The following is a 72,089-nucleotide window of genomic DNA, read 5'->3' as shown; positions in this document are numbered from 1 at the left end:
GCTGTAAAGGTGTGAAACAAGAACTTTATGCTACATGAAATAAGAGACTCAAAAACCAAGAATCAAATATCTTTTCTCATATGTGGAAGCTGGAGAAAAAATAAATAAATAAAAATGGGCCTAGGAAAACAGAAGGGAGGACAGTGGAGGTGGGGGAGGAAGGAGGGAAAGCAGAATTCTGAGGAATGAAACTGACCTAACGATGCTAAGTGCATGTACAAATGAACCCCAGTGAATCCCACTTTGGGGTAGAATTAAAATGCACCAATTATAAAAATAGTAATAAGTCCATTAAAGTAAAGAAATAGAATCAGGGGAAAGGAGAAGGAAAGAGATAGGAGAGATCCTGGGGAAAGAAATGGACCAAATTTTGTTTTGCACATGCATGAATAGTTGCAGAGTATTCCACTATTATGTATAACTATAATAAACATGTAAAAAATTCAGCAGTCATTGTGTGGGTGTGATGCAGTAATCTTGTCCCTTATTTCCCAATTATCAGAAAGTTTTAAGCAGAGGTCCAGGACCCTGACCACCAGTACATCTGGAGAACCCTTTAAAACTCTCCAGTTTCTTGTGTAGGAATGAAACCGAGAGGTGGCATTGTCTCCTTTGAGACTGAGTGGGCCAGTAGCAAGGAGGATGGAGAGGGCTTCAGAGTGTCCTACAGTTGGGAGAGGTCTATGTTGAATTTTTATGTGCCCCTGTTTCCTGTGATCGCTGCCCTTGATCTATTCTTCCCATGTTGGATGTTGCTTTCATGTCAACTGCTCTCTCTTTGATCTACCAGGAACACCCACAATGAAGCAGAGTGAGCAAAGGGTCACTTCTGGAGTGACAGGAGTGGAAATGGCAGATTAGCTTGTCAAGGGAACAGCCTGCTGGGGTTCTCCTGCAAAGAAGCCTGGTGTCCATATTTAGACCACCTCAATCAAACAGATTTACTCATCTCTGCCTAACAACCTGGCAAAGTTTTCATAAATATAATGTACTCTTTTATTTTCTCTATAATAATGTGAACATGTGTAACTAAAAGAAGGCTCTGCAGAGACTCTGAGATAAACCAAGCCTTGTGAAACACAGCTCTGAACCTGGCATTTAGGAAGCCCTTGGCGATGCATCACAAAGCTATGTGTGCTGCTATTTTCCTCTTAAACATCATGATCACCTTTATACTCCTCTTGGATTGCTGAGTAAAGAGTTTGGGGGACCCGCTTTCTGCTAGAATGGGTGAGGTGTCTTTTGGAAGTACAGCTAATGGAGGTGAGCTGGAGTTGGATGTCTCACTCTCAAAACAACCAAGAATATAAAACCCAGATCTCATAACTCTTTGTTTTGCACACTGATATCCTTTCATTTGGCCACCCAGACTATCATATTTGTCCTGGTGACGTAGAAACAATATTTCTGACAGCCCTTTTCCTATCCAATGTCTTCCTCAGGACATACTGGTTAAGTTTGAGGATCCAAAGTTACACCCTAATCAGGTGCCCGTGAAGGCTCAGAGTCACTCCTCAGGACTGATAGCCACACAGGGTCAGGTAGGAGCTTCCTGCTACAGACAACCCTGGGAGGAGGAGACCATGTATGGAGCCCTATGAACTACCAAACTCAAGTGCTAGAGACACAGGCTGATTCATTTTAATAAACTTGGAGGATCCATGCACAGAGCTAGTAATTAGCCAAGGTGTTCTGTTATCCTAATCTCTAAGGACTTTCTCACATGGGTAGAGGTAGAAAAAAGAAGAGAAAATAAATATCCCCAAGGTTACGGTCTCTTCCTCTACTCAAGGAAGCTCTGGGGTATTGTTCACTCAATTTATTTCTTTCCTTTGTTTTGAATGATCCATTTGTACCTAATTCTATTTCTTGTGGTAAAATATACAGGAAACAGCAACTTCCATTTTTACCAATTTTATGTGCATAGATCGGTAGTATCAATTATATTCCTTTTGTTGTTTAACTATTATCATTGTCCATTTCCAGAAAATTTTCATCTTGTTAAACTGAAAATTTGTACCCATTCTCACAACTACATACTTATTCTGATTCTAACCCTGGCTAATGCAACACTATTATAAAACATCAGAGCATATATGTGGTCTACAAAAATAATGTAAAGAGGGAGAAGGAATACATATATAGAGACTATCTTTTGCTGCAGTTTTTCTAGCCTACCTTCTAATTATATGCTGCAGGTCCTGAGATTGGACTGTTCTGCTCTGTGTCCTCTGGACCCAGAATAGAGATGAATGCAATGCACATCACTGAGGTCTGGAGTTGTCAGGGAATGGGATACCAAAGTGGACTCCAAAGCTGGTTCCATAAAATATACAACACCTTACAGGTGAGACCACATGTAGAGAAGGATTGATATTTGACTGGACACTCAGAATGGAGAAACAATTTTATAGTAACAGAAAAAGCTCCCTGAGATAGGAAGAAATCCAGAGATAACACCAACACCATGCATGACTGCGGGCGCGGTGACACACACCTGTGATCCCAGCAGCTCTGGAGGCTGAAGCAGGACGATGGCAAGTTCAAAGCCAGCCTTGGGAATTTAGTGAAGCCCTGAGCAACTTAGTGAGACCCTGTCTCAATATAAAAAAAAATTAAAAGGGCTGGGGGTGTGGATCCATGATTGAGCAACCCTGGGTTCAATCCCTGGTATACAAAAAATTAGTGAAATGATAACAAACATATTTACATTTTTTGTTGTAGATAATGAATAAGTGTTATGTGGATCCCTCCTCCCATCCTGTCTCCATCAGCACATTCTTGGTTGCGCTGACTACCTGCTTGGTCATGACTAAGGACTGCAGATGTGAGAAGCCTCCCCTGCTGGGGGCACAATCAAGGCTCAGCCTTGCTACTGAGGACTGAGAGGAACACAGTAACCAGGGGTGTCCTGGTTTAGAATCCACACTCCAAGAAAAGATGAAACAAAGAAAAATTAGATCATCCTGCTGTGCAGCCTCCTCAGGGCACTTTTAATGTCCCTGTTCCTCAGGCTGTAGATGAAGGGGTTCAGCATGGGGCTGACCACAGTGTACATCACTGAGGCCACTGCACCCTTCCTGGGAGAATGTGAGACAGCTGTGCCAAGGTACTCTACAATACCTGTTCCATAAAATAGACAAACAACTGCCAGGTGAGACCCACAGGTGGAGAAGGCTTTGTACTTCCCTGCTGAGGATGGGATCCTCAGAATGGAGGAAACAATTTTATAATAAGAGAAAAGGATCCCTGAGATGGGAAGAAAGCCAAATATGCCACCTATAACACAAATGACTATGTTATTGGTAAAAGTATCAGAACAGGCAAGATTGAGGAGTTGAGAAGGGTCACAGAAGAAGTTAGAAATTTCCACATCCTTGAAGTAGGCAAACTGTAGTATAATCAAACTGTGCAGCAGGGAGTTGAAAAGGCTAATTAATAAAGACACTGTGAATAAGAAGCCACAGAAACGAGGGTTCATAATGACTGGATATCGCAGGGGGTGACAGATGGCCACAAACCGGTCATAGGCCATCACAGTAAGAAGCATGTCATCCATACAGACAAAATTGGCAAAAAGGGACATCTGTGTCAGGCAGCCCATGTAGGAGATGGCTCTACTTTGAGTCTGGATGTCCACAATCATCTTAGGGACCGTGGTGGAGATGAAACAGATGTCTGTCAAGGACAGGTTGGAGAGGAAGAAGTACATGGGGGTGTGGAGGTGGGAGTCAGAGCTGATGGCCAGGATGATGAGCAGGTTCCCAAGCACTGTGACCAGGTACATGGACAGGAACAGTCCAAAGAGGATGGGCTGCAGGTGTGGATCCTCTGAGAGGCCTAGGAGGAGGAATTCTGAGACATGGGTTAGATTCCGTTCTTCTATATTACTCGGACAACTTTGGGAATAAAATAAGGAAACAACAGGTGTTCAGCACAAACAAGTACTCATACTTTAAATCCATGCACCTTCAGAAATATTTTCTGGACAAACTGAGTCTTCTCTGAACTCTTGCTTTACTGGTATCTGTGTTTCACACCCTTCTCTGCTCATATGTAAATGAGCAGTGCTAGAGACCAAGATCATTACACATAACAAGTCTATGACCACAGTGAAATATAGTCCATTTTGACAATTTTTATGGGTGTATATTACTTATATAGAAGAGTAGGTTTTATCGTGGTCTATTTGTACATGCATTTAACAATTTGATCAGTTTTATTTCCTAGTACCTACCATTCCCCTTCTCACCTTCCCCAAGCTCCTACCTTTTCCTTAATGTCCTCCCTCTTATTTTGATGAGTACCATTCCCCCCCGCCCCTTTCTCTCTAACTTTCACATAGGAGAGAAAACCTGTGCTGCTCGTCTTCCTGAGTCTGCTTTGTTTTGTACAGTCTACTTTTCTAATAAAATAGCAGAACCAGCATGCCTGTGGCATTGGGCTCCATCCCCAGCACCTTCAAAAATAATAATTAAAGAGGAGAAGAAGAAATACTCTTCCCATTTGAAAATTATTGTCATTAAAAGAAATCAAGAAGTTGTCAAATATAACTTAAGGCAATGAAAAAATTCCTGGCATTAAAATGACTATAAATACTGTATCAGAGAAATTCCTCTCTCTGGCTTTGGTGATCTTCAAATTTTGATGCATTGTTTAAATGCACATAATCACATAACATCAGTTAGCCAAATGTGATATTAGTATACAGTGCACCTGTCAGTCACTGGTTAAAGAATAATGTAATAATAAGACACCCTTATGAAATTTTTAAATTTTTTGGCATTATATTTTTGTTCAACCCCATGTCATCGCAGGAAGGTATCTGCTAGAAAGACAGATATTTTGTTTTTTATTTTCTCTTGATAATTAATTTAATGGGGGATGGCCTGCCAATGCTGCTGTATTGTTGTTCTAATCATAAACTTTTATTTTCATTTGATGATTTTAGCACCTAGCATATGACCCAAAATTCTAAATGGATATTGCAAAGTTGGAGCCTTCATATGCCTAGTTCATAGGTTTTCAAATTAGTCCGGCCTCATATGTGGACTACACTTCCCTTACTTCAACTACATGAGGACAATTTGGGGACATTATTTTTTCAGCTCATGTTATAACTTCATTGGTAAAATTGAGAAATGAAAGTTTCAGGGAAAAAAGTAAACATACTTCAGAAGTTTTCTCACCTGTAAAATGTAGATAATAATCAACATCCAAAGGTTAATTGTCAGAAAGGGTTTAAGAAACATTTTAAATTATGTATACTTGTTCTGTCTCAGTCACCAATATAGTTATCTGTGGAAATCTTAATATATATGTATCCTGAGTTTCTCTCCAAATTAAATTCATCATAATATCTACCTGTGAAGTTTTGATGGTTCTTTTCCACACTAGCATTGAGAACCAGTGACATAACATATCCTGGAATTTAGAAAATATTCCTTTAATGATTCCCGCTATTATAGCTAATAACATTCACTATAGTCATTAAATACACACATTTATTAATATGTGCTTCATATCTGAAATTCTGTAGAGATTTGAATTATGGCCCAAGAAGTTTGAATACTTTATATCTGCATGACTTCACTCTTCTGATCACTTGTTCCATAGGCAAATTCAGTCATGAATTTGGTGGTAGATTTTCCCATAGATGCTTCCATTTCAACTTTTGATATATGTTTCTACAAAACTTTTTTTTATTAAAAACTTACCCAACAATATGTTAAAGCTCATCTATTCAGTGTGTCACAACATGTTTTTGTGCACTAGTTTACAATCACATGCAATTTTACATTCATTGAGTTCAAATCTTTAACGAATGCAAAGAATTACCTAAGGGTGGGACTTCATTTGTAAGTTTTTTTATTATTATGAGAATACTTTCAAAATTCTTGTTCTTCTCTCCATATCACACTAGTGAAAATTTCCATGCACTATGTGGGTGGAAAGAATTGTTCTTCGACTTCCAACAATTTATGTCTATTTGATTTAACTACAAATCACCCACATTGCTGCCCCCAAAGAGCCTGTCATTACCAATGTATTTCCTTATTTTTAATATATATCTTCAAAATATCCTTGTCTTGTGTCTATTAACAATTCTTGCATAATGGATCACTAAGAAATTTTGTCTCCTATGGGAATCATCTCCCCTGGGCTCCAGAGGAGAAGACAATGTCCTGGGATGGGAGACAGGAAATTCACATTTTAGTCTTAAATCATTGATGGACCACAATATGCAGAACATGTGTAAATCTCTCCACTTCTCTGAACTTGTACTCCTTACTGATGGGGAGAATAACAGCAATCTCCCCTTCATGCATGGCACATAAGTAAAGTTGAAACCTAAAAATATTTATTATTGTAGTTTCTTTATCAAAGTACAGAATCCAATGCTATGGGAATAACTAGCTACTGATGAACGTCAATGTTAAAGATCACTGAACTGTGACTATAGGAACTCTGACATGTGTCTCATCCCAAGCTTAAGCTTTACTTACCCCCTGCATTTGCCTCATTTTTGTTTTTGATACACATGAAAGCATGTGTTATATTTTTGAATAATTCATCATGCAGATGTGGTTAAAAGGATTATAGGATCCAGGTGTCCATGACATAGACCCAAACAAGAGCTATTGTATCTTGTCTGCAGTTCTATGGAACATTACTGAAAAGTGTAAGAATGCATACAGGAAAGCACAAGTGTGTTGAAGTTACACTGATTGTGTGAACCAAGAAACAGTCTCTTTAATATGATGTGACAGAAATATTTATATCATTAATGGGATTTGGTATGCTATTTACAAAGGTTCATTTCTATTTTTGAGTCCTCCTCTGTGCTTATCAATATATTTCTAATTTCTGGGAAATTAGAAATAAATGATTCCTCCCCAAATTGACAACATATAGAAGAAGGAAGATGTTGCTTCTGATTGATTAAGAGCTTAGCTGAATGGTGTGATGCTCAAACTTACCATTATTATAATGTAAATATACATTATTAGTAATAGTAACAGGTAAACTTTATTCTCCTTTACATATATGTTCATCTTCTACCTATCACACAAGAAACCTCTATTGAACCTGTCATCATTGCCGTTTTCTCAACTAGAAAGCACTTCAGATGACAATGCTGAGTTTAAACACTAACAACCTGCACTCTGTTTAGAAAAGAAACAGGTGCCCAGAGGTGAAAATTAAACTTCTAGTCTCTGAATCTGATGCATTAAATTTTTAATTGTTTCCCAACTATTAGTCATTTGAAGGAGACATAGAGAGGTTTAGCCACATAAAATTATGGGCATTTATTTATTTATTTATTTATTTAAGCTATTCCCAGTTTTCTGAGCACAAGGGATATCAAATCCTGACTTCATCTACCCTTGAGATTGAGTGGCTGAGTAGAAGTTCTCCGGACTGTGCACAGGTGCAAGGATCTCCTGAACTAGGCAAGAGTCGAGTCTGAGCTGAACCCTTCTTGTCTGCTCTTCTGTGATCTGCACCCATGGGCTGGGGCTGTGTTTTCCATAGTGGATAGCTAGTGTCACCCACTGCCGTGCCCTATTATCTAGCAGGAATCCACACAAGGAAGAGCCCAGTGAGCAAGGGGTCTCTTCCAGATGTGACAGAAATATTTGTATTGTCAAGGGGACACCCTGCCAGGGTTTTCATAGCAAGACACCTTGTGTGTGTAATCTGTCAGACAGGATAAAACATTCCTCTCTCACTCCTACCTAAAAACATGGTATAAGCTACAAAAAGTGTTCTATCCTTCCTTTCATGTAAAATAATAACAACATGAGCACTTATACCAAGAGAAAAACCGTGCAGATGTAGTAATTCAGTGCCTGGTGTCTAGGAAACTTCTTTATAATGATTCATGATGTTGTAGTTACTGTTGTCATCTCCTTGTTCCTATCATCCCCTCCTTAATCTTTTGGAGTGCTGTGGAACAGTTTGAGGGACTCATTTTCCCCTACGTGGAAATGAATTATCAGTCCAGGGGAAATAAAACCATTGAGGAAGAAAGAAAAAACATTGAGTGAGATTTCTGGGGCCCTACCACAATCAAGAACATAGACTCCACAGAGCCCATAGGTGAATTATTCCACATTGGTGTATTCTTCCCTGGGTACACAAAGCACATGTTTGTCCTGATGATGAGGAAGCAACATTTTCCAAAGTCCCACTGCCATCCATCACCTTCTCCAGTACTTACAGAAAAATGCTGGGTTTCTGCTGTGTCATAACCAAGAGCTGAATATCCAATGACCCACTTCTCCTGCCAAGTCTCAAGGTAAGGCTCCGTCCCTATCCTCAGGATTGATATAAACACAGTAATAGACAAGAGCTTCCTGATTCAAACAATAATGGGAGGAGCAGATAGGGACATGAAGCTACTGGTTTAGAGCCACAAACTGAAGATCCAGAGGCACAGGCTGAGGATTAAGTATTGTAATACCTTGGGGGCACCATGCACAGAGCTCATAATCAGCCAAATTTGTTCATGTTCTCCAAATCTCCAAGGATGTCCTTACTTATCAGTAATAATGAAGAAGAGTAAATAAATATCCCTAAAGGTTATTGTAGAGAATCAGATGTGACTGTGTTACTATTACTGTCCTTGATGGAGTCTGCCTGCAAACGGGATATTCTGTCAAGGTATAGATAGGTAACAGCGGACATGCCTGTTTGCAAACGAGAGGCTCCTTCAAGGTTTAGATAAGGTAACAGCGGACATGCTTGAAAACGAGGTGTTCTGCCAAGTGGGCTAAGAGGGCGCTGAGAAAATTTTTATTATCTGTTCTTAACAAAGAGCAGAGCTCAACATACTCCGGGCCGAAAGTAGATTAGCCATGAGAAGCGGGTCACTTCTGATTAGAAAGTAAAACTTCTGTATGCTATGTTTAATTAGCTGAAAGACCTGATTTATTGATGTTGGAAGGCTGCCTTCTTTGTTCACAATACTATAAAAAGATTGCTTGTACACAATAAAGGACTTTTTTTCCTGCTGCTGCTTCGCTTGCTATGCTTCTTCTTCTTCTTTCTTTTCCCATGCTGACCTGCAAGTGAATTACTGCTACAGGTTATGGCCTCTTCCTCTATTCAGCAGTAAGTTTGTGTGTAATATTCATTTATTTCAAGTCTTTTCATTAGCATCTATTAATTATATATATTAATGGGATTTGGTATGCTGTTTACAAACATTCAATCAGTGTGCAATGTTCCTTACATAACCATGCTTCTCCTAGTTTCCCCTGCCCAAGCATGATCATGCTCCCCAATCCCTAGTATCACCACACACACACACACACACACACACACACACACACAAGAAATCAGCATTCTCCATAATCCCATCTTTACACACCATCTCCCCCAGTGTGTTTGTATGGGGTGTATGTATGTGATATATATATATATATATATATATATATATATATATATATATATATATATATCTCCCCCACTCACAGATGTACACTGCTACAGCAAAAGCAGGGAGAATTAACACTGTGGTTACCACACCTACAAAGGTGTCTCAATTGTGATCATTCTAGGACATTTTGACAAGCAAGGGTTGTTCATGATAAAGGACCACTCTAAAGAATGAGAGAGAAATATATTCTAACGTGCATAAAACCCAACACAGAAATATAAGAAATATTAAAAAACAAGATGACACTTCTTAAAATTCATGATACACCAGAAACGGATCCCAAAACATTGAAGTGGGTGGAATTCCAGGTAAATAATTCAAAAGAATGATTATAAAATGATCAATGAATTCCAAGAGAACACAGAAAAAACAATTGAATGAATTAAGGATGTCAGTACAGAATGTGAATGAGAAGAACCAGTAAGGAGATAGAGATATTGAAAACAAACAAACAAACAAACAAACAAATCCTGGAAAAGAAAGACACAATGAATCAAATAAAATTGTTCTTTTAGAAATCTCTCTAAAAGAGTAGATCATGCTGAAGGCAGAATCTCAGCGCTAGAGATCAAAGTGGCCAGCCTTGAGCATTCAGACAGTATCAAAGAAAAGAAAATAAGTAACCAGGATCAGAATATATAAGAAATCTGGTTCAGCATTAGGAGACCAAATTTTAGAATCAGTGGAATTGAGGACGATTGTGAGATGCAGGGTAATTAAACGGATAACCTCTGCAAGGAAATAACAGAAAAATGTTCACACCTTTTGAATGAGAAGAACATCAAGATGTAAAAGGCATTCAGAACCCCAAATAGATAAGATCAAAAAGAACTGCTCCATGACACATGGCTACCTCCATTCTATGATGAAATGTGATAGGAATGACATGTCTCAAAATACAAAAATATTCTCATCAAGGAGGCAGGATGGATAACTATAGATATTTAGGTTTGTTTCCTTTCTCCAACCTACATTTCAAATAGATTCCACAGGTCCTGAGAGTAGATTGTCATGCTGTGACCTCTTCAGGGTTCTTTTAATGTGCTGGTTCCTCAGACTTTAGAAAAAGGGATTCAGTATAGGGATGACAATGGTTGACATCACTGAAGCCACTGCATTACTTCTGGGAGAACGTGAGACAGCTGAACCAAGGTACACTTGAAAGCCTCTTCCATACAAATAGTAAGTGGCCCATGAGACCCACAGGCGGGGAGGGTTTTATACTCTTCACCTGATGATGGTATTCTCAGAATGGAGAAGACTATTTTATATCAAGAAAAAAAGGATCCCTAAGAGAGGAAGCAATCCAGAGATGGCAGCAACATAATAAATCATGGTATTATTGACTAATTTATCAGTATAGGTTAGAGTAAGAAATTGAGAACAGTCAAAGCAGAAACTATCAAGTTCCACAGTCTTAGGTGGGGATATTGAAAAGAAATTAAACTGTGTACCAGTGAGTCCAAAAGGTTTTCTAACAACAACATCAACACTAAGAAGTCACAGAGGTGATTGTTCATAATGGCAGTGTAATTCATAGAATGACAGATGGCCATAAGCTTGTCTTGGGCCATCACACTGAGAAGCAGCTTACATACATTCAAAAAAGATAAAGAGAGACACCTGTGTCAGGCAGCTCCTATAGAAAATTATTCTGATGCTCTGTCCTAATACGAGGTGTGCACATAAACTTTGGATCAACCATGGTGGAGATGAAATAGATGTCAGCCAAGGACAGATTATGTAGAAAGAAGTTCGTAGATGTGTGAAGGTGGTACTCTAACATGATAGACAGGGTGATAAAAATAGTTTCCAACCACTGTGAGCAGGTACATAGTTAGGAGTAATCTGAAAAGGATAGGTGAAGTTCAAGATCTACTAAGAGACTATGGAGTGGAATTCTGAAACACCATTAATTTTAATAAAGAAATAGGGATAGAGAAAAGAAGCCACAAGGTACCCAGCAGTCTCTGTGGGCGTTTATGGGTGTATACATGTGTGTGTTGGTCAGATTTCTGTTGTTGGGATTAAATACTGAGAAAACAATTCAAAGGAGGAGTCATTTATATTGGTTGTTCTAGTCAGCTTTGCATCACTGTTACAAGAACAGTGCAGAGTAGGAAATGGTTGTTTTGACTTATGGGTTCATAGGTTCAGCCACGGTTAGGCTACTCCATAGCTGTGGCCAGGTGAGGCAGAGCATCATGGTGGAAGAGCATGCAGAAGAAAACAGCTCAGAATATGGCCACCAGGGAGTAGACAAAGAGCTCTGCTCTCCAGGGAGAAAATATAAACCCCAAAGGCACACCCCCAGTGATCTACCTCCCCCAGCCACATCCTAGTTGCCTACAGTTACCATATACAGATTGATATATTAATCAATGGATTAATCCACCAATTAGGTTACAGTTTTCATAACCTATTCATTTCACCTCCTAAAATTCTCACGCATCAACTTTTGAGGGACATCTCATACCTAAACCATATCCATGATCACTGGGACCTGTTGTCTCTGGTTCAGTGATGAGGCAGAACATCATGACAGAGAGAGGGTGGAGAGGAAATTGGCTCAAGTCAAGGATATCAGTAGCAGGCAAAGACAGGAGGAGGCCAGGGTCAAGATACACACTATAGGCTCATGCTGCAGGCTGTGACTTACTTCCTCCAATAGGCCCCACGTCTTAAAGTTTTAACCCCCTCCCACCTCCCAATAGTGACACCATTGAGCATGGAGGACGAAGCCTTCAACACAGGAGTCTTTGGTGAACATTCCAGATCCAAACCATCTATCATTCTTATCTATTATCTATCTATCTATTATTTATCTATCTATCTATTATCTATTATCTATCTATTTATCTATCTATCATCTATCATCTTTCTATCATGTCTATTAATCATCTATATATCTGGTTGGTTTCACTGTGACTTTTTTCTTTTTTTTAATTAATTTTTATTGTAGGTTGTTCAAAACATTACATAGATCTTGATATATTATATTTCACACTTTGATTCAAGTGGGATATGAACTCCCATTTTTACCCCATATACAGATTGCAGAATCACATCAGTTGCACAACCATTGATTTACATATTTGCCATTCTGGTGTCTGTTGTATTCTGCTGCCTTTCCTATCCTCTACTATCCCCCCTGCCCCATCCCCTCCCCTCTTCTCTCTCTACCCCCTCTACTGTAATTCATTTCTCCCCCCTTATATTTTTCCTCCTTTCCCCTCACTTCCTCTTGTATGTAATTTTGTATACCCCTGAGGGTCTCCTTCCATTTACATGCAATTTCCCTTCTCTCTCTCTTTCCCTCCCACCTCTCATCCCTGTTTAATGTTAATCTTCTTCTCATGCTCTTCGTCCCTACTCTGTTCTTAGTTACTCTCCTTATATCAAAGAAGACATTTGGCATTTGTTTTTGAGGGATTGGCTAGCTTCACTTAGCATAATCTGCTCTAATGCCATCCATTTCCTTCCAAATTCTATGATTTTGTCATTTCTTAATGCAGAGTAATACTCCATTGTGTATAAATGCCACATTTTTTTTATCCATTCGTCTATTGAAGGGCATCTAGGTTGGTTCCACAGTCTTGCTATTGTGAATTGTGCTGCTATGAACATGGATGTAGCAGTGTCCCTATCGTGTGCTCTTTTTAGGTCTTTAGGGAATAGACCGAGTAGGGGAATAGCTGGATCAAATGGTGGTTCCATTCCCAGCTTTCTAAGAAATCTCCATACTGCTTTCCAAATTGGCTGCACCAATTTGCAGTCCCACCAGCAATGTACAAGAGTTCCCTTTTCCCCACATCCTCGCCAGCACTTGTTGTTGTTTGACTTCCTAATGGCTGCCAATCTTACTGGAGTGAGATGGTATCTTAGGGTGGTTTTGATTTGCATTTCTCTGACTGCTAGAGATGGTGAGCATTTTTTCATATACTTGTTGATTGATTGTATGTCCTCCTCTGAGAAATTTCTGTTCAGGTCCTTGGCCCATTTGTTGATTGGGTTATTTGTTATCTTATTGTCTAATTTTTTTGAGTTCTTTGTATATTCTGGATATTAGGGCTCTGTCTGAAATGTGAGGAGTAAAGACTTGTTCCCAGGAAGTAGGCTCCCTATTTACCTCTCTTATTGTTTCTTTTTTTTTTTTTTTCAGTTTTTTTTTTATTGGTTGTTCAAAACCCTACAAAGCTCTTGACATATCATATTTCATACATTAGCATACATTATTTGTTATTAGACTTATTGTCTAATTTTTTTGAGTTCTTTGTATATTCTGGATATTAGGGCTCTGTCTGAAGTGTGAGGAGTAAAGATTTGTTCCCAGGACGTAGGCTCCCTATTTACCTCTCTTATTGTTTCTTTTGCTGAGAAAAAACTTTTTAGTTTGAGTAAGTCCCATTTGTTGATTCTAGTTATTAACACTTGTGCTATGGGTGTCCTATTGAGGAATTTGGAGCCCGACCCCACAGTATGTAGATCATAGCCAACTTTTTCTTCTATCAGACGCCATGTCTCTGATTTGATATCAAGTTCCTTGATCCACTTTGAGTTAACTTTTGTGCATGGCGAGAGAAAGGGATTCAGTTTCATTTTGTTGCATATGGATTTCCAGTTTTCCCAACACCATTTGTTGAAGATGCTATCCTTCTTCCATTGCATGCTTTTAGCCCCTTTATCAAATATAAGATAGTTGTAGTTTTGTGGATTGGTTTCTGTGTCCTCTATTGACCCTGTCCACACTCCCTTCTGCTCTCACTCCTCCTCCTCTCTCTCTGCCTTCCCCTGACCTGATTCTTAGTCCCTCTTTTACCTTTGGGTCATCTTTTTTTAATTGTTTTGTCATATAAGGGAAAACATGCAATCCTTGTCTTTCCATGTATGATGACCAGCATGATGACCTCTAATTGCACACAGTTTTTTTTTTCTGTAAATGGCAGGATTTCATTCCTCTTTATGGCTAAACAGTGCTCCATTACATATATATATATATATAAATTTATTTTGAGAAATATTTGTTCAGGTAATTTGTCCATTTTTTTAATGGATTTCTTATTTTGTTGTTGTTGTTAAGATTTTGAGTCTTTTATAGGCTCTGTATATGAATCCTCTCTTATATACATAGTTGTCAAAAAATTTCTACCATTCTAAATGTTGTTTCTTCACTTTGTTGATTGATTCATTAATTGTGAAAAGCTCTCCAATTTCATGTAATCTCATTGGTTAATACTAGCTTTTGTTTCCTGAGCTAGTAGATGTCTTCCCAGGAAATCATTACCTGTTCCAATAGTTTGTAGTGCCACCTCTTTGTTTTCCTCAAATAGTTTCAACATTTCCAAAATAGGAATCTAGTTTTGGGGCAATCCAGTTTTCCCAGAACCACTTGTTGAAGAGGCTGCTCTTTTTCCATTGTATGCTTTTAGCACATTTGCTGTTCTTGAATTTCTTTCTCCAGTGCTTTGTAATTTTCACTGTAAATTCTTTTTCATCTGTAATAAGGCTTATTCACAGATAGCCTAAGTTCTTTGGGCTGTTGTGAACAGAATTGCTTTTTATTCTCAGTGATTTTATTATTGGTATAGAGAAAAGCTACTGATTTTTGTGAGGAGATATTGTATGCTGGAACTTTACTGAATTTTTCAGTACAGAATGTCTTCTGGTAGAGACTTAAGTATTTTCTACATATTGGACAATATTAAACACATGAATTTTACTCCCCCTTTCTTATTTGCCTTTTATTTATGTCTTTTGTCAAATTGATTTTACTGAAATTTGTTTGACTGTATTAAGTAGGAGCAGTGACAGTGACCACCCATGTCTTATTCTTGATCTTAGAAAAGATGTTTTCACTTTTTCCCATTTATTCTGGCTATGGATTTATCATGCACAGCCTTTATTATGTCCAGGTATGAAATTTTATTACAAAGGGAGGTTGAATTCTATGAAAGGTTTTCCTGCATCTGTTGAGATGACCATGTAATGTTTATCCTTGATTTTATTTATGTGCTGTATTATAATTTTTTATTTGTGTTTGTTGAAATATACACAATGAAGCCAACTTGATTTTGGTGTATGATGAATGAAACAAATATGATAATGGTGCAATACAGAACCACAAAACCTAATTCCTGTCTCAGAATTCCTTCTCAGATGATCCATAACCGCAGCCTGTGCCCTTTGAACAGTTCCTGTCCGTGTACCTGGTCACAGTGATTGGGAACCTGCTCCTTGCTCTGGCCGACACCTTAGAATCTGACCTAAAGAGCCCCATGTGTATCTTTCTCTCCAAACTGTCCCTGCCTAACATTTGATTCATCTCCACTGTGGTCCTAATGATGATTGTGGTCATCCAAACTCAAAGGAGAGTCATCACCTACGTGGGCTTCCTGACAAGGTGTTTCTTTTTTCTCAGTTTTGTATGCATGCATCTGATGGTGATGACCTAAACCAGTCTGTGGCCATCCAGCACCCTCTTCATTACCCAATCATCATGAACCCTCCCGTCACCGACTTCTTAATTTTTGTCTTTTTGGGGTTAATATTTTGTAATTCTTGCTGCACAGTTTGACTGCTTTGAAATTTAACTACATCAAGGATGTGCATATTTCTATATTTTATATCAGTCTTTAGAAGTTCTTAAACTCTCCTGGCCTGATATCTTCAATAATTACATTGTTATCTACTTCACTGTTGCCATATTTATTTATTTTTATTTCCCATTATGGAGACTCATTTATCTTAGAAAAAAATTACTTCCTCCATTATGAAAATCATGTGTGCCTGGTTGAAAATTATAAAGCTTTGTCCACCTGTGTATTTTACCTGTCAGCTTTTTGCTAACTTTATAGAACAAAACTTGGCATGTACCTTAGTTCAGCAAAGTATTGTATTTTCCCAGAAATAGTGCTATGACATCAGTGATGTACACTGTGGTCATCTCTATGCTTGCATCCTTTCATCTACAACTTGTGAAACAAGAACATTAAAAGTACCCTCAGTTGGGTCCACAGTAGCTTAATCTAATGTCATTACCTATAGACCATTTCAAATATAGGTCTATAAATAATGTCTCTTTAATCACACTTGTTGGTAATTCAAGGGCTTGTATTCATTGTTGTGTTTCATAGGGAAACAGGGGTTGGAAGGGTTGCAAGTGGAGTGAATTGGGAATTTATTAAATGAGTATGAATTATTAGTTTGGGAAGATAAAAACGTTCTGGAGCTGCATGATGGTGACAGTTTCACCACAATGTGAAGGTAATTCATTTCACTGAAGTTTGTAATTAGTGTGGTTTAAATGTTCATTTCTTGTTATACACTATAATAAAATATTTTGTTATATATGCTAATAAAAATGGAAATAATTGGTAGATTGATCTTTTTTATAAAAGAAAGAAATGAAATAAGTGAATAGTATGCACAGGCTTCATAGTGAGGAGGGGAGCATCAAAAAATGTGGACATTAATTTTTTTTCTTTGTCTTTTTCCTCCGTTAGAATTAGGAAGTCCCTAGAGATTTGGGTAACATGGACAAATATGGATAATTATGAACTCTGTGCATTGTGCCTTCAAGATTGAATAAAAGTCATAATTTAGCCTGTCCCTACAGTCCTTCAGTCTGATAGCTCTAGCATAGTGTACTCCACACCTGTTCATGCATCTAGAAGCTGCATCAGGAAGCTCCTATCTGACACTGTCTTCATATCAGTTCTGAAGATGGACTCGCGTATACACTGGTCACCAGACACATGAGGGCCTTTGGATTTACACTCCGCGGTTATGACCCAGCAGAGAAGCAGCACAACCCAGTAAGTAGAGAGGGAACCTGTGCAGTGGGAAGGACACTTGGAAATAATTTTTAGTTATCATGAGCACACACATGAAGTTTGGGCGGCCAGATTAGAGGGTACCAATGTGCAAGGCTTCAGCTACGAGAACAGTGAAGTTTCTGTTCCTGGTTGTGTTAGGAATATCAGGAATCTTATTCAGAATTTGCTTTCCACCCAATCTAGTTCTACTTCCCATTGGTATCTTGCATAGTACAGCAGAAAATGAGTCCCCCTAAACTATTTCTCAAGAACATTAAAGGCTTATTAAGGCAATGAAAAGTATGAAGAAGATGATGCCCACCCCCCCCCCTTACTGTGGGGCCTCCTAAGTACTCAGTGCAGTTGCTGTCTCTTCCAGTAGCTTATTTCATGTGTTTTATCATGCTGCAGTTATTTAAGGCCTAAATTATTATTATTTTAGAGAAATGAAAGAGCGCCTTTTTTGTGACTCATACTAGGCTTTTGGGTAGAAGAGTGAATCTATGTTTGAACTGGGCTCTTCAATTGTAGACAAAGGGCTACAGACCAGGAGAATTCTGGAAGTTGTTCCCTTCCCAGCCCAACCATCTACTTCTCTTCCTTGTCACTCCAGGTGAAGACCCCTGGCTCCCTGTTCTCTTCTCTTCTCTGGTAGATGACATGGGACAGCAGTGGTTGGCACCTGAAAATTCAAGGGCAGTTCAAGGTCCTCAGTCAAGATTACAGAAATGGTAGGCTCATAATAATTCAACACATAATTACAGCAATGATTCCTTTCTCTCCCTGTCTATTCTAGGACAGCCTTGCAGGTGGCCACGTCCTCATCTGTACGTATAATCCATCCACTGAACCTGAAAAGGAGACATGATGTCAGGTCTTAATTTCATTTCTAACCATAAAACCATAATAGACTTAAAAGTATTCCTCCTGTGTACCAGTGGTTAAGAGTTCTGATCCTCTGCTTTAAACATTTTATTTGGCTTAGACCTCATAAAAAGTTTTCAGGGATTGGATCCAGAGGCTAACAATCTAATTTAGGATCTTATCAGGTCCACCTATTTTTTTCTGGGACAGAAAGCAGGTTTTTTAGTATCTGTGAGAATCACCATTACTCTAGATAATTTACCTGCAGTGAATAGGACTAAACGTTAAAGGGATGTCCTATGTGATGCATGTATAATGAATTTGTTTAAAAGGACAATATAAAATATAGCCACACTTTTTATTGTTGTTATTATTGTTGAGATTCATCTTCTTACCATTCAAAAAAAATATCTTTTAGCCTGAAGTGACCATTTTCCTATTTATAGATGGGACAGTTCCTTTTGGTCCCTATAGATACTTATGCTGTGTATTTGGAGTAGAATTTCTCACTCTCTTTCATTTCTGTTTATCTAGAGCTGGGCTTTTTGTTGTGGTTTGTTTGTTTGTCTTGGCACAAAAGAGGCTTCATAAATTCTGTTTATGAATCGACCCTTCCTGTGTTCCCAAAATTGGCCACTTTGTTCCAACACATCTGGTGCAATCCTGTCTTTATGTTCAGACCTTTCAGAAATGTCTCAGAAAGAGAAAAGTTCAAACCATGACTTGTTTGTGTCCATGGTATGGATGCATGGCCCTTTTTTCTTTCAATATCATTTATAGCATTAATCTTAAAAGATCATGGCACAGATTTTTATGGGTATAAAGAAAGGAAAAGAGGCAGAAATAGGAAGGACAAGTTCACTTATTGTTCAGGCTAAAAAAAATATTTGTTTTTTCATCATTCTAAGCTCTGATGCCCTTTGACAATTGTATTTTTCAAAAAAGTCAGTAATGCCTTAATGATGGAATACATTATTGTATTAAAAAAACACACACAAAGACCAAATATGTTGGAAGTTCCAAGTCCTCTTGTGTTAAGGTCTGTAAACAAGTCAGATTGGCACCTGTTATTTTGCCAGAGAAATGTTAAAGTCTGTAAACAATTCTGGATGGCGCCTGGCCAAATGCCAGAGGGAGTGGTTTGTGAAGTAACAAAAGGGAGCCATTAAGTGTGGAGATTTCTTATTGGTTGACTGCTGTATCTATTTTATGCTAATTAGATAAGCTGTGTAAAATGTATAAATATCACTCAGATCCTACAATAAACGTCTCCTATTCCTGCTGCATCAACGTACACAAGTTATTCGTCACCCCCCGGTTATTTTGCCCAGCCAGCCGGGCAGCGGCACTCTTGGTTTTCACACATGAAGTGAGATGGGTGTCATTCTATTTCCATTAAACTCTGTGGGCACAGAGAGGTGGAGACATCTTCGTATATTCTGCATAGTGAAGTAGGAAAATGACACCTAACTAAAACAATGATTTTTCGAGTTTCATCTCAGGGGAACTTCTCCTTTTCTGGAGTGAAATGGAAAATATCATTGGCCATACAAAATGAAATTCTTTGATGAGTTTTATTGGAAGGATTATTCTTGAACAGAATTCAGTGATATTTTAATGCTATATCTTTAAATATGAGGATTATTGACAAGGACTTATTTTATTGGTAAAATAAATTTAGATGATAAATATTAAAAATGAAATGCATCAATTATTGGAAACCAAGCAACAATCCTCCACACACATATCTGGAATTAATCACTGTGTGATATGGAGGAGGCACACGTATTTTTGAAGGATTGACACAATAATAAAATGACAACTTCAATATGTCCCTGCCCCCCAGTTATGCTATGCATCAGGTAAAGCATTTGAAGTCAACTTATGTTCTTTGTAGCTTTTATAAGCTTTGCAGTTTTCCCCAGCCATCTCCTTCTACCATGACGTTATGTCTCATCTCAGGCCCAAAGCAATGGAGCCATCCAACCATGAACAGGAACCTCTGAAACTCTGAACCAAAATTAAACTTCTCCTCCTTTAAGTTGCTTATGTCACATATTTTCTTAACAAAAAAAACCTGACTGGGCTGGGGATGTGGCTCAAGCGGTAGCACGCTCGCCTGGAATGCATGTGGCCCGGGTTCGATCCTCAGCACTACATACAAACAAAGATGTTGTCCCCGCTGATAACTAAAAAATAAATATTAAAAAAAAAATTTCTCTTTCTCTCTACCTCTCTCTCTCTTTAAAAAAAAAAAAACCTGACTAACATAGCCTAGAAGATAACTGACATATAATGTTATTTTCTGATTATGAGCCATTGGCTTGCCTTTAGTATCCAGATAATGCATTTGTAGCTGTAAGTATTTATATATAAATCTTAACTCAAATTTATACCTTTGTGATAGAACAACATAAGGCATATTTCTTAATTTTCTTTATTGAGAAAGACTTTTTCTTAGAGAATATTTATTTTTCTTAAATGAGTATGATTTATTTTACTAAGATAATGGACCTGTTATGTATAATATTCTTAGTGTTTTAAACTTGTGCAGTTGATTTTCTCTAAAATAGGTGTGTATAGAAAAAAAATGGATAATATAGAAACCAATAATGAAAGAGTCCTAAGAAGGTTGGGTTTGTTATATTGAGAAATACTGGTAAAGGAGTATAGAGCTCAATTGTGCATATTGTAATTGTGAGTGCACAAATTAAAAATACCCACAGAGTGCTGAATACTTATTTATTTGTTTCCTTCCTCTATTGCTTTTTCTTTTTCAAAAGGTTTCCAATGAATATAGTGGAACAAAATCTAACAAATGCCATGGAGTTCCATCTCATGGGCCTCTCAGAGGACCCAGACCTGCAGCCCATCCTCTTTTGCCTGTTCCTGTCCATGTACCTGGTCACAGTGCTTGGGAACCTGCTCATCATCCTGGCCGTCAGCTCTGACCCCCACCTCCACACCCCCATGTACTTCTTCCTCTCCAACCTGTCCTTGGCTGACATTGGTTTCATCTCCACCACGGTCCCAAAGATGCTGGTGAACATCCAGACTCACAGCAGGATTATTTCCTATGTCAGCTGCCTGACACAGATGTCCCTTTTTAGTGTTTTTGTATGTATGGATAGTCTGCTTCTTAGTGTGATGGCCTATGACCGGTTTGTAGCCATCTGTCACCCCCTGCATTACCCAGTTATGATGAATTCTCACCTCTGTGGAGTCTTAGTGTTTGTGTCCTTTTTGTTTAGCATTTTAGACTCCCAGCTTCACAATTTGATTGCTTTACAATGTACCTACCATCAGCATGTGGAAATTTCAAATTTCTTCTGTGACCCATCTCAACTTCTTAATCTTATCTGTTCTGACACCTTCACCAATAATGTGGTCATGTATTTTACTGGCGCCATGTTTGGATTTTTCCCCATCTTGGGCATTCTTTTCTCTTACTATAAAATTGTTTTCTCTGTTCTAAGAATCCCATCCTTGGGTGGGAAGTACAAAGCCTTCTCCACCTGTGGGTCTCACCTGGCAGTTGTTTGCTTATTTTATGCAACAGGCCTGGCTGTGTACCTTGGTACAGCTGTGTCATCTTCCTTCAAGAAGGATGTGGTGTCCTCTGTGATGTACACTGTGGTCACCCCCATGCTGAATCCCTTCATCTACAGCCTGAGGAACAGGAACATTAAAAATGCCCTGAAAAGACTCCACAGCACAGCATTTTAATTTCATTTTGTCATACATCCTTTTTCTAATGTGGTTTAGAACAATCAGTCATTGAGACCTTCAAATCCTGTTTCCTTAAATCATTATTTTTGATAATGGCTTCTTGGCTTTCCTTCCACTCTCTGGTTCCTATCTGATTACTATTTCCTTTGGTTTGTGTTTAATTCAATTGCTAAGTATTCTGAAATCCTTTTTCATTGTAAACATCATGATAAAATCAACATACCCAGGTGTCTTCTATCATTTCTGAGCAAGGACCCTGGCCTCCAGGTGAAATACTAAACTAGTTTTTCAACATAGGTAAAAGTGACATCATTTTGAAGATCATGTGCATTTTCTTTTAAAAGTGAATATGTCCATTTAGGCATATTATATCTAGGGGCCATATCAATGGTGCTCCATATTGAATTTTATTGGAATAATCTTGGAAGATTAAAAATACGGAGGCTTGGGTCTTACCAGAAGAGTCTGACTCATCATAAAGTTTTCAAAATGCTTCAAGGAAAGTTCAGATGTTGGTTCCTAAAGGGATCAAATTCAGAGGGGTTGGAAAGGAGCTTATTGCAACATCAGACAAGGTGGTTTTCTTCAAATATCTTCTTCAAATCATTGCCTGCAATGCCATACAGGTTATCATCAGGCTGGTTTTATATTATTGATTTTCTGTTTTAATCTCACTATTCTATAGTTATATTTGTTGCTGAGTAAGGACTCCTGAAATGACGACTGTATTTTCCACCTGGTTTTGTTGTTCCACACATTCATGCATGGTCACTAAATTTCACTACCATGAGAACTTGGTATATTTCACTATCCCTTTACACCCCTATGCCCTTACTGCATTAGAGGATCCATTCAGTTACTATGTCTATTCCCACACAATTCCCTCTTTGCCTTGTTCATCACTAAGTTAAAGCAATTGCTGGTATTCAGTTCTCACCTTTAAAATAAGGAAATTTGTTTCTACTTCTTGATTGAAACCAGAGTAATAAGTTGTAGGATGTGGAAAAAGACATGAGGTGAGTTGTCTGCAATTAAAATGTTTCAAAGTATGCTCAATAAATAAAGTTGGTTTTAAATACACATCCTTGTTCTGGGTGTCCCAGTGAGTTTTCAGTGGTGGTAGCACATTTCAGGTCTGCCTGCAAGACTGTCCACACTGGACAGTCTTTTATTCCACTCTGGTTTCCTGTCCACACTCTCTGGCTTCCTGTCCTGCCTTGTATTCTCTCCCTTTCATGTGTGTAATACCACTTGCCATGATGCCCATCAAACCCAGTGCCACACTGGATCTTTAGCATCCAAAACTGTGAGCTAAAAAAACCTCTCCTCCTTATCAGTTACCAAGACTCGGGTATTATGTTGTAGCAACAGAAAACAGAGTAATCCAAGAGAGCAATTTGCTTTACTCAGGCAACAAGTTCAAATGTTAATTTCAACTAAATATATTAAGCCCTTACAGACACACAGGCCAGAACAATGTCTGACCTAATATCTGGGCACCAATGGTCCATCAAGTTTACACATAAAACTAGCATTCACACTAACTCACAAAAAGATACTGAAGATTTGAATTTTAAAGATACATATTTACTATTTTGATTTCCCCTTCCACTGGTTGGCTTTCTACAGTGTACTCCCCAAACTACTGAGAGAAAAAATGTATGACTTGTTCATGTTTATTATTAGGATGATTCAGATTAATAGGTGTAGAATAAAATGCATGTTTGATAAGTGCTATAAAACAAAGATAAAAACTAATAGGACATTTTTTATAACTGGACACACAACAGGCAATAAAAGGGTTTGGGGTTTTGCTTTACTTTCTTTGGGATACTCACCATAGAAGAGGGAACTGAGATTAGAACAAAGAGCATCAAATATTTTACTTACACAAATATGGCTACTTTCAATTTCATATGTTATGTTCTTTGAGTTTTTCTGTGGCCATGACCCTAGTATCCTATTCCTGCCTCCCACCATAAAATGACTTGATATTAGAAAAAATGTTTTCCCTATGGTCTAGTCATTTTCATGACTCAAATTAGAGATTATTTAATTGATATTCACCTCTTTTAAAAAATTTTTGTAGTTATAGATGGAAAGAATGCCTTTATTTTATTTCTTTATTTTAATGTGGTGCTGGGGATCAAATCAGTGCCTCACATGTACTAGGCAAGAGTTCTGCCACTGAGCTACTGCCCCAGCTCTTATTTACCTCTTGATGGGAAAAAAGTGAGTATTAGTCTACATACTGGAGTACTGACCCTATGTTTTCTTCTAGCAGTTGCAAAGTTGCTGGACTAATTCCTAATTCTCTGATCCACTTTTAATGGGCTTTTAGGGAGGTCAAGGGGTAGGATATGTATTTTTAATTTTCTCAGCACCGTTTTTTAAAGAGGTATTTTTTTTTCCTCCAACACATAGCTTTGGTGTCTTTGTCAAGTATCAGAAGACTGTATCTATGTGTGTTTGTCTTTTTGCTTCTATTTTATTGCACTGGTATGCATGCTGTTTTGGTGCCCAAACCATGCTGCTTTGTTATTGAAGGTCTGTAACCTGTTTGAGATGAGGCAATAGGATGCCTCCAGCATCACTCTCTTGGGTCACTATTGCTTTGACCATTCTGGGTCTTTTATTCTTTCAAGTGAATTTTAAGGCTATTTTTTTCGGGTTCTGTGAAAAATGTCATTGGGTTTTGATGCAGACTGCATTGAATCTCTACATATTGGCACAGACACTGACTTACATAACAAGACCTCTTAAACTCAAGAAATAAAACTAAGAATCAATAAGTGGGATGCCATCAAGTTAAATAGTCTCTGTACAAAAGGAAAAGGAAAAAAGGGTGTGAAGGGAGAGCTTATATAATGGGAGAAAATATTTGCCAATTACCCTTCTACCAAGAGAGAAATATTCAGAATATATAAAGAATTGAAATAACACTAGAAAAAACACAAATAATCTAAGGACTAAATGCACAAAAGAACTAAAAAAACATTTCTCAAAAGAAGAAATACCAATGACCAACAAACATATATGAAAATAAGTTCCACATTCTCATTAATGAGGGAATTGCAAATCAAAACTACAGAGATTTCAACTCACTCTAGTTAGTACGGCAAGCATTGATACTAACAATAATAAATACTGGTGGAGACATGGAAGAAATATTCTAAATTGTTGGTGGGAATGCAAACTGACAACCACTTTGGAAAGTGGTATGAAGATTCCTCAAAAGACTACAAATGGAACCACCATATGGCCCAGCTCTCCCACTCCTTGGTATTTATGCAAAACAAGCAAAGTCCGCATACTATAATGATACAAGCATATCAGTATTTATAGCATAACAATTCACAATCTCTAAGTTATGGAACCAGCCTGGCTGTTCATCAACAAAGAAATAGATCAAGAAAATGTGGTATATAGACAAAACAGAATTTCACTCAGACATAAGAATTAAATTCTGTCATCTGCTGGTAAAATGAATGGAACTGAAGAAACATTCTAAGTGAAATAAGCCAGACTCAAAAAGTCAATGATCAAATATTTTCCATCATATGAGGAAGTTAGAGAGAAATAAAGAATTTTTAAAGAGGGGATCCCACGAAAATATAAAGGAGATTAGTGGAGTCTAGGGAGGAGGTTGAGAGGAAGGGAGGAGGGATGGGTAAAAGGAAGAACTGCAGAATGAACTTGACCCAATTATGTTATGTACACATATGATAAACCACAGAGAATTCCACCTTATGTATATCTTCCAAGTGCCTATTAAAGAAGATTAAATAAATAGAAGGAATAACAGCAGAGAAAAGGGAACTGGGTAAGGGATGAGGGGAGGAAAAGCACAATTACAGGGATTGAAATTAAGCAAATTATAATGATATGCATGTCTTCATTTGTCAAAATGAACCCCATTTTGATGTACAACAACTAGAATGCACTAATGAAAACATTAAAAAGTAAGCATTTCAGTAAATAAAGGGAACCCCATATAAACAGTGCAATTTTGAATATGATACAAGACATGTTTAACTTCTTCTAGTGCATTTGTGGGGTTAAAAAATAAGAGGGTGCTTGAACAGTTCCAGTGCACTGTATTACTTAAGTGTGCTCAGTGCTTGCAATGAATTGATATTTAAATTTATTCTTCTCATATTAATAGATTCACCCAATGGATTTTACAGACAGAAAAATTAATTTTTAATATCAGTTCCTGAAACTACAGAGACACTTTTGAAATACAGAGGATCATTAGGGACTCTTTTAAAACTTATACTCCAATAAATTAGAAAATCTAGAAGATATTGAAAAAGTTTTAGACAGGTATTACCTGCTCAACTTGAGTCAAGTGGATATAGAAAACCTAAACAGACCAATGTCAAGTGTGGAGATTAAAGTAGAAATTAAAACCTTCCAGGAAGAAAAGTCTAGGACCATGGATGCTCAGCTGTGCTTCACCAAACCTTGAAAGAAGAAATGATGCTATTTCCCTTAAATTATTCCATGATATAAAAATGAAGGAACACCTTCAAATTCATTGTCTCTTTGGAGATATGCAGTGGCATTGCTGGTTGTCTGGTGAAGCAGGAAACTGTCCAGGGTTCTCCTGTCAAGGTGCAAGAGGCCTACGTCAATCGTCAGAAGGATCATGCAAACAGCTCCGGCTTCTTTTCTACCAAGCAACCTGATATTATGAACACAAAATGCTGTGTTCTTTTCTTTTCTGGAAAATAATAGCAACCTAGGGCTTAAATAGGGGGCAGTTTATGTGGATGAAATGATGTGAGTCACCACAGAACACACATCTCAGACACTGGCATTTAGGAATCCCTCAAGATAAGCTCATGACTTCATGGGTACAGACAATCTCCTCTTTGTTCTCAGAATCACTTTCATAATAATTCTTTGCTCTGCATGGGGAACAGTTTGTTGGAAGCCACACTCTGGTTTCATGGATAACTGTCTGAGGGATGGGTAGAAGCAGTGTGAGAGGAGAGGGAAACATGAATGGGATTCCCAGGACCCATCATGGTTCACAGAACCCAGCTGAAACCTGCAGGTGGGTATTTTCCCATATCAATGCCCAAACTGTCATGTCAGTCTCCATGATGAGAAACAGGAGTGAGACGTCCTTTCTCTTAATGAGTTGTGCTGCTTCTCAGCTGGTTCATGAACACAGAGTATAGTTTTGAAACCCATCCTGTGACTGGTGCCCAGGGAAGACTCAGGCTCCCTCCTATCAATGACATTAGTCAGGGACAGATGGGAGCTTGCTGACAGAGAAAGCCAGGGGTGAAATGACACAGATGTGAACACCCTGAAATTGAGCTTTAAGACCCAGGACAGGAGGGAAGGCTCTCTATTAACCATCAGAGGACCATGAGGCACAAAGCATAGAAATCAGAATTAGTCCCATAGGTCAACAAAATTCCAGTCTCAAAGGAATTCTTACAATAGTGGAGGAAGAAGAAGAGAAAATGAATGTCTACAATATATTTGGAGTCTCTCCGTGCTCAGCAGAAATCTTGTATATACTATTAAGTGTTTTTATCTTAATTTATTTTTTCCCCTCAAGATACATCCACTTTTTATGTTCAAAATATAGTGGTCAGACAATAACAGCACGTAACCACTTTACACATGGTTAAATGCACTGTTCATAGGCACTGATACATTCTCTCAGAATTTCCATCTTCCTAACTAAAAATGTGCACCCGCCTAAAACAAAACAAACAAAAAACTGTGCCTTCTGTCTTCTCTTAACCTTGTAAACCAACATTCCACTCTGAAGTACCATCAGGAAATAAAGCCATCATGAAAGGACAAAACATTGTGATCAAGGAGGCAGGATCTATCATCTAGATGTACAGTTTTGCTGCATTTCCAGAATACAGTCCAAACAGACACCACAGAACCCAGGATCACACTGCTCTCCTGTGCAGCCTCCTCAGGGCACCTCTAATGTCCCTGTTATTCAGGCTGTAGATAAAGGGGTTCAGCATGGGGGTGACCACAGTGTACATCACAGAGGCCACTGCACCCTTCCTGGTGACAGATGACTCTTCTGAAGAAAAGTACACTCCACTGCCTGTTCCATAAAACAAGCCAACAACTGCCAGGTGAGAGCCACAGGTGGAGAAGGCTTTGTACCTCCCACCAAAGGATGGGATCCTCAGGATGGAGGAAACAACTTTATAATAAGAGAAAACGATCCCTGAGATGGGGAAAAGGCCATAGATGGCACCAACCAAGCACATGATTATATTTTTGGTAAGGGAATCAGAACAGGAAAGACCAAGAACCTGAGCGGGGTCACAGAAGAAATTAGCAATTTCTTCACTCTTGGAGTAGGGAACGTGTAATACAACCAAATCGTGCATCTGGATTTCCAACAGGCCAAAGAAGAAAGATACCAAAACTAACAGGCCACATAGCCGAGGGTTCATGATGACATGGTAATGCAGGGGCTTACAGATGGCCACAAACCTGTCATAGGCCATCACAGTGAGAAGCATAGCATCCATAGATCCAAAAATAAGAAAAAAGGACATCTGAGTCAGGCAGCCCACATAGGAGATGGCTCTGCTGTGAGTTTGCATGTTCACAAGCATCTTTGGGATCGTGGTGGAGATGAAGCCAATGTCAACCAAGGACAGGTTGGAGAGGAAGAAGTACATAGGGGTGTGGAGGTGGGGGTCAGAGCTGACAGCCAGGATGATGAGCAGGTTCCCAAGCACTGTGACCAGGTACATGGACAGGAGCAGTCCAAAGAGGATGGGCTGCAGCTCTGGGTCCTCTGACAGTCCCATGAGATAGAATTCTGAGACCTGTGATAGGTTTTCTGCTTCTATTCTGCTTGGGCAACTATTGAAAAAGAAAATAAGGTTGGAAATGTGAACAAGTAGATATCAAATACTCAAACAATGATACCAATTCTTTGATTTCAATTATTTTAAACACTGTTTACGAGCTAGGACTGTATTTGCTGAATACTTACTTAAAGTTGTTCATTTATATCAGAAAACATGTTATTGCCCAAGAGATTTTTCAGCTTCTTGAATTTTCAGATTCTCCCTTCCTTGAGGTTGACATCCCCACTTAAAATTTGCTTGCATATAAACAAATATATAATATAGAATTGTTACCCTTAGCTTTGGTGGTTCCCACAGTTTGCTTAAGTGTGTTCAACCACACACACATAAGCACTGTCATCAGAGAACACAAACTTGTCCTTTGTGTCCCCTTCACATGTCACTGGTGAAACAGAAATGAAATGCTGGGATCTGCTTTGGAGTTCTATGGTTTATGCACATTATTGGTATCAGTCCCTTGCAATCCTCATAAAATATCTAGTGAAGAAGAAAGTTCTTTGCCTTTTTTAAAAAAACTCAATTTCCTCTTGTCTGACAGATAATAGTGCCTTTTTTTCTGAACTTAAGCACTCCCATGCATAGCTGAGGACTATAGAACCAGGGAAAACCACAAACCTGTGTGAGTCCCTCCATTTTTACACTGTTTAAAAGACTTTCAGATCAATACTCTCTGTAGTTAGATGCGATTCTCTTACCTCACTTATTTGAAAGCCTTTCTGGGTTATTATTTTGGAGGAAACACTCTTGATATGATTCAGAAAAAAATTCAAAGAGAGAATTAGTAGAAATACTCTTTGGCCATTTACCATTTACTCATGTCTAAAGTGGAGACAATAATTTCTTAGCTTCTTAGATTACAGTATTATGGTAAAAATGTTATTTCCATCTTTGTTATATTGCAGTCTTTTTTATCAACATGTTTAGCTGTGAATATTTTAAAATATCATGGATGTCATTGGATGGCAGCCAATTTAATCATTTAAAAGCAACATTTAGCAATATGCATTTCAGAACTGATAATTTAGATAATTTAGTGAAATTTGAATTTTTACCTATGTTATTTTACTTCTTAGTTTCTCTGTAGGAATCCATTGTAAGACTCTCAGGATCCCCCAAAAGAATAGCTCTTATGATTGAGTAGATGCATCTTAAAATTGTGTTTACTTATTTATTTTTTAGCACCAGTGGTAGAAGCCATAACCTTGGACATGCTTAGCTAGTGTTCTCCTACTGAGCTAGACTCCCAGCACAATGCAGGTATATTAATTATTTGATATGTACATGTCACTACTAATGTGCATATCCATAAGCAGTTTTCTTTAACACTTACCTAAAAAGTCCCTAAAATTATCTAAATATTATACAATAGAAGTCCTATGTTCCTGAAATGGACTAATTCACATAGTCCTTAGATTGAAGTGTCTCTGTGAAGTCCATAAAGCTATGACAAATGATTTAGATGATGCATATCATATGCTCAGGGAGGAACAGCAGTTATCTAGTGTTTATTGTTAAAAAAAAATTTTGCAATGCTTTTTCTCTCCATATCACAGAAATGAAAATTTCCAGGTAATATGTTCATTGAGGTACTTTAATTCCAATAATTGATGCATGCTTCATTTTACGATTATCTATGTTTGGTGTCAATAAAATTCAGCTGTCGTCAAATACAGTCAATTACTATTAATATGTAAAGTAAAATGTGTAAAGTAAAAGATATACAGATGACATATATTTGGTTCTAATCATGATGTTATTATTGACTTAGAAAACATCATCTCGAATAGGGAATAATATTTTCTTACATGGGCAATATTTTCACTTTTTGTTTCAGTAGAGGGTACAGCACCCTGAGGTGGGAGTCAGCACATGGACATTTCAGTCCTGGCTCACTGACTTGCAAATATGTGTGGAATGTGTGTACTGTTCTCCACCTCCCTGGGTGCATACTGCTTAATGCAAATGGGGACAAAAGCAACCACATCTTCCACATCTGAAGCATGTTAGACACAACTGTATCCTATTAAACATTGTATTGCTTTTCTCGTGTCAACAATTCCATCTGATGAAAATAATGTTTATTGAAAACATTTGTGAAAAGCTAGAAAATACTGGAATGGTGTGACTCCAAAATGTATGTCAGCCTACGCATAAGAATTACTTGCTTAATATTTAATAGGTCATATACAGGATTAAACATTTCAGTATTTCTGTTATGCTATTATTGCATGTAAAAATTATGTGGTTGAATTTTTCATTTCATTTTTCCTTAAAAGTTGCCACAGAGGAAACCACCTGCCTTGAAAATACACCACACCTTGTCCAGTCCCCCAAGTACCCTCACTTCTTTCTTCCTTTTCGCCAATAACTCTTCACTTCATTTTAGCATAGTGCACAATATTGTCGCTTCCCATGACCAAACACTCAAAGCCACACCAGGTGAACTGGGCTGCATGAAATGACCACACAGACACACCTTTTACTTTGGGTCCTGTGATGGCTTCTCTGACCTTAGTGGTCCATGGTCAGAGAGAAAGGAGCAGGGGCTGAACCCTTTTATTGGGAAGAAGCCATTCAAATGAGGCAAGACAGAGGATGACAAAGGAACAGGGGAGTGCAGCTCAACTCCTGCAGGTGACACCTACACCTGAACAGGCCCTGGTATCCCAGCTGGGACAACTCCCAAGTCCTCACAAAATGCAGTGATTGGTCAGAGCCTCCTGCTTCAGGACTGGAAGGCGTGGTCATTCAGAGTGCCCCCCCCACACACAATATTGGACTTCTCTTCTGTCTCTTTTAGCACAAGCTTCACTAGGGCAGAGATCTTGGGCTCTTTTACTCCTGTGTCCCAGGCACCTAGGGCAGGGCTTGGTGTACAGAAATGCTCAGTCAGTATTTAACAAGAAGTATGAATATATTATTTGAATAGCTATTTCTAGATTCTGTTTTGTTTAGTGGTGTCTTGAATCTGAGATGGTATGACTATAATTTGCAGTTTATGTCATAATAGTTCCTTCTTAGATTTAATCTTACAGATGAAGAGATTGATATCCAAATAATGGAGAAAAAATCCACTTTTTATTATTTGAGTTTTTTTCCTACTATTGTAAGGGAAAAGGGTTAATATACACTGGCCCCATGGCCTTACAACAATTTTTTCTTGGTCCCTGGTAAAATGTAAGAAACACATTCTAAACACATACATTTTGTGCATATGTATGCACTTATATACATGAACTGTGTACTCTGCCCTAATAGTTCCTATTCTATTCCATTATTTTAAATGAATGCAGTAGTAAGGTGATTAGAGGTGACAATATTGTACTAAACATTTTAAAAAGGTAATTTGAAAAATTTTTACTATGAAGAAATGAGGGCTGGGGATGTGGCTCAAATGGTAGCACGCTTGCCTGGCATGCGCGTGGCCCGGGTTTGATCCTCAGCATCACATACAAACAAAGATGTTGTGTCCGCCGAGAACTAAAAAATAAATATTAAAAATTCTCTCTCTCTCTCTCTCTCTCTCTCTCTCTCTCTCTCCTTTCTCTCTCTCTCTCTTTAAAAAAATAAATAAAAAAGTAAAAAAAAGAAATGATATTTTTTCAGCAGAGAGATGTTTTAAAAATTATGCAGTGAGTACACGTGTCAAAGCATCATGTTATCCCACTAATATGTATAATTTTAATGTTGAACATATACATTTAAAATCTATTAAAAAGAATTCTGTTTGCAGTCTATTATACTCTTCTACATTTTCATAATCCATGAAAGATTTGCGGGCTTTAGTATGAAGTGGGAAAGAGATAATCTAAAACAAAAATCATGTCAATACAGAACCTAGTTCCTCTTTGTCTTATGAGACTGTTGGGAATGGTTTTATCTTAATTTCAGATTTGTCTTTGGTGCTGTTTAGAACATTTTATGTTCAAGTTTCTTAATCTATTAGCTTGCTATGTAAAACTATAGAAACTGGGGGTATATTATTTAGTACTAATAAGCTGAGTCTGTAATATGTTAAAAAAAAAACAGTTACTTGCCCACTTTTCTTTATTCCTCTTTCTTTTTGGGTATCTCTGTCATTGTTTCTGAATAACTGAATAATGTAGATATTCAAACAAACAAGCACAAGCAAGAGCTGACATCTCATGGGTACTGTTTGTTTTGACATTCCTGAAAGGGATACAAGTGCAGAGAGGAGGTACCAAGTGTGTTGAGGGCACACTGATTATAGACAAGCTCTGTGCCCCAAAAGGAGTCCATCCAACGAATAACAGAAATATTTTAAAAATTTGAAGCCTCCTTTGTGCCAAATAAGGTTTTAAACACTGGGGAAACAGGAATGAAAGGAGATTAAGCATTCCTCTCTAAACACACATCATGATCATTTTTGTGTGTGTGTGGTGCTGGGAATTGAACCCAGGGCCTTGTGCATACAAGCCAAACACTTGACCAACTAAGCTATATCCCCAGCACCTTGATCTTGTATATGGTCAAAATAACAAGTTATGTTACAGAAATAGGAAAACAGCAACTTAAAATAAAAGGATATTTTAATTAAATGGTTATGGATAAATATAAGTTTAACTTTATCATTACTAATCCTAAGTGCATTTCATCATTATTTTATACCCTCATCACACATTACTCATATTGGGAGTGCCCTGTTCTGTTTATTACTTAGTGGTAAATACACACACACACACCAGAAGACAATGTAAGTAGCAGAATCTTAACTTTCCTGAGCCCAGGACAGGACAAATTGGAGCAACAGACTCAAAATGAACTTAGCTTCAATTGCAATGACATTTTTCATTGCTTCCCACAAATCATACATTTTCAAATAGATAAACCAAAGCTCCAAACCGCAGGAACACCTGAGGTACCTGCTTAAACCCCAGCTCTTCCACACATGGAGTCCTGTCCTTGCCCTCCTCCTCTTCCTAATGACTGTGCAGTGCTCAGGCAACAGAGTGGTGGGACCCCGTGCCTGCGTGGCTGAGGGTCTCCAGCAAGCACAACAAGGTCAGGGGGAAAACGAAACTCTGGCTGAGTTGCCTGGGCCTCTGAGGACAAAACAAAACACAAACTGCACACACATCGGAGCTGAATTTCTACATATCAGTGTCCCCATGTTGCTACCCCCTTCCTCATGTCGGTCCTGACAGGGAGGAGACAGTGTTTCTGAGAGGCCTTGCTCCACCGGCCCTCTCCCTCCACACTTACTGGTTCAAGCTGCTCCTCTGCTGGGTCATGACCAAGGTTTGCCCATCCAGTGCAGCTCCTCTGCCTCCTGCCCACTGAAGGCTCCGGCTCTGTCCTCAGCCTGGGTGTAAACACAGTGTCGGATATGAGCGTCCCCATGCAGACATCCAAGGGAGGAGGACACAGAGGCCTGGGGCCCACTGGGCAGAAGACCTCAAGCTGAAGGCTCCAGGAACAGGCTCATTATTTAATATGTGACCTGGAGGTTCAACACGCACAAGTCCCAATTAACCTAATTGGTGTAGGTCATCCAAACCTCTAGGGACTTTTTAATATTAACAGAGGAAAAAAGAAGAGGAAGTGAAGGCCCAGCAAAGTTTGGGGCTCATTCTTTACTCAGGAGGATTCTCTATTTTGCACTGGGTTTGTTCCTTTTCTAAGATTCAATTATATTTTCATTTATTTTTTTGTTAGTTGCTCAAGACAATACAATGATCTTGACATATCACACATTTGATTCAAATAGGGTATGAATTCTCCTTTTTCCACGTGTACAAATTGCAGGATCACATTGGTTATACATCCATGTGTATACATACAGCAATCCTAGTGTCAGTTGTATTCTGCTCCCCTCCCTCTCCCCCCTCCACTTTCCTCCCCTCCCATCACTATTCTCTACCCATTCTACTGTGACACTTATCTCTCTCTCTTTTTTTCATTTATTATATTTTCATTTATTATCATGGATCTATCCAACATTAATTACCATTTTTACTATTTTAAGGGCACTATCAATATGTATGGATTACCTTCACCTTGCTCTGCAGCTATGGCCAATAGCATTTCCAGAAGTATTTGAATTTCCAATTTGAGACTTCGATCTATTTGATCACCCCACATTCCTAAACCCTGCATGACATGGAGATGACTGTTTGAATCTGAAACATTAGGAGCAATTAAAGCCTGGAATATTACTCAGCTTTAAAGAAGAGTACAATTATGAGATTTGCCAGTAAATGGTTGGAGTTGGAGAATATCATGCTAAGCTCAATAAGCCAATCCAACAAAACCAATGGCAAAATGTTTTCTCCAATATGTGGATGCTAATTCACAATAGGGCCGGGGCACTAGGGAAAATAGCGTTACCTTTGATTAGGTAGAGGGAAGTAATGGGAGGAAAGGAGAGGGGATGTGGGGATAGTTAAGATAGTGGAATGAAACAGACATTATTATTGTATGTATATATGTGGCTGCATGACCAATATGATTCTGCAACATGTACACTCAGTAAAATGAGAAATTATATCTCATCTATGTATGATATATCAGAGTGCATAAATGCATTCTACTGTCATGTATAACTAATTAAAACAAATTAAGAATTTTTTTAAAAAATGATATGAGCAACGACGCATGGTTTTCCTGTCTACAGGTTTATTGTGGATGTCTCTTCCAACCTGCAAAACACCTTCAATATTGTTTTCCATTATGATAAACACAAAGTTCTTAGCATTCTTTCTTGAATAATTTCTGTTTTTCATATCATTCTGTGCACACCTAGTCTAGAGACATCATCTGAACAATGTTAGAAAGCTAAAAGTATTAGAGGCAACGATTCCATGATCATATGGAAAAGCAGCCTTTTGAAAATAAAAGAACACATAAAATAATTTCATTACCCTGTTAAAGGCATCTAGAGCAGCAAAATACCCTCATTTTACTAAGAAAACAGTTCATTTTCCCCAGTTGGAATATTCATCAGGAACCTATAAGGATGAGGACTGCATTACCTAAACATGCAATCTATTGATAGTTCATGATCAGAAATCATTTTTGTTGCCACAAATCTAAAGTGAGGATTTTTTTCTTTTATATGTTTTTTATATCATTGAGTTTTCTAATTAACTTGTTTGCGGCTGTAAGTGATCACTCACATTTTGTTTGTGCCTCTTAAGCATAATTTAAAATGTAAATACATGATTTTTATTTACATATTAAATTATGTCACATATGTAGACATCAATGTTTGAGAACAAAATGATTTAAGTGCACCTGATATATGACATTGTCAACCACAAAGGTGGCATTATTAATACACTGCATCAGTGAGTGAGTATAACTACTGGAATGTGAAGTATGCCTTTGAAATATTTCATGTAGTTTTAAGTACATAACAAGCTATAGCAGGTTTATGCATATATTATAATTTGCCCCACTTCAATCCCCAGTAATTTTCCTTTCCATCTTTTCTCCATCCCTTTTAATCTCCTTTCTCTACAGCACTCTTCTCCTTGTAAGCTTCATGAAATCCCCATTTTGTTCTGAATTTCTTTCTAGCTATGGCATGTGAAGGGGAATACTTGGATCTTGACTTTCCTTTTTAATATTCTTATTAGTGTACTGTGCTCCTACATAACAGTTGAGTTCATTTTGATATATTCATAAATATCTATATATCATAATTTGCTACATTTCAATCCTCAATAATTCCATTCTCCTACCACTTACTTCTCCCACTCCCTCTTCCTCTCCATTAATGGTCTTCCTTCTTTATTTTTTTCTAACTTTTTTTAGTTGTAGATGGACACAATATCTTTATTTTTATTTTATTTTTTATGTGGTGCTGAGGATCGAACCCAGGGCCTCACGCATGCGAGGCAAGTGCTCTACCACTGAGCTACAGCCCCAGCCTGGTGTTCCTTCTTATTATTTGCCTTTTTGTAACTGGTGCACTACAGTTAGATGGGAAAGGGGAATTCCTTTCAACTCAAGTTGATAAATTCAACATTCAACTCTACAGCCAGTGTTTCAGAACCTAAGTACCTGCCTCATCTTTTTTTTCATACTTATGAAATTTCTTCTGTAATTACATATAAGTGAATGTTATATGTAACTTTGAAAAATAATAGGTTCCTTCTAAACATGATAGAGATGCAAGAAAGTACTGTTTTACCTTATTTCTGGTCCTTTCAGATGGAAAGGAAGAAGACACAGGCATGGATGGTGATAGATGGGGTACCTGTACCTCATGCTCTGTTTCCTTGAACCATGGAAGAGTCTCACAGCATTTTCATAGATTTTCATCTTGGATGTCTCTCCTAACCAAGTATAAGCTCTGGGTAGCCTGAAACAACAGGCTCCTCATTCCTTTCTAAATATTTAGTATTTACTTCATGAGGGGCAAAATGAAATGTGGTACTAGGGAACTAGGGGAGCCATAACTTGAGATCACAGGATATTTAAGTCCAATAATATACCCATTAATCCTATCATAACTAGTAATATTTCTTATTGTGCCCTTATGTTTTATATTCCTAAAACAATATACATGTATACATACAATCTGTTCCATGTGTTCACAATGCAGCTGTATCAATTACAAATCAAACACATGATAGTGCTAAATCTTGGAGATACTAAGAGCTTTCCATGTGTCTTAGAGGAATAAGTGCAGCCAGCAGGGCTCATATTAAATTGTCATTCTCTGGATTCAATGCATCCAATATATTTTGCTTGTCAACCATTAGATGGATTTGAGAAGAGGTTCTGAGGTCTCAGACACAGGGAGTTTCAGGCACAGGATTTGACCATATGCAGATCCTGAGAAGGAATGGAATCAGCTTGTGACTTGCATCTCGTTTACAGTTTCAATGCTCCACTTACAAGAATAGAGATGAGTGAAGAGAACACACGGCTTTCTTGGATTGGAGCAAGAGGACAGATGTGTGTTGGATTATTGTGCCTCTACCCCTTAAGCCATCTTTGCATGTCATCAGTAGGCATCCTTCCCACAGCAGAGGCCACAAATACTAGCCAGCACTCTGTCCTGTGACCTCTCAGGATCCTCAAAACCTCAGTGGGCAAGGGGTCCCTTGTGGGGGTGGGGCAGGGAAGAGATGGCTGTCTGGGTTTTCATGGGGAGGACGTACCAGGAGTCTCCATTCAAGAACCAAATTTCAAGCATGTTTTCAGTCTTTTCTTCCTATCTAGCTTACTTAATATACCCCTCCCCTATTTTTTATGTAAATAATTGTAACTAGGCAAATACAGCACCAGCAACACCACACCTGGCATTGAGAAGCCATGAACAAGGCGTCACGATGTCCTGGTTGCTGTCCACCCTCCTCATCCTTATCATCACCATCACAAACCTTTTGAAGTGCTCACAGAACAAGGTAGAAGGACACAAATTTCCCTATCATGGATGAGATTTAAGGGCAGCAGATCCAGTGTGAGAGGGAAACAAACTTCTCAATGACATTTCCACAACAAATTGCAAAATGCTCACATTCCACATGGTTTAAATCTGCCAAATGATATTTTCTCCTGATGAAGGGAAACGAAAGTTTGGATAGTCCATCCCCCACGCATGCTCTCTCTCAGCACTTTCTGAATCCCACTGAGCCTCTGCCAAATCATGGCCAAGGATTAAGAATAAACACCAATCCCTTCTCCCAGTGCCTAAAGTCACCTCAGGCTCTGTCCTTAAGACAGGTGAATACAGTGAGTGTTAGGAGACTCCTAATGCAGCCAATCATGGGAGAAGGAGACAGATGCACGGTCCAGTGGACATGAACCACCAGGCTGAAGATTGACCATTATAAGCCCTTGGAAGCTCCATGCACAGAGCTTATAATAAGACACCGAGTTCTCTGTGATCTCAGTCTCTAGGGACATCCTAATAATAGTGGAGGAAAAAGAAGGGAAATAAATATCCACAGAGAGTTTTGGCTCTTCTAGTACTAAGCAAGACTCAAATGTGCTCTTTTGTTTCATTCTTTTTTTTTTGTTTGTTTACTGGTGCATATTAATTACATTGTTTTATATCTTAATGCCAACAAAATAATTTGGTTCCTGCTGTTCTCAGCCTGTCCCTTTATCCTTGATTATTCGCTATTCCTGCTTCTGTTCATCTATGCTAATGCTTTTCCTTCTACATTCATGAAATTCTTTCTTAATCTTTTGCCCTGTTGTTTCCACATATGAAAGAGAACCTACAATAAACATCTTTCTGTGTCTGAATTATTTTGTTTAAAATGTTACTATCTAGTTCCACCTATTTTCCTGCAAATCATATAATTTAATTATTCTATATGAGTGAATGAAACCCAATTGTGAGTGTACATATATATGTATGTGTGTGTGTATACACACACACACACATATATATCACTATATGCATGTGCAAATGTATATATATCACATTTTCTTTATCCATTCATGTGTTGAGGAATATCTTGGTTTATTCCACACCTTGAATATTTTGAATTGTGCTACAAATATTTACTTACTTCGTATCTTTAATTTTTAAAGTACCATTTGCATTTTATTTTCATTCCTTATCATGGTAAAAAAATGAATGAAAAAAGTTACCACTTTAACCAATTTTTAGTACAACATGCTGTGACAATATATTTGTTTTGCTTTGGAATCATTATCATCATGCATTTCCCTAACTTCCCCTCTTCCGAGACTAAAATTTTGTGCACATTCAAAAATATCTTTATTTCTCCATCTCTAACCAGTTTCCAATTCCACTCTACTATGATGAAGAATTAAAGTACAGAAACTGCAAAATGACAGGGTGGACAGCAGCTCTGACAGTTTCGTTTGGCAGACTTCTCCACTGTGCATTTCAAGTGGATGCTACAGTTCCTGGGAATAGGCAGTTCTGCTGTACAGCCTCCTCAGGGCTCTTCTCATGTCCCTGTTCCTCAGGCTGTAGATGAAGGGGTTCAGCATGGGGCTGACCACATTGAACATCACTGAAGCCACTGCACTGCTTCTGGGAGAATGTGACACAGCTGAACCAAAGTACACTCCAAGGCCTCTTCCATAGAACAAACAGACAACTGCCAGGTGAGACAAACAGGTGGAGAAGGCTTTGTGCTCCCCCCCCCACCCAGAGGATGGGATCCTCAGAATGGAGGAAACAATCTTAGAGTAAGAGAAAAGAATCCCTGAGATGGGAAGAATACTAAAGATGGCAGCAAAAATATAAATAACTATGATATTGTTGAAGATATCAAAACAGGCAAGATTAATAAATTGAGAAGGGTGACAGAAGAAATTCAAAATTTCCACAGCCTTAAAGTTGGTAATTTGTAACACAATCGAGTTGTGCATCTGGGAGTCCAAAATGCTGCACAAAAAAGACACCAAAACTAAGAAGCCACAGAGGCGAGGGCTCATGATGACTGAATACTGCAGGGGGTGACAGATGGCCACAAACCGGTCATAGGCCATCACAGTCAGAAGCATGTCATCCATACAGGCAAAAAGGGCAAAAAGAGACATCTGTGTCAGGCAGCCCACATAGGAGATGGCTCTGCTGTGAGTTTGCATGTTCATGAGCATCTTTGGAATCGTAGTGGAGATGAAGCCGATGTCATCCAAGGACAGGTTGGAGAGGAAGAGGTACATGGGGGTGTGGAGGTGGGAGTCAGAGCTGATGGCCAGGATGATTAGCAGGTTCCCAAGCACTGTGACCAGGTACATGTACAGGAACAGGACAAAGAGAATGGGCTGCAGGTCTGGATCCTCTGAGAGGCTCATGAGTCAGAATTCAGAGACAAGTGTTTGATTCTGTAGTTCAATAGTGCTTACACACCTTTTTTGGAATGGAAGGCTTAGAATATGGTAACTAAAAACCAGGTACCCAGCACAAGTAAGATGTTCACACCCAAATTCAATATACCTTCAGCACTTATTCTCAGTGTGAAAAAACCAATTCTAGAATTCTTGCATAATTTTCTTCAAAAAACTCATCCTTTGGTGACACTTAAATGAGCAATGTTAGAGCAAGAACTTTACACCTATCAAGTCCATGATCACCACAAACTACTGCACTCTCTTCAAGGACAGTAGAGATTAAGGAACATCCTTCCCATTTTAAAAAAAAAATCAATGCATTAGAATAAATTAAGAAGCTGTCAAATATAACCTAATTTTATTCTAAGACAATGGCATAGCCCTCCTTCTTTAGAATATTTATAAGCACTGTGCTAGAGCTTATTTGAACACTAAATTAAATTTGACAGTTTATAATAAAAAAATCCTATGTAACAGATTAAAATGAAGTTTTTCACAGTTCTCATGTTTCATGATTATCCCCCTTTGTGAATATAGACCCCACTAAACTTTTGTTTGTCTTTTAAAAATTATCTAACAAGCAGGAGCAGTTGGTCACACCTGTAATCCCAGGTACTCAGGAGACTGAGTCAGTTGGATCTCAAGTTTGAACGCAATCTGTGTAAACTTAATGAACTCCTGTTTTAAAATAAAATTTTTAAAAATCTGGGGATGTAGCTCAATGGCTGATATCCTGCCTCACATGCATGAGTCTGTGGGATAGATACCCAGTTCCACACACAAAAACTATTGTTATGTAACTCCTAAACCTCTGAAGAACTTCAAATTTTGAAGCATATAGTTTTATTAAATATGCAAAATATGTGACATCAACAACAAATGTGGTGCTAGTGCACACTGCATCTGTCATCCAAAGTAAATTAGGAAATTCTTTTAAAATGTTTAAAATTATTTAGCAGATTTTTTTGTCCAATGACATGCTATCTCAGTAACATATTTTGTTGGAAGCCATCTCCATGAGTTCTTTTTTCCCCCTTAGGTCGGTACTCTGGCCTGCTAGTTCTGCTTTGTTGTTGTTCTAATCATAATTCTTTTGTTTATTTGTTCTTTTTAGATATACATGACAGTAGAGTGTATTTTTTGGGAGGGTGGGGACAGGGCAATAAACTCAGGGGTACTTGACCACTAAGCCACATCCCCAGCCCTAGTTTGTATTTTATTTGTAGACAGGGTCTCACTGAGTTTCTTAGATTCTTGCTAAATTGCTGAGGCTGTCTTTGAATCACAATCCTCCTGTCTCAGCCTCCCAAACTGCTGGGATTACAGGCATGGGCCACAGTGCCCGGCAGTAGAGTGGTATTTTGACATATATACATGGAGTATAACTTATTCCAATTACGATCCCATTCTTGTGACGGGCCATAATCCTTTAATTTTCATTTGAAGACTTCAGCATCAAGCCTAGAACCCTATGAGGTAAATGTAAATTGCAAGTTGGACCTCCTTGTGCCTAGTTAATAGGTTTCATGTTAATCCTGCTGACATGGACTGCAGCTCCCCAACTTCAGCTGCATAAAGACAACCTGGGTACATTATTACTGTCAGCTAATATGTGATTAGCTGTGATTCCATGGTGAAAAATACAAAAGAGAAAAGTACAGAAAATATGGTAAAAATGCCTCCTCTGTAAAATGGGGATAAAAATTATCTACCTAACAAAGGTTTTATGAGAACAACTTCTTTTTACCTTATGAGTGAAGTTTGATGCAGATTAAAATAATTCAATAAATGTCAAACACAAAAGTAGACAAATTATATTAAAAATGGGACTGTCAGCTATCACTGTCAGCTATCTCTGTATGATTTCATTCTTCTGCCCACCTGTCCTCCAAAGGTAAATTCTGTCAGGATTTGTTGGGCAGATTTTCCTGTTAATGTTTCCAGGTCAGTTTTTGTTTACAATATGGATAATAAGAATTTTTGTTAAAAAAAACTTACCTAAAAATACCTAATATATACATAAGCAGTATGTCTCAAATAAGTAAATTAATAAATAAAAATCTTTTCCCTGAAATATTCTAGTTTTTATTGATGTGGTTTGAAATCCCTCTGTGATACACTAATAGGTAATGCAGGTCTGGATCCTCTAAGGGAGGATCCAGCTTATTATTATTATTGTTGTTGTTATTATTATTATTATTTGGCAGCTTATTATTATTATTATTATTATTAGCTTATTATTATGATGATACTTTGAAAATTCTTATACTTTTGTCCATGTCATACCTCTAAAAAATCCCATGCACAATGTGGGCAGTGGGTAGTTCTTCTAATTCCAACAACTGATGCACATTCAGTTTTACTACCAATTATTCACATTTGTTGTCCCAATAAAAAGTCAGTCATTATCAATACATCCCCTTATCCTTATCAATACCATCAATACATTTTTATAGTGTATTAATAATCCTTTTCTAACATATAAACAAAAAAAAACTTCATCTCCTACTGCTAATCGATTTCTATTTGGTGACATCCGAGGAAACAGTCCCCTGGGATGGGAGTGGGGAGATCACCCTTTCAGTCCAGAGTCACTGACCAGCTGTTGTACACAGATTGTGTGTGTCTCTCTCCTCCTGTCTGAACTGAACTTGTTACTGATAGGAGAATGACATGCAGCTCCAACATGCCTGGCACATGAGTGGAATTTAAGCCTGGAAATAATTGGAGTTACTTTTTAAAAATCATCGCAGTTACTTTTTTAAAAAATACAGAATTTGATGTTACGGAACAGTGAGTTATTGAGCAATACGAATATTTGCTAAAGACCCCTAAGTCTGGAATAACATGAAACCCTAGAATTTGTCTCATTCCAAGGTATAAAATTCACCTGCTGCCTTTTATGTGTCTTTTAAGTTATTTTGAATAACTGTTTATATAGATGTGCTTAGAGGATTATAGGGCCCATGTGTCTATGACATAAATGCTAACAAGTGTTATGTCACCTTGACTGTAGCTCTACGAGATATTCCTGAAAGGGCTCAAATTACAGACAGTAAAACAAGTTTGATGAAGCCACACTGATTATGGCCAGGATTTGTGGACCCAAAATTTATCTTCAATATTTAAAGAGATATTTGCTTTTGATGCCTCTTCTGGGCCTCCAAGATATAGACACTGGGCAATTAGAAATGAATTAGTCATCCTCTTCAAATACACTATATGTATTTATAGTAGGAGAAAAATGAAAAGTCCTGTTACAGTAATAGGAGAAAGGTTACTTCTGATCAAATGATATTTTAATTCATTGGTATAAATATTAACCTCATCATTGTTAGTGAAAATAATATCTGAATTTCTCTCATTCATGTTCTCACTCTCTACTGATGACAGAAGGAGCATCTATGTCATCCATAGCCATTTCAGTTGTCTCCACCAGAGATCACATCGGTGTCAATGCTGAGGTTGGGATAGTAACATCCTGCACTGTGTTTCAGAAATAAACACGCGTGTCCATGAGAGAAATTTTAAATTTTAGTCTCCAGGTCTGATGCACTAAATTTTTCATTGATTTCCAGCTATCAGAAAATCAAAGAAGACATATCAAGATTGCAATCACATAAATATGGGAAGCCTTTTTTTTTTTCCCTAGCTGTTTCTAGCCTTCTGAGTAAGAATGGAATCCAGTCCTGACTTTATGTCTCTTTGAGGTTGAATGGGTTGAGTAAAAGTTCTCAAAAGGATGTGGACAGCTGAAAGGATCTCATGGACCAGGCCAAGTGTCAGGTCTAGACTGAATTATCACTTCTCTACTCTTTCTGTGATTTTGACCATGGTCTGTTGCTGTCCTTCCCACTGAGTCTGGCTGGTGTCACTCACAGCTTTGCCCTGTGATCTAGCAAAAGGATGTTTGTGTTGTCAAGGGGACACCCTACCAGGGTTTGCATAGCAAGATGTCCTATGTCTGTCATCAGACAGGCTGATGAAAACAGAACTCACTCTTTCCCACCTAAAGCCTCATGCAATTTGCTAAAAATGCTATCTCTTTCTTTTTATGTAAAATCATCATAATGGGCACTTATAACAAGTGGAGTAAATGAATGTCCCCTAAAGGAAATGCTAGACAGATCACTTGTAAACAAGCCACGTAGAACACAGAACTAATGCCTGGGGTTTACAAAGCTCTCAGGAAAGTTTTATGATGTTATGGTGGATGTCTTCTTCCTCCTTGTTCCTCCTAATCCTTTGGAGTGCTTACAGAAGAGTGTGGAGGGACCCATTCTCTCCTATAATGGGTGAGCTGTCTATGAGAAGTAGAACAATTGTTAGAAGAGAGGAGAGCATTAAGGTCTCACCACCACCAAGAACAGAGACTGCACATCCTCAGAGCTGAACTGTCACCTTGGTTTCCTCTCCTCTGGCTACACCCACGGCATGCTTGTCCCTATGAGGAATCCATGCTTCCCCACCTCCATTCATCATCTCCCTCAGCACTTACTGGGCAGCACTGAGGCTCTGCTGGGTCATGACCAAGGGGGGGAAGATCTGATGCTTCCCTTTTGCCCAATCTTTAGTTGAGGATGGTCTCAGTCCTCAGGATTGAGATGAATATATTGTGAGGTAGAAAATTCCCAATTCAGAGAGTCCCAGAGGGAGGAGAAGCATGTATGTGTCCACTGTGCTGAGCCATCAAGCAGGAGAGCTGGAGGTCAAGGACCAGTGCTGACTATTATGTGACCTTGGAGCCTCGGTGAACAGAGCTCATAATTAGCCAGGCTGGCTTGCATTCTTCAAATCTCTAAGGACTTTATAACATTAGCAGAGGAATAACAAGTGGAGGAAATGAATGTCCCCTAAAGAGTATTTTCTCTTCTTCTACTTAGCTGGAAACTTGTATGCAAAATTTACTTATTTCATGCCATTTTATTAACACTATTAACCTACACATTATTAGGGTTCAGCATGGTATTTCCCTCCATGTATCCAGCACACATTTATCCCCATCCAACCAGAGTTCTGTTCTCCTTGTGCCTGGGCAACCTTCCCATTTCCTAGTAATCACTATTCTACATTCAGGCTGATGATTTTTTTCAATTTCTAAATATGATAGAAAATATGCAGTTCAAGTCTTGCTGGGTCTGGTTTATTTTTTTATATCTTGATTTACTTTTTGAAATAACCATTTTCATTTCGTTTCCATTGCTAGTTATGGCAAAATATACCAAAGCATGCTTTTCACCATTTTCAATGATGTTCTTCCATTCACATTGTAGTGCAATCATTCACACACCTGCCCATAAGAAATTTTTCATCCTCCTGAACTGAAAGATTGCACTTAATTCAAAATCTTCCCATTCCTCCTTTCCCTGATCCTGGGTAGCTCCATCCTACTATGAAACCTGATGAGGAATTAAAGATATCAGGTTACAGAAAAATTCTGAATATAGACACATGTATGCATATATTATTAACTCTGTGTATGTGATCTTTGTGTTCCTCTGACAAATTACCTAAAGAGAACAATTTGAAAGTCTCAAAGGAAGGAATATTTATTTTGACTCACTGTTAGAGAGGTTTTAGTGTATGGTGGGTGGTCCTGTGCAGAACACCAGGGCAGAGAAGGAAGGGGGAGGAAATGTTCTCCCTCATGACATTCTGCATCAGTGTGTGTGTGTGTGTGTGTGTGTGTGTGTGTGTGTGTGTGTGTTGTGTAGAGGAGAGAGGTAAGGAGAGCGGGAGGCAGTTAGCAATATCAAGGACTTAAATTTGTGGATAACTCAAATCATGACAAAATATTATGCAAGAAGCATATGCTATTAAATGTTTATGTTTTAATTGTTTATTTTCAAACTGGTAGTTTTATTAACTGTAACAATAGATAATATTAGTTCACCATTTTAAATGTCAGAAGGTATCAGAGGCAGTGGTTCTCAACCTTGGTTAATAAAAGATCATCAAGAGTTTCACTTGCATATATTCTGATTTTTTTTTTTACCTGAGACCAAGTTATATGGATATTTTGAAACATCTACACACAAATATATTAATAAATTTATAATCTATTCTATTGAATTTAAGCTATTTTAAAAACTTAGAAACCTATTGTATATAGTATATAATATATATATTGTATATAGTATATAGTATATATATTGTATATAGTATACATAGGTATATAGTACATATAGATGTATATATGGCTATGGAGGTATATATAGGATATATAATATATAGGTAATTACCTGTAGTATATATAGGTAATTATTGTCATCATATAACAAAGGTCAAAACTGCCTGTGTTCCCATAATAGGTTCACTATTTTCCAGTCTTACCAAAAAAGTATAACTTTTCCCCCACATCCTTGCTAGCCAGCATTTATTATTATTAGTATTCGTATTCTTGATAATTGCCATTCTGACTGGAGTGAGATGAAATACCAGTGTAATATTGATTTGTGTTTTCCTAATTGTTAGAGACATTGAATATTTTTTCATATATCTCTTGGTCATTTGAATTTCTTCTTTTGAGAAATGTCTCTTTCATTCCTTTGTCCATTTATTAATTGAGTCATTTCCTTTTGGGTGATAAGTTTTTGAGTTATACATTTGAATATTAATCCATTTTGGAATATTGGTTGGAAAATGCAGCAAAAACAATCATCTTTACCTGTAAATTCTTCCCTCTTGGTCACGTTACTGTGTTAATTCAGACTTGAATTCATCATCACTTTTCATAGGAGAATGTTGGTTGGAAGGACTTGAGGGTACAGCGCATAGAGGGTTTTTTAAATAGGTACATATTCATGATTTGGGAAGAAGAAATTCTGAAAGTAGGTGATGGTGACAGTTTCACTACAATATGAAGATAATGCCACTGAAGTGTGTATTTAATATGTTTAAAATGGTAGGTGTTTTGTCATGAACCTATTATTCCTATAATAGTGAAAATAATGGGAATCACGTGGACTCCTATTGAAGGGAAGTGCTGGGTGTGGCTAATAACACTTTACCAGCTCAAGAGGCCTGTGAACAGAAATCACTTGGATTTAGTTGTGATGTGTATGTGCTTTCTACTAACCAGAGTAGAAACTGTCAATGCCCAAATAGGTATTTTTGTATAGCAAAGAGGACATGAACTATAAAATTTTTGATACTTTCAGTTTGCTATACAAAAACCACTTCAGTGTGATAGTGTGACAGGAGTGTTCCCTTTCTCTGTTTCCTATTGTTAGTCATGCTGTAGAAATGTTTGAGCTCTGAACAGCACTCTGTATCAAACTAATGGAATACATATTTCTTAAGATTTTCTAATTTGTGTCTGTATTTCATTCAAAGTTGGTTGTAAACTTTGGTCAAATTATTCAACAAATGATAAAACCTTCCAATTTTGAAGTTTTGGCAAGTTTTCAGGTATTGGAAAACAGAACTGAAGACAAGGCCATTGAAATTTACGCTTACCAATGCAGGAGAGATGTCTGACAGATCCATTGGCGAGAGCAAGGTGGATTTGGAACTGTTCATATTTTGGCCAGACACATCCCAAATCAGAAGATGAGGGAGCACATAGTTTTAATTGGGTAAATTTATACTTTGTACCACAATAAGAAAAAATTGAGAGACTCCATAACTTTAGAGTAAAGAAATTTGATAAGACATTGAAAGAATAACCATAAAAATAGTGAAAATAAATGGTGGATGGATCATTTTGCAAATTTGATTTCACAAAAGTGTGTTATCATAACATTAACACTGTGTCATGAATGTAAAAATATTAGAACTTAGTAAATGGAGTGATATATATACTATGAACATCTCTATTTGTTGAAGATGAAATTTCTTGAGATCATTGCTTTTTAAATATGCAGTGGTAACCCAGTTTGGTTTTTGATCAAAAAAGATTTAGGTTGTCTGTGATGGTGTTTCAGATCACCATAGTTATAAAGCTGGGTGCACACAAATATCAATCATAGTGATATACATTTATACTCTTCAATTTTCAATTAATATACCTGAGTTTTCATGCTTGCAAAAATGTCTTACCATTAAATAGTTTGTTGTATAAAGTGATTTATGAAGTGTTAGGTTTTACTATGTTTCTCACATAAATTGCTTTTAAAATGTGAATGAATGTCTTTTAAATACTTGCAGACAGATAGAAATGAAAGAAGTGAAAAGTCCACACAGATTTCCTACAGAGTAGATGAATATACTGGAAACAATTGTGGGCCCTCATCTTCTCTTTGTCTTCTTCCGCCATTAGTGTGAGGAAGTCCTTAGAGACTGGAGGGATGAGGAACAATTTGGCTAATTATTTTTTACTTTATGTTTTATTGATATACATAAAGATGTAATTCATTTTGGTATATTCAGTATGTTTGCATATTTTATAACATAATTGGTCAAATTCACTCTGCAATTCCTCCCTTTTTCCACCTCTCCTCCATCCCTGTCAGTCCCCTCTTCTACTTCATTGATCTCCCTACTGTTTTCATGGGATCTCTCTCCCCCACCCCCTTATTTTGCTCTAGTTTTTTCACATGATAAACCCTTGACTTCCTGAGGCTGGTTTATTTCACTTAGCATTATGTACTCTACTTCCATTCATTTGCCATCAAATGCCATAACTTCATTCTGTTTTATGGCAGAGGAAAACTTTATTGTGTATATATACCCCATTTTCTTTTCTTGTATTTTCTTTTCTTTGCCTTCTGGTACCAGTGGTACCAGGGATTGAGTTCAGGGTGCTTAATCAGGGCCAGTTTTATTTTTTTACTTTGAGACAGGGTCACACTACATGGCTTAGGGCCCCAATAAGTTGCTGATGCTGGTTTTGCTCTTCTGATCTTCCTGCCTCAGTCTCCCAAGATGTTGAGTTTACAGATCTGCTCCATCAAGCCCATCCTGTACCACATTTTCTTAACCCATTCATTTGGTGATGGACAGATGATTCCATATATTGGTTACCATGAATTGCAGTGCTAAAAACATCGATGTGGCCATATCATTGTAGTATGTTGATATGATATATTTTGGATGAATACCAAGGAGTGGGAGAGCGGGTCACATGATGATTCCATTCTTAGACTTTTTTTTGAGGTGCTGGATATTGAACCCTGGGCTTTCTGCATGCTAGCAAGCAATCTACCACTAAGTTGTATCCTCAGCCTCATTCCTACTCTTTTGAGGAACCGCTCCATCACTTTTCACTGCGGTTATACTAATTTGCAATCCAAACAACAATACATAAGGGAACATTTTCCCTCACATTCTTGCCAGCATTTATTATTTTGTGTATTGTTGATAACTGCCATTCTAAATGGAATGAGGTAAAATTTCAATATAGCTTTTTTTTTTTTTGCATTTCCCTGATTGGCAGGGATACTGAATGTGTTTTCATATCTATTTTGGCCATTTGTATTTCTTCTTTTGAGGACTGTCAGAATGCTTCTTAATTTTTTTATTAAAAATAATTTTGGGCTGGGGATGTGGCTCAAGCAGTAGCATGCTCACCTGGCATGCACGGGGCACTGGGTTTGATCCTCAGCACCACATAAAAGTAAAAATAATGATGTTGTCTCCACTGAAAACTAAAAAATAAATATTAAAAAAATTCTCTCTTTAAAAAATAATATTTTTTATGGAGATGAATTTTATTATCTCCTTTTCTTAAAAGAGTAGGTTTTATTTTACTGAGATATGTATATTTTATCTCAAATATTGTTTGCCTTTGAAAACTGTTCAGTTGAGCATTGCTAAAGCAGGTCTGTGCCAAAGGAGGTGAACAACACAGAAACCAATAATCAAAGATTTCTAAGAAGCCTGGCTTCATTACAACTGTTGCTAACAAATTGTGGATTTCAAAGGCAAATTCAAAATACATAGAATTCTGAGTAACTTAATTTTCTCTTCAATCATTTTTCTTTTCCCAAAGATGTACAAGGAACATAGAAGAACAAAATCTAACACGTGTCTCAGAATTTCACCTCATAAGACTCTCAGAGGACCCAGACCTGCAGCCCCTCCTCTCTGGACTGTTCCTGTCCATGTACCTGGTCACAGTGCTTGGGAACCTGATCATCATCCTGGCTGTCAGCTCTGACCCCCACCTCCACACCTCCACACCCCCATGTACTTCTTCCTCTCCAACCTGTCCTTGGCTGACATTGGTGTCATCTCCACCACAGTCCCCAAGGTGCTCGTGAACATCCAAACTCACAGCAGAGCCATCTCCTATGTGGGCTGCCTGACACATATGTCTCTATTTACCATTTTTGGATGTACAAATGATCTGCTTCTAACTGTGATGGCCTATGACCTATATGTGGCCATCTGTCACCCCCTGCAATATGCCGTCATCATGAACCCTCGCCTCTGTGGCTTCTTAGTTTTCCTGCCTTTTCTGGTTAGTCTTTTGGACTTCCAGCTGTACAATTTGATTGCTTTACAATTCACTTGCTTCAGGGATGTGGAAATTGCTAATTTCTTCTGTGAACCATCTCAACTATTTTATCTTTCTTGCTATTATGAATACAAACAAAAATAAGTGTTGGTGAGGATGCAGGAAAAAGGTACACTCATACACTGCTCATCGGTCTGCAGATTGGTGTAGCCAATATGGATAGCAGTATGGAAATTCTTGGAGAATTAAGAATGGAACCACCATTTGACCCAGCTATCCCTTTCCTCAGTCTATACCTCAATGACTTAAAAACAGCATACTACAGGGACACAGCCACAACAGTGTTTATAGCAGCTCAGTTCACAATAGCTAAACTGTGGGACCAACCTAGATGCCCTTCAATAGATGAATGGATAAAAAAAATGTGACATATATATACACAATGAAATAGTACTCAGCAATAAAAGAGAATAAAATCATGACATTTTCAGGTAAATGAATAGAGTTAGAGAAAATAATGCTAAGTAAAGTTAGCCAATCCCCCAAAACCAAATGCAGAATGTTTTCTCAGACATAAGGAGGCTGATTCATAGTGGGGTAGGGTGAGGGAACATGGGAGGAATAGAAAAACTCTACATAGGGCAGAGGGGTAGGAGGGGAAGGGAGGAGGCAAGGGGTTAGAAATGATGGTGGAATGTGATGAACATTATTGTTCAAAGTACAGGTATGGAGACATGAATGGTGTGAATATACTTTGTATACAACTAGAGATATAAACAATTGTGCTTTATATGTATAGTAATATGTATTATGCATTCTGCTATCATATATAAATTAAAAAATCAATAAAAATATAAAAATAGCTAGAGGTTTTTTTTCTCTCAGGACTTCTTAAATAAGTGTACTTTTATAGATGGTGTAGGACTCCAAGAAAAATGGAAAATATTGTCCATATGGATGAAAAATGTCTTCATGCTTTCTTATAAGATAGTAATTTTTTACTCCATGGTATACAAATATAGATGTGCCAATAATTGCTATCATTTTGTTATGTTTTGATATATAGATGAATGTTATTCATTTTATGTGCTTAACCTAGTCAAGATATTGTTGTGTAAAACTAAGAAAACACAAAAATAGTGATTCCACATTGAAGCATCTGAAGTCCTATATTGAGTTTCTAATCAATTCTAAGAAAAGGATGAAACACATAATGAGATTAGAGAGTCCTTCTGTGGATCCTCCACAAGGCACTTTTGATGTCCCTGTTTCTCAGGCTGTAGATGAAGGGGTTCAGCATGGGGGTGACCACAGTGTACATCACTGAGGACACCACCACATCTTTCTTGGGGGAGGATAACACAGCTGAACGAATGTACCCTGCAATGCCTGTTCCACAAAATGAACAAACAACTGAGAGGTGAGAGCCACAGGTGGAGAAGGCTTTGTACTTCCCACCTAAGGAAGGGATCCTCAGGATGGAGCATAAAATTTTATAGTGAGAGAAAAGTATCCCTGAGACCTCAAAAAATCCAAAGAGGCCATCAGAAAAAGTATATGACTATAGTAATGGTTATTCTATTAGTGCAAGAAATTCCCTCTAGGTTAGCTGGTGCTACATGTAAGGGCCAATTCCTAGGTCCGAATCTACTAGAAAAGACAGAAATATCAGCACCTGTGTTGAGAATACCCTTGAAATTTTTATGATTAATTTTAAGTTCCAATAAAGGGTGCTCTTGTCCCACTAACTGAGACCAGTAAACTCTGTCTGGCTGTTTAAAAACTGAATTTACTTGCGAGTGTTTATCCGAATCACAGGGCAATAAAATCAATTGGGAAATTGCATCCTTTGGAGTAAGCCTTAGGGCATAATTGGACCTTACAGTAACACTTAATTGTCCTTTAAAATTTGAATCTATCACTCCAGGTATTACCTCAATGGCTCCTTTTAAATTATTACATCCCAAAATTAAACCTATAGTATTATTAGGAAGTGGCCCGAAAATCCCAGTAGGGATTTGTTTTGGCCCTGATTCAGGATTCAATTCAATTGTCCTTGAGGGTCATAAGGAAAATGTCTGTGATTTATGTTCCAGTAAAAATGGCGGGCTGTCCTGGTCGGAGCCAGTGATGTCTCACTGTGCGACCACTCCTCCAATTCCCCGTATTTTTGCTCGGCCTGGGGAGGGGCCAACTGGAAGTTTTTGGTTCTCCCGCTAGGAGGAAATGACAGCGAGAAGGCAGGCTGATCCATGCCATCTTGATCCACCACGTGGGGTTGAGTCCTGCAATATCTATTATCAACAGTAGATGGAGCCCTGGATTTAAAATTATGAGTGCGACTTTCTCGCACAAAATGATTATTTCTGCCACATAGATAACATCTTCCGTGGGGTTTTCGTACCGATTCCTGCTGTTGTAGGGTTTCTTTCAGGGCCACGGCTAATGTTACTGTCTTAAAATGGGTGTAATCAATCTCAGAACACAAGCGGATAAACTCAGAAACTGTTCCTTTTTTATGATGGGGTCTGAGAACATCCTGACAATATTTATTTGCATTTTCAAATGCCAATTGCTTAACGATAAACTCGCAAGCTCCTTGGTCTCCAATAGACCTATTTGCTGTCTCATACAATCGGGCTACAAAATCCAAATAAGGCTCACTGGCACCTTGTTTGACTCTGGTAAGAACTAAATTGGACTGGTCCTTGGAAACTATTTGTTTCCAGGCACGTTTAGCACAGTCAGTTATCTGATCATACACTGCAAATTCATAATTTAACTGTATTTCCAAATCAGCAAATTCACCCGTTCCTAAAAACATTTCTACTGGGGTCTGTAAATTCTGTCTTCTATTATTTTCTGCTTGTTCAGTACAAAAATCAGCCCAATAAGTTTGTCAAAGTAAAAAATCTCCTCCACTCAAACAAGATCTGGCTAACGAAATCCAATGACTTGGTGGAAGTGGTTGTGAGGATGTGGTATCAATCAAATTTTGTACAAAAGGTGCATTCAGACCATAAGTCTCACAAGCACTCTTCAATTCCTTAATAGTCTTAAATGGAATTACAGTATGAAGTCGAACTCTTTGGTCTTGGTCATTAAACTGTTCAAAAACTGGAAAAGTTGAAAACTGCTAATGTCTTCCCCCGCCTCCTGCGCCTTCTTAAGACCTCGCTGGAATGGGGTAAGAAAAGTCATTGTTAATTCTGAGTACCTGTAAAATTTTGTCCTTTTAGCAGATAATGGCCAAATTCTAATAGCCTGGGCAGGCGGTGTTAAACGCAGTCTGTTAAAATTTCTCCCTAAGTCCTGAATTTCAATGTCTGATTCCTCTTCCTCAGACTGCGACTCGTGGGAAGAATCTCTGCTGTTGCCATTTTGAAATTGGGCTTCTAAGTGGAGAAGGGCTTTGTGCCTCTCTAGGAATTACTTCCGGATTTTCCTCTCGGGGAGGATTCTCTATCTCTTCTGGAGGACTCTCTATGACTGCGGATGTTTCCTCTCTATGACCCTGATCTCTATGACCTTCCTTTCTATAATCTTCCTGCAGGCTACACTGATTTCGTTCCTGCAAGTTCAAAGTCACATTCCTAAATTTCGGTTTAGCCCCAAGAGCTTTTTTTAAATGGCTCAAGGGAAAAGAAATTAACTTAGCCTCAGGAGGATTTTCCATTTGAATAGACTTAATAGCTCTCTGAATGCCTTTCAATAGATCTTCAGGGGGCCACAAACTATGGCCCATGTATTCAAAAAGACACATTTCTAAGGACTCCAAGTTTTTTGAATATTTTCTATGCCTCCAGGTAATTCATTAGAAAGGCATTTTTTTTTTTTTTTTGTAATTTCCTCCCTAATTTCTCCCAAGTATGTAAATTTGGGGATTCTTGGTCACAAAACCAAGGACAAAATTAACCTACAAACTTTAAGAATTGTAATAACTGAGTTTTTTTTTATCTGTTTTCCTTTCTGATTAATTATGGTGTCTAGAATAGTCAAATACATCTCCTTATCCGTAGAAGTTGAATTTCACATTTTAATTAATTTAACGTCTCGTTCCTGTTCCTTCAGTACCTCCATTTACTTTTGTGACCCAAAATCGTCACCAATTCCTTTATCTTTATAGTGTGCTCCCACTCAATCTAGTTAAACTAAAATGTCTCCACGTGGGCACCAATTCAACTGCATGACCAGCACGCTGGTTTCATACAAGAGGTTCATAGTATAGAAGTTAACTAGTGAGATCAAAATAAACACACAAGACTCAATTACATTTTTCTTTGACCAGGTCCAAGACAGCCCTCCCTCTGGCTCTTGCCTCGAATCACCCAGTGGGGCAGCAAGGCTTACTCAGGACTAGCAGGAAAGAGAGAGAGAGGGCACACCAGGGAGTGGCCTTTTATTAAGGGGAACAAGAAATTCAGGGGAAAATTCCATCCAATGAAGGTCGAGGGAGGCAGCATTCCAAGGTCAGGGTCAGTGATTGGTCTCAGGGTCAATGGTCAGTCACACCCCCACACAGAAAGGTACCTGGAGAGGGTGGGGATTATCTCTGACACAGTTTGGCAAGAACACCTCACACCCACTCAGGGAGGTGCCCAATCACGTGTGAGAATGGCTTCCCACAGACTACCAGTCTGTTTTGGAGACAATACCATGCTGTTTTGGTTGCTATTCCTATGTAGTTTAGTTTAAGGCCTGGTAGAGTGATGCCACCTGCTTCACTCTTGCTGCTAATGATTTCTTTAGCTATTCTGGTTCTCTTATTTTTTCTAGATGAAATTCATGTCTGCTTTTCCATTTCTATTAGGAATGTCATTAGAATTTTGATTGGAATTGTGTTAAATCTGTATAAGTGCATTTGTTAGTATGGTCATTTTGATGATATTAATTATGCCTATGCAAGAGCAAGGTAGATCTTTCTATCTTCTAAGGTATTTTTTTATTTTTTTTTCTTTAGAGTTCTGTAGTTTTCATTATGTACATCTTTCACCCCTTTTGTTGATTCCCAAGGGGTTTTTTTTTTTTTTTTGAGGCTATTATCAACAGGATGGTTTTCCCTTTCTGAGAATTTGTCACTGGTATACAGAAATGCATTTGATTTGAGGCCAATAACACCCTGATTCCAAAATCAGGCAAAGACACAGTGAAAAAAGAAAACTTCAGAACATGGATGCAAAAATTCTCGATAAAATTCTGGCAAATTGAATACAAAAACATATAGAAGATCATGCACCACATTCAAGTGAGATTCATCCCAGGGATGCAAGAATGGTTCAACATATGAAAACCAATAAATGTAATTTATCACATCAATAGACTTAAAGATAAGAATCACACGATCATCTTAATAGATGCAGAAAAAGCATTTAACAAAAGATACCACCCCTTCATTTTTAAAACACTAGAATAATTAGGGATAACCGGAACATATTATAAAGGCTATCTATGCTAAGCGCCAGGCCAACATCATTCTAAATGGAGAAAAATTGAAGGCATTTCTTCTAAAAACTGGAACAAGACAGGGATGCCCTCTTTCACCATTTCTATTTAACGTAGTTCTTGAAACACTGGCCAAAGCAATTAGACAGATGAAAAAAATTAAAGGTATACACATAGGAAAAGAAGAACTCAAATGGACACTATTTGCTGATGATATGATTCTATACCTAGAAGACCCAAAAAGGTCCACCTGAAAACTTCTAGAATCAGTAAATGAATTTGGCAAAGTAGCAGGATATATTATCTTGAACTTTCAATAGCCTGTAATTTTTTTTTTTCAAATAGCAATAATAGGAAGAATACATAGAATATGTGGGCAGAATTTGATTCTACTGATCATAAGAAAAGGTAAGACAAACAGAAAGTGAGAAGTTACCATTGTACCCATTAATTTGAGGAAATAAATCAATTGAGAGTGAGTTCATTCATTTGATGAAACAAGCAAAATTTCTTGTTTTTCCACACCATTGTCTTCTGCCCTAATCTTTGCCAGTCATGCTAGCATCTGATCACTTTTGTTTTCTGAGAAAGGAGTTCAGCATCATATTATATTTTTGTTCCTCTCTAAGTATTCAAAAAGCTCTCAAAATCCAGTCTCTTGACCTGAAATTATACTCTAATGCTTGCCATTGATCATTTGATTTCACCAAAGTCAGACTATTCTACTTTCTGACACACAGCTACATGAGACCCTTTCTTTACACATATCCAGTTTAATTCAGCATATTGGTTAGATTCTGTCACATCAATTAATGACACATCTATGAATTCCTCACACAGAGTCCTCTGAGCCATGGTGGCTGCATGGATTGGATATGGAAGGTGGCCAAGGACATCCATTCTCATCCCACTCATTAAGTAGAAAAGAACAGAGGGATGAAGCACATTTACTTAAACATTCAGGAACCAAGAACATAAGTCAATCTGAAGGAATACATTCTGCATCAAGATGAGTTCTTTCTAGAAGAATGGAAATCAGAAGCCACCAGGGACATTGTTGAACATGTGATATGATGGCAATACAGGAACTCTAACGAAGAAAGAGCAACTAGTTTTGCTTTTTCTGACTACAAATCCTGGAATGGCATGGTAGAATCTTCAGAAATGCAAATATCAGAGCCAATTTTTATGCCCTTGTCAAGCATGGAGGAAATTTTGCTCAGGCTTTGTTGTTGTGATGAGTTCTGGACTATGCTGGAGGGCACAGCAACATCGCTACAGCCTTGTGAGGTTCTTCTTGGAACTCAAGAATTAAGAAGGCAGCTTTCACACGTGCTCACTGAGCCTCACTTCTCATATTCATACCATTGCCCACACTCATCCCCTTGAGTGCGTCCTGGAACCCGTGTTTTGCTTCCAACCAACAATATTACAGTTTGAATGAGGTGTCCCCAAAGCTCCTGTGTTACTGGAGGAATATTAAGAGGTAAAATGATTAAATCATGAGAGTTATAGCCTAATTGGTCCATCCTAATGTGAATGGACTGACTGACTGGTAACTCTAGGCAGGTAGGTCAAGGCTGCAGGAGGTGGGGCACTGGAGCATACCCTGAATGAGCTCATTTGCAGTAAAACCCCTTCTCTTTTTCCTCTCTTACTTCTTCACCACCTATAACTGGAGCAGTGCTCCCCCACCTCCCCTTCCATCATGATGTCCAACCTCACTTGTGCCCAGAGCAATGGACTCAGCCAACTGTGGACCAGACCTCTGGACCCATGAGCTCAAATAAGCTTTCCTTCCTCTAAGTTGTTCTTGATGGATATTTTGGTCACAGGAGCAGCAACAACCAAACGACTAACAGAAACTGTCAAAAGGATGAAATGTCACATCTGAGATTGTAGAATAGACACTGGATTTTAATCTGTGACTGGCTGTTGCTCTGTTACGTGCTCACTAGCTCTCATGGAAGCCAACATCCATGTTGAGAGCTTGTCCTGAGAGATTCCAGTGTCAAGGACCAAGGCAGTCTTTCATCCACCAGCCTGAAGGAACCAAATCCTAGCACCAGCCCTGGGAGTGAGCCTGCAAGCAAGAAATGCACCCATAGGCCCTCTTCTGACTGTGTAGCCTTGAGGTGAAGCAGCCCTCTCTAACACCTTGATTACAGACTAGGGTGATACTCTGAATCATTGAAGGGTCTGAGGAGGTTGTAAGTAGTGCAAAAACTCAATAGTTTCCTAATATCACACATATATCAATTAAAAAGGCATAAAATAGAGGAAATTTTGTCATTTACATCCATGAGAATAAACTTAAAGAATATTCATTAAATCAAAAGAGCTAGGCACAGGGAGAGGAAATCTCCATGATCTCATCCCTCTCTATACTGGAAAAAGTTGATCTCATAGAAATAGGTAATAGAATGGAGATTTCCTGAGGCTAGGACAGTTGGGAGCATTGTTGGAAAATGTTGGGCAAAGGATACAAAATTCTAATTAGAGATGAGGAATGAGTTCAAGAGATCAGATGTACAGCATGGTGACCACAGTTAATGATGGTATAATGTACTGGAAAATGCTGAGTGGATGTTAAGTGTTCTCCCCACAAAAATAACTGTGAGATTATGCCTATGTTAATTATCTGGGTTTAGTCATTTCATGATATATGATACTCATAGACATGTTGCTCAAGTTGAACATACACTTCTCACTAAAAATATAAAAAATACATTTGAATAATTAAAAAATTGGAAAACATCGAAGAGAAAGGACTTATTTTCCTTCAAAATGTTGTGGACATCATGCTATTCATAACATTACAAAAGGTTTATCTAAGGAGGCATTATCAGAGAGATAGACTGCTCCTGAGATTGGTTCTTTGAAGAAATTAAACATTCCTAAGAGTAAATCTCATAGCTTTAAAATCAAACTTGGTGGGGGGGGGAGGGGAAGAGGCTTTCCTTGGAATAAAAAAAAAGAAATTACATTCACATCTGTCTAAATGAAAACAAAATTGACTGAAAATTTTCCTATGTGCTCTCTTCTTTGTATCCCAAGGGAGCTGAATTGCTTGTAGAGTAGAAAGAAGACAGAACAATTTATTTAATGAGGAACTCTGAGAATTCAAACCCTGAGGCAGTAGACAACTTAATAATGCTCCTGGTGCCCCTTACAAGTAGTTCTCTAATCACATCCTGTATAAAAAGCCTGTCCCCTTCTTAGTCACAGACTGTGGTGAAGAGAATGCTTCAGTGACAACTGCTCATGAGAGCTGGTATCCGGGTCAGGCTGGTGGAGCAGGCAGGAGAGAAAGTGGGACTGGGCTTTGATCTAGGACCATAATGTCCAGGAAGCCCCGGATTCCTCTAGGCTGTGAAGTTCCTCTAAAGGAACTTTAGTTTCCATTGAAGGTCTCTTCCAGCTGTTCTTCTGCTTCTCTTTGAACTCTTGGGATCCACCTCAGGACCAGTGTGTGCTTTGTTTTCTTTTGTTTCTGTTGATCCTCACTCTTCTCCACTCTTGCTTGTAATTGTACCCTCCTGTCAAGTTTTCTGCCTCCAATTCCTATTTATTAACAACTCACCAAAGACCTCTTACCTACCTTGTTCCAAGTGTGACTGGAGTTTTCCGTTCCACTTTCTATTTTCACCAGCAGATCTCTCTCTAGTTATCTGTCTCTTACTAATTCTGTATTTTTATAGTTATTGTCTCACTTTAGTGTCCACAGCAGCTCTACCAAGAACAGCATCTGCTGTTTTTTTTCAGATGTTTATTAATCTAAATTCCTCTCCTCCCTTTCCCAATTCTTTTGAAAGCTCAGGAAAATATCAAATGACTGCAGTTGGAAGAGGCTGCCTTGGCATGTTCGTGGATCTAATACAAATCTGTAGCATTTGAAGATAACATTTCCTTTTGGCTATTGTTTGAAAACTATCGTTTTTTACTGAGTCAGTAAAAGGTCCATGGTTTTTCTGTTTGTAGGCTGTCTCAGCCTTGGATGGTAAGCACAGAAATGCCTGATAGTGTTTTTCAAATGCAGTTTTAACTGTGATCATATCTAGGATTACTATTAATTGATCTGTTTTTGTATGGAGGATGTTAACAAACTTCCTTATAATGAAGTTTCAATTCATAGAATCATTGATCCTTTTCATCATGTGTTATGCTTTTAAAATAAACATAAATGCATTTTATTTAATATCACTACTCCCATTTGTGATTTGTGAATCTTCAGGCATGTGACAGGCATGACATCTTCTTCTTTATGTTAGAGGATACATTTTTATTTCAATCTTTGTTATGTCTCCAACAATTGTATTTGTTCACTACTGAAAATGTGGCTGGTGTAGCATGGGAGACCCTGAAAGGTAAATGATGAGCCCAAACCATCACTACCTCAGGGCCTCAAAGAACGTGAATCTGCCTGGGTGACAGGATAATAAATCAGCTAAAGGAAGCTTTAATTGGTCTCACACTTGTCCTTAATGAGCCTCATCCCCAGTTCACCATCACCAGGCCTCTCAAAGCCTCTCTTATGCTGAGTTGACCACCCCACAGGGCAACTACACATTCTCACCTCTTAGCCTAGAAGGCTTCTTCCTTCCTCACCTCCAGTGATTAACAATGACCCGTCCTTCCTAATTGACCCGTCCTTCCTAATTGGTGCAGTTATTACTATTTCAGAGAAGAGTCTTCTACCCAGCCTCACATACTAAATTGGTCTTCAGTGATGTTTCTCTGACTTTAATTAATTAAAAACCTGTGGGAATTCATAACATTAACATTTTTGTGTCAGAGAGAATGTGATCATTAATTTTTAGCTCAAAATTTTCCAATAAACATTACAGGATTTTTAAGTTTTTGAAAATTTTAATCCATTATGTCTATCATCTATTTTGACGATCACCCATTCAAGCAGGGAGACATTACCCTGCCTTGTATTTGATTTCAATGGTGGCACCCTTTATTTCCTTCTGTTATCTACATAGTTCAAAGAGGAAATGTTGAATTGATAATAATCAGAATTGCATACAGATGGCAGCCACAGTTAAAGGTGATATTGGTTCATGATAGAAATGCAAGGAAGACCTATTAAGGTCGTAAGAACAGAATTTCACATTTATGAGAGTCCACTGTATATCAGAGAGACCACAGGAGAACAATTAAATCATTTTAATTAATTTAAATGTTCAATCCTACCATATAGTTAGTATTCATTTCTCCTACTGCAGAGGTGAAATATTTGCTTTTAAGAGAATTAGACTTTTTCAGGACCACAAAGGTTGTAGGTTGGTGGACTAAAATTCAATTCTTAGAATTCCATCTCAAGAACCCAATAAATAAGAACTCTGTAGCCTACCTTTGGACACTTACACATCCAGAGTAATTGTAATTAAAAGGATGATCATAATTATAATAATAGCTATCAAGTATTGAAACTGCCACCATGAACAGAGGCATTTTTAAACCATATCAACAATGTAACAATAATAAACTCATTTTAAAGGAAAAAAATTAAGGCAATGACAGTGAAATGTCATTTTGTTATAAACAGCCAAATCATAAAAAGATGGTATGTAGGCTAATCACTAATGTGGAGGTTTTCCCAAAAAAGCAGTGTAACTAGAGATCATCAGAGAACCTACAAGGAATGTCTGGGGTGATGTTGGAATGGCACTATAAAATATAACATTACTTGATGTCCATGAATTCAAATGGAAGTATTAACACAGGACATTGCTGAGAAAGAGAAGAAATTTCTGCTGCATTAAAGGAAGTGTGGATGTTTATACACAGTTAAATGAGAAATGAGCTGTCACCTTGTGGAGGGAATCACTGTGATTGCCAAGATCAAATAGAAGGGTGATATTAAAAGGTGGTAAATACCGGAGGTACAAATTTATTCTTTATTGAACATGCATTTACCTCCTTTCTCAGCAGATTATCAGCTACAAGGAAACAGAAAACCACACAATTCTGACACAGTTCCTCCTCCTGGGCTTCTCAGAGGACCCAGACCTGCAGCCCGTCCTCTTTGAGCTCTTCCTGTGCATATACCTGGTCACAGTGCTTGGGAACCTGCTCATCATCCTGGCCGACAGCTCTGACTCCCACCTCCACACCCCCATGTACTTCTTCCTCTCCAACCTGTCCTTGGCTGACATCTGCTTCATCTCCACCACGGTCCCTAAGATACTGGTGAACATTCACACACAGAGCAAAGATATATCCTACATCGAATGCCTCACTCAGACATATTTTTTTACATCTTTAGTTGGAGTGGATAATATTCTGTTGACAATAATGGCCTATGACCACTTTGTGGCCATCTGCCACCCTCTGAAATACAGTCAACATGAACCCCCGGCTCTGTGTCCTCCTGGTTCTGATGTCTTGGCTCATCCTGTTCTGGGTCTCCCTGGTTCATATTCTACTGCTGAACCAACTGACCTTCTCCACAGGCACTGAAATCCCACATTTCTTCTGTGAACTGGCTCAGCTTCTCAAGGTGGCCACCTCTGACACCTTTATCAATAACTTGTTTGTGTACCTGGCGACTGCCCTGCTGGGTGTGCTTCCTGTCACTGGGATCCTCTATTCTTACTCTCAGATTATCTCCTTCTTACTGAGGATGTCCTCCATGAAGACGAAGTCTAAAGCCTTTTCCACCTGTGGGTCCCACCTCTGCGTGGTCTCCTTGTTCTGTGGAACAGGACTTGGGGTGTACCTCACCTCTGCTCTGACCCATTCTGCCCAGGCAAGTTCTATTGCCTCAGTGATGTACACTGTGGTCACCCCCATGCTGAACCCCTTCATCTACAGTCTGAGGAGCAAGGATGTGAAGGGTGTCCTGGGGAGACTCCTCATTCGAGCAGCTTCTAGACCTTGATGGATCACTGACCTCAGAACTCAGGGAATGTTGTGTCCCCTGAGGAACAATGCACTGAATTACAATATCTTAACTCTTTTTCTACCCTAAATTTCATGCTTAATTTCTTGTATTCCTAAAGCTCTAGTGACTTTCCTTTTCCAGATATTCATTATTTTGTCTCTTCAGCAACCTCCCGTGTTAACTCTTCCCTACCCACGGTTGACGAAGTCTCAAGTGTGTCATGTTGTCTAACAGGCCTTGCTGAGATTCCAACATGACAGCCAGCACTTATATCCCATGCTGAGATGGATTCCTCAAAAATTGTTGCTTGAAGTTTCTTGACCTCACTTTGGTTGTATCCCTGTTTTCCCTGGAAGAAAATGAATGAAAACCATCACAGCCAAGTGCTGACAACACTCAGAGTGTGTTTGTCCTTTACGTGCATGGCTTTATTTGATCCTGAAAACATTGCTTGGGGGATGTTCTATGAAATTTGCCAACTTCTGAAAAGAAACTGAGCTTGGAATTCATGCTCACCTGGAACATGGCACGGAGCCCAACTCCTAGATTTGGTAGCCTCATTTTTGTAAGAATGGTTGTGTTTCCCACATGAAAGCTGGAATCCAGTCCTGAAAGTGAGTTTGTCCTTTGCTTTCATGGTGACAAAATGTCTCTGAAACATTGTGCATCATTTGTGATCTTTGCTTTCCCCTCCCTCCCTCCCTTCCTTCCTTTCTTGCTTCCTTCCTTCCTTCCTATTTTTTTCTTTCTTTTTTGCTTCCTTTCTTTCTTTTCTCCTTCCTTCCCTTACTTCTTCTTTTCCTCCCTTCTTTTGACTCTTTCACTGGTAATGTTATCCAGTCCCAGTCCTTGTTCTGGCTGAATACTATTCCACTGCATGTATACACACAAGCTGTCTTTCCAGTTATCCACTTTTGGACAATTGCGTAATTACCTATTTGGGGTATTTAAGTCAATAAAAACCTGCATACATTAACCCTTACCCATCTTCATTTAAGTATGCTCAGGGATTGTGCACAATTACGAAATCCCCAAGCAAAACTTTTTCCCTGACCTCGTTATTAAGCAAGCAAATGCCTATGCTTGTTTTAAGTATTGTAGTAATAATCTCAGGGTGGAACTTCTGTGTTGTATGGTCATTTTACATTTAGTTGTTATAGATGAGCACATTTCACATTCTAATGTGTAGAGCTACCAAAATGTTCATATCCTTAGCAATACTTAAGGAGTATGTGAAATTCATAAAGTTGGGTTATATGCATTTACAAATATGCTGTTACAAAATCCGCTGTCCTCTATGATTAATGTTAATAATCTCACTGTGCTTTTGATTTGCATTTAGCCATGATTAATTCAACATCTTTCAGATGGCTATTGGAAGGCACTATGTATACTTTGGAAAAATGACTTCTCACTTACTTGCTCATTTCGCAATGGTACAGTGTGCATTTGCTTCTGACCTCTAAGATTTCTTTGTCCATTGTGGATACTTGACTCATAAGATATGTGTTTTGAAAATATCTCCCCATTTTTTATATGGTTTCCAATTTATGTGAAGCACACAATTTATTTTTGTTCATTTAAATCATAGTAGTATATAATGCATCCTTTGAAGTTATTTCTCCCAACTAAAATTTTGTGTCCTTGGACCAACATCTACTCATGCCATTTCTCTGGTAAACGCCCTTTTAATCTCTGTTTTCATGAGTTAGACTATTTTAGATACCATACTTAAGAGAGATTTATGATGGACTCGTCTCTTTTAAGAGAATGTCATATGGTTTCATCCATGTTGTATCAAATGACAAGATTTCCTGTTTTTTATTTCTATACTACTGGCCTGTGGTTTGGAATCACCATTCCTTGGTGATATATGTTTTTTGCTAGTATGGATAAGACTCCAATTCTGATTTTTTTTTCTGTTAATTTGATGCAGGATTGCATATTAGAAACTATTGGTCTTTACAAAGACTTTTGGTAACTTTCCACCCCACTGGTATGTCAGAACATTTTAGAAGACTGCAGCTGAGGTGCCAGCCAGAGTTACAGTGATCTCGTGGCTTCACAGCTGAGGATCTACTGCAAAGGTACTTCATGCAGCTGTGGGCAGGATTCAGGTTCTTGCAGGATGGTGACCAGGGGTCTCTCCTAATTCCTAGCCACAAGGGACTCTGATGGAAAATCTCAGAACACAGAAGCTGGCTTGTCAGTGTGTGCAAGCAGGTGACAGAAGAAGAGAAGACCAGGCCTATCCTTCCATCAGTGCATTAGTTCCTAAGTACCCCAAGAATGTGGAGCTGTCTCTCTCCGTATGGCCCACCACCCACAAAGACACCAGTCTGTCAGCAAAAATATCCTACAGAAGAACAGGCAGATGGCATATGTACCTCTCTTCTGTAGGGGACATTTCCACAGTTTTGACTCTGCTGCTCTTGGACCTGAAGTCAAAAAGAATAACCTTGGTTCTCTTCCAACAATAGGGTCTCACTAGAGCATCGCATTAAACTGCTGTCATTCCATGTGCAGACACAACAAGGGTATCCAGTAGCTCTGAATTTTTCATGAGAAAGTGCTCCTATCACTCCAGATGTACTTCTTTCAGATTTTGTATGTGTTGTCACCTAATAAAACCTTTAATAAAATAAACAATTCTCTGTCTTTATTGAAGTTGATAAAATAGGTGACATGGGTATCATGGTTTTGGGAAATTGTCCATAATCTACCCATAAGGACCTCACAAATGATAAAGATTAAGACAGTTGATTGTTTATTGACCAATATAATAAAACCTCAATATATACCCATTCAAGTTAAATGTGGTTCAGATGATGCTATTGATGTGTACATGGATATATACTAGAGGTGAATTTTACGGGATCACATAAACTAACTCTGGGAGTGCAGTGCCCTATGAGAGATGCCTGGTGTTCAGATTATGTAATAAAAGCATGTTTTGTATAATGATGCAAGTCACACAATTTCTAATACCAAATGACTTATGAATTCTAGGAATATGCATTTGAAAACAAATCTTTTTATATAATAATAGGAGCTATCATTGATGGAGAACTATTGTTGGCCTGGCTCATGACAATTTATATATAATCATTTGAAGAGGTTGGAAGAAATGTACTAATGCAGTTCATTTGCTCCTGAGGAATCTTAGGCTCGAGAGGGAAGGGGTGTTGCCCAAATTCTCAGGTGTAAGAATTGGTGTACGATTGAGGAAATGTCTCTAACTCCAACACTCTTTCTATTTTCTATATTTTCCATCCTAATCAAAGATTGTGACATTACTTTTAGGTACTTGGTGTGGAATTTAAAGAATTTCCCTGAAACCCTTTAATTTATTAAATAAAATAGAGAGAAACTATAAGATGGCCACATTGTTATTGTATTTTCCAAGGACTTTGGCTGCCAAATGGGAAGGAGAACAGATAACCTGCTTTGGTTGGTGACATGAACTAATATCAATGTAAAGTGAAAGAAGTAAAAGTTTGTTTAGTTTATGATGAAATTCTTGATTTAATAATCTCCAGACAATCTTCAGACATAGCAACCAGAAATGTGAAGCCACCGGTGATGCCCCAGATGGTGGACACCTGAGTCATATTGACACTGGCTTTATTTTCTGAGTATTTTTAAATGCTTGAGTTACAGACATCTCAAAACATACCTGTCTCTCTCTCTCTCTCTCTCTCTCTCTCTCTCTCTCTCTCTCTCTCTCGTGATTTGTCACTTTGTGTTCACCAAGGAATAGAAATAATCCAGTTCTTTTAATGGGATGAATAGCTGGGCGGGGCAAGGAGGGAAAGCCAGGTCACAGAGAAACAGAAGGGCCCTCGAAAACACTGAGCTTAGGGGTGTCAGACAAATATACTGAATTTTTCATGTAGTGAAATTCTGTGACCCTGGAAGAAAGTACATGAAAACAAAACCAGAAGGAAAGCAGAGCAGTGATTTCAAGTGTCGCTGCTCAGCATGAAAAGGTAACTACAGGGGGTGAGATTAGAGCAGAAAGAAAATTGTTGAAAACCAGGCATAATGACAAGCTACTTGTTGTTGACCAAGAGTAGGTTTATTTTTTCAATTATATTGTATTAAAGTAAAATCATGTAATGTACACAAATGTCAAACTTTAAAAATTGATCTCATCTCAATTGTTTCTCTCCCTGAACAAGTCACTTTACCTCTCCTTGGACTCAGTTTTCTCTGTGTGAGATCAGTGGTAAAATAACAGGAATTATCTGACATGTGTTTTTACAAATGTTTTACTATGTTTCTCATATAAATCCCTTTTAAAATGTAAATGAGTTCTTTTTTTTAAGAGAGAGTGTGAGAGAGAGAGGGAGAAGAGAGAGAAAGAGAATTTTTCAATATTTATTTTCTAGTTTTCGGTGGACACAATATCTTTGTTTGTATGTGGTGCTGAGAATCGAACCCGGGCCGCACGCATGCCAGTCGAGCGCTCTACCACTTGAGCCACATCCCCAGCCCTAAATGAGTTCTTTTAAAGACTTGCAGACAGGCAGGAATGAAAGACGTGAACAGTCCACACAGATTTCCTACAGAGTAGATGAATATACTTGAAACAATCTGTGGCCTTCATCTTCTGTTTGTCTTCTTCCTCCATTAGCGTGAGGAAGTCCTTAGAGACTGGAGGAACACAGAGCAATTTGGCTAATTAGGAGCTCTGTTCTTTGGGCTTCCAAGGCCATTAATAGGCAATCGTCAACCTGTCCCTTTTGTCACAGTTGAATGGCTCCAGTATTGAGGGTCTCACACCTGTGTGTGCATCAGGAAGATCCTATCTGATACTGAATCCTTGTCAGAAGCTGGATACATATATTTATGCTGGGGGTAACATCTCACCCTTTGCTGGGCATGGGCCTGTCTTGGGACCTGCATTCCTTGGTCATGGCCCAGCAGAGAAGCATTGTGACCAGGTTAATACAAAGGGAGCCCCAGCTTGTGGGAGAGACCCTGGGAAGTGCTGTTTCCTCATAATGAGGACAAACATGTTCATCAGTAATTCCAACTGTCCTCCTTGATCTCACCTGGCCAGATAGCTTCAGTATCTTCAATGTCTTCAGTGTCAGGCCAGGTGAGTGACATGCACAATTTCTGCTATGAAGAATGTGAAGTGTATGTTTTGGTTGTGGTGGGTGTAGCAGAAATCTTATTCAAAATGTGCTTTCCACCCAAACTGCTTCTACTTTTCGTAGATATCACACCCACAGTAATAGAAAATGCATCCTTCTTAGTAATCCAGATGGGCTGGTTCCATATGTTGGTGATTGTGAGTTACAGTGCTATAAACATTGATGGGGCTGTATCATTATAGTATGCTGATTTTAGTTATTTTGGATAAATACTAAGGAGTAGGAGAGATGGGTCGTGTGGTGATTTTATTGTTTTTTTTTTTTTTTGAGTTGCTGGATATTGAAGCTGAGATTTGGCATGCTAGGCAAGCACTCTATCACTAAGCCATATCCCCAGCCTCACACCTACACTTGAGGAAACTCTATCACTCTTCATAGTGGTTGTACTAATTTGCTGTCCCATCAACAACACATAACTGAACACTTTCCCTCACATTCTTGCCAGTGTTTATTCTATTTTGTATTCTTGATAACTGACATTCTAACTGGAATGAGGAAAAATCTCAGGGCAGCTGTTTTAGGATTTCTCTGATTGCTAGGGATATGGAACATGTTTTCATATGTTCATTTGCATTTTTTGGCCATTTTTATTTCTTCTTTTGATAAGTGTCATTGTGCTTCTTAATTTATTTTATTAAAAAGACTTTTTAATGCACAAAAATATTGTTATATCTTTTTCTTAAATGAGTACGCATTATTTTACTGAGATAGGTATTTTTTTAATCTCTAATATTGTTTGTCTTTGAAATCTAATCAGTTGAGCATTTCTGAAGTATGAACAGCTCTAAGAAGACGAGGTTTATTACAAATGGGAAATGTTGCTAATAGTTTATGGATATCAAAACTTAATTCAAAATATATAGAGTTCTGAGTAACAACTTGTTTCATTTTTCAACCATTTTCCTTTTTCCCAAGGTGTACAAGGAATATGGAAGAACAAAATCTAACAGGTATCTCAGAATTCCATCCCCTGGGCCTCTCAGAGGACCCAGACCTGCAGCTCCTCCTCTTTGGACTGTTCCTGTCCATGTACCTGGTTGGGGTGCTCGGGAACCTGCTCATCATCCTGGCCGTCAGCTCTGACTCCCACATCCACACTCCCATGTACTTCTTCCTTTCCAACCTGTCCTTGGCTGACATTGGTTTCATCTCCACCACAGTCCCAAAGATGCTGGTAAACATCCAAACTCACAGGAGAGCCATCTCCTATGTGGGCTGCCTGACACAGATGTCTCTATTTAGCATTTTTGGATGTATGGATGACATGCTTCTAACTGTGATGGCCTATGACTGGTTTGTGGCCATCTGTTACCCCTTGCAATATATGGTCATCATGAACCCTTCTCTCTGTGGCTTCTTAGTTTTTCTGCCTTTTCTGGTTATGCTTTTGGACTCCCAGCTGCACAATTTGATTGCTTTACAACTCAACTACTTCAACGATGTGGAAATTGGTAATTTCTTCTGTGATCCATCTCAACTACTTAATTTTCCCTGTACTAATACATTAACGAATACTATAGTCATGTATTTTACTGGTGCCATCTTTGGATTTTTTACTGTCTCAGGGATCCTTTTCTCTTATTATATGATGTTTCCTCCATCCTGAGGATCCCATCCTCAGGTGGGAAGTACAAAGCCTTCTCCACCTGTGGGGCTCACCTCTCAGTTGTTTGCTTATTTTATGGAACAGGCCTTTCAGGGTACCTTCATTCAGCTGTGTCATCCTCCCCCAAGAAAGATGTGGTAGTGGCCTTAGTGATGTACACTGTGGTCACCCCCATGCTGAACCCCTTCATCTATAGCCTGAGGAACAGGGACATTAAAAGTGACCTGTGGAGTCTACACAGCAGATATGATCCTATCTAGAATTCTAGATAGGGCAGAGAGGTGGGAGGAAAGGGAAGGGGTAGGGTAGTGGGCACATTAGGATTGATGTTATTTGTTAACATCAAATCTAATTGATCTAGGACATCTTGTCCCCATAAATTTATAGGAAGATGATCCAATACATATGGCTGTATAGTTCCTTCACATCCTTCAGGATCCTTCCAATCTAATACCATTGCACTTCTATGGGGATTAGTCACCACTCCTAGGCCTCGAAGCGTTTGAGTGGCTTGTTGTAATGGCCAATGTTTTGGCCATTCTTGATGAGATATGACGCTAAGGTCAGCACCTGTGTCCAGTAGCGCATTAAACTCGTGTCCTTGAATATTTAGTTTTATCATTGGGCAAGAATCTAAATTTAAAGACAGCATAGCCCAATCTACACCTGTGGAGCCTAATCCCCTGGAACCTCTTTCTACACAATGACTAGAAAATTTATCATGTAGGCTGGGTATTATTAACAACTGTGCTATTCTATCTCCTGGTGAAATTACTGACATACCTCTTGGAGAACTAGCTACAATTTTTATTTCATCTACATAATCGGGATCAATTACCCCATGACTTATCATAAGTTCTTTTAGTGTAGAATAACTACGTCCCAATAATAAGTCTACTGTTTCTTGGGGAAGAGGTTCTTTTACTCCTGTGGGAATGATTTGAACTCCCATCTCTGGAGTTAGTACTGCTCTGGCAGAGGCGCAGATGTCCAACCCTGCACTCCCTCTGGTTTGTCTGATGAGGGATTTAATGGACAATGTGTCCTGAGCACTACCCTGATGGTGTTGCTGGGTTCCTCCACTGCCCCGTATATTTGTGGTTGTGAGCCCCGGAGCTTTGGGCCACCCAGTCCATTTTTTGGCAATGGAGCCTGATGCCTTTCTCCATGATATCGTGGGTAAATACCTGGCCCTTATCCGTTTTTTGATAAGGGAGTACCCTCTATGGTGGTTTCAGAACGGCATTCATTAGCCCAATGTCTCCCTCTATGGCATCGTGGGCAAATACCTGGTATTCTATTCCTTTGATACCTAGTTTTGTTAAACCCTTTTCCTATGGGGAAATTCCTTTTAAAATTTCCTGTTTTTTCACAATTGTAGCATGTTTTTGGCTACAATTAAAGCCTGTTGTACTGCAGCTGCCAAGACTTGCCCTTGTTCATTAATGTCTCTACATAATTTAATATGTGTGTTTAAATCTTCATGTCTCCATGGTCTAATAACCTCTCTGCAGCAACGATTTGCTTGGTCATAAGCCAGTTGTTTTATAAATGGCATTGCTTGTTCTGTATCCCCCAAAATTCTGGCAGCTGTTTGAATAAGCCTATCTACAAATTCAGCATAAGGTTCATTAGCTCTCTGTATTACTTTAGATAGCTGACCTTGTAAATCTCCATGATCTTGAAAAGTCTTCCATGCCCTAACTGTGTCTGCAGCAATTTGTGCATATATAGAAGGATCATATTCAATTTGTTGCTATTGACCTTCATAAGGTCCTTTTCCTAACAACATATCTAGATTTCTTTGAGGGTAACCGGCTGCTGCATTTCGCCTAGCTGTCTCCATACAAAATTCCTCATTGGCAACCTTCCATAACAAATATTGTTCTCCATTTAGCACAGATTTACACATGCTAGCCCAATCTGCTGACGTCATGTCCAAGTTGGTAATGGATTCGACCATGCTTACCGTGAAGGGTGCTTGGGGACCATAGGTTGTTACAGCCTCCTTTAACTGCTTCACTGTTTTGAAATCTGAAGCACGGTGAATTCGCTGCCCTCCTACCTG

At 38.4% G+C, this 72,089-nt stretch overlaps 3 protein-coding genes and 2 pseudogenes across 3 annotated transcripts; 3 read left to right on the top strand and 2 right to left on the bottom strand.

The window, feature by feature from the left end:
• Window positions 1–2,956: 2,956 nt before the first annotated feature.
• Window positions 2,957–3,934, bottom strand: LOC143410794 (olfactory receptor 7E24-like). Its single transcript, XM_076871512.2, has one exon. The coding sequence runs from the start codon at window positions 3,785–3,787 to the stop codon at window positions 2,957–2,959; it is 831 nt and encodes a 276-aa protein (XP_076727627.2). The 5' UTR covers window positions 3,788–3,934.
• A 16,991-nt stretch (window positions 3,935–20,925) lies between these two features.
• On the top strand, window positions 20,926–21,849 carry LOC143410783 (olfactory receptor 7E24-like). The gene has a single exon (XM_076871507.2). The coding sequence runs from the start codon at window positions 20,947–20,949 to the stop codon at window positions 21,847–21,849; it is 903 nt and encodes a 300-aa protein (XP_076727622.2). The 5' UTR covers window positions 20,926–20,946.
• A 5,927-nt stretch (window positions 21,850–27,776) lies between these two features.
• LOC143410773 (olfactory receptor 7E178-like) lies at window positions 27,777–40,484 on the bottom strand. Its single transcript, XM_076871503.2, has 2 exons — window positions 40,135–40,484; window positions 27,777–28,719 (listed from the first exon to the last, which is right to left on the bottom strand). Exons 1-2 carry the CDS (start codon window positions 40,482–40,484, stop codon window positions 27,777–27,779), a joined length of 1,293 nt encoding a protein of 430 aa, XP_076727618.2.
• A 13,574-nt stretch (window positions 40,485–54,058) lies between these two features.
• LOC143401041 (olfactory receptor 7D4-like) lies at window positions 54,059–63,250 on the top strand (annotated as a pseudogene).
• A 6,093-nt stretch (window positions 63,251–69,343) lies between these two features.
• LOC143401037 (olfactory receptor 7E24-like) lies at window positions 69,344–70,281 on the top strand (annotated as a pseudogene).
• The last annotated feature ends 1,808 nt before the right edge of the window (window positions 70,282–72,089 follow it).

The sequence above is a fragment of the Callospermophilus lateralis genome, chromosome 1 (genome assembly GCF_048772815.1).
Source record: "Callospermophilus lateralis isolate mCalLat2 chromosome 1, mCalLat2.hap1, whole genome shotgun sequence".
NCBI classification, from domain to species: domain Eukaryota; kingdom Metazoa; phylum Chordata; class Mammalia; order Rodentia; family Sciuridae; genus Callospermophilus; species Callospermophilus lateralis.
The sequence above is the reverse complement of the archived record's forward strand: the minus strand, read 5'-3'. Positions and strand labels throughout refer to the sequence as shown.

What these genes read in the sequence shown, in the direction of transcription:
- LOC143410783 (XM_076871507.2), top strand. Translation starts at nt 20,947, where the DNA reads ATGGAGTTCCATCTCATGGGCCTCTCAGAGGACCCAGACCTGCAGCCC.
- LOC143410794 (XM_076871512.2), bottom strand. Translation starts at nt 3,787, where the DNA reads ATGTACCTGGTCACAGTGCTTGGGAACCTGCTCATCATCCTGGCCATC.
- LOC143410773 (XM_076871503.2), bottom strand. Translation starts at nt 40,484, where the DNA reads ATGAGCCTCTCAGAGGATCCAGACCTGCAGCCCATTCTCTTTGTCCTG. An exon ending in GCCATCTGTCACCCCCTGCA is followed by an intron (nt 28,720 to 40,134) that starts GTATTCAGTCAT and finishes CTTTTTCAATAG; the next exon opens with TTGCCCAAGCAGAATAGAAG.